The 70,458-nt window shown below is 45.3% G+C and overlaps 1 gene segment (V, D, J or C); it reads left to right on the plus strand.

Moving 5' to 3' along the window:
- The first annotated feature begins 23,782 nt into the window (after positions 1 to 23,782).
- LOC132818593 (immunoglobulin kappa variable 3-15-like) lies at positions 23,783 to 53,618 on the plus strand. The segment is given in 3 exon segments: positions 23,783 to 23,828; positions 48,755 to 48,834; positions 53,313 to 53,618. Coding segments are annotated over 2 exon segments (348 nt in total).
- The last annotated feature ends 16,840 nt before the right edge of the window (positions 53,619 to 70,458 follow it).

Below are 70,458 nucleotides of genomic sequence, written 5' to 3' on the forward strand. Positions count from 1 at the left end.
TGCTGTATTGTCCCTTGTTCTTTGGTCCCTGCTGTTGAATTGGATTCTCGGGAGCCAGCTCCATATGAAGAGCCTGTTCTCATTCTTTTGTTGGAGTTCATGGGGCAGCTGCTGCTTCCTTGTTACGTCACTGATCAAACCAACAATGGGGAAAGCCTCTTGATATTTTAAATACACTGTCTGCAGGAAAATGTTTGGCTGAGGTTTTAATATTGTTTAATAAGATAATGACATCAATACACCAGTGTTCTTTACGGCTGGGAGCATTTAACATCATAGTCCTTGTTTTAAATGGACTCTCACTCATGATAATACAGTTTTCAATGTTTCTCTCCCTTTATGTGTTATGAAGAGATTTGCCAACATGTTTTGGTGAGGACAGTGCATCTTCATTGGAGGATTGGAAGATGATATCTTCAGGACACACACACTAAACAACCCCACCACCCTGTGGCCGACCATTTCAACTCCCCATCCACTTGCTAAGGATATGCAAGTCCCTAGGCCTACTCCACCGCCAAATTGAAGCCATCTAACAACTGGAGGAAGAACACCACATCTTCCACCTTGAGACCCTCCAATGACACGGAATGAATGTTATAGAGTCATAGAGTCATAGAGATGTACAGCATGGAAATAGACCCTTCAGTCCAACCCGTCCATGCCGACCAGATATCCCAACCCAATCTAGTCCCACCTGCCAGCACCCAGCCCATCTCCCTCCAAACCCTTCCTATTCATATACCCATTCAAATGCCTCTTAAATGTTGCAATTGCACCAGCCTCCACCACATCTTCTGGCAGCTCATTCCATACACATACCACCCTCTGCGTGAAAAAGTTGCCCCTTAGGTCTCTTTTGTATCTTTCTCCTCTCACCCTAAACCTATGCCCTCTAGTTCTGGACTCCCCAACCACTGGGAAAAGATGTTGTCTATTTATCCTATCCATGCCCTTCGTAATTTTGTAAAACTCTATCAGGTTATCACTCAGCCTCTGATGCTCCAGGGAAAACAGCACCAGTCTGTTCAGCCTCTCCCTGTAGCTCCGATCTTCCAACCCTGGCAACATCCTTGTAAATCTTTTCTGAACCCTTTCAAGTTTCACAACATCTTTCCGATAGGAAGGAGACCAGAATTGCATGCAATATTCCAGCAGTAGCCTAACCAATGTCCTGTACAGCCGCAACATGACCTCCCAACTCCTGTACTCAATACTCTGAATGTTGATGTTACTTGTTTCCTCATCTCCACTCCCCCAGCTTATCCCAGATCCAACCCTCCAACTCGGCACCACCCTTTTGAACTGTCCTACCTGTCCATCTTCCTTCCCACCTATCCACTCCACCCTTCACTCTGACCTATCACTGTCACCCCCCACCTCCACGTACCTATTGCAATCTTCATTACATTTTCCCCAGCCCCAATTCCCTCCTATTTATCTCTCTGACTCCTCACTCCCTCCTCTCCATTCCTGATGAAGAGCTTATGCTCAAAACGTCGACTCTCCTGCTCCAGGGATTCTGCCTAACCAGCGCTACATGATTTCACTCTGTGCTGTGGTAACAGTGTGTTAAAGCCCAGTGCAGGTCATCCGTCATCTCAATCAGATCACAGGGTCTAAGGTGGGTCAGTAATGTCTGGCCCCAGAACAATAACACTGACTGACTGGAGACAACCCAGATCAAGTCCCAGTGAGAGTGTTATTGACCTTCACACTCAAAGCCCACCAAGGAGGTGGTTGTTGTTAGTCTCAATGTTGCCACAGATTAAATTCTCCCAGAGATTCATAATTCATTCCAGATTTTAAACAAGGGAGGGATGTTGTGGGGAGACAGATGGGAAGGCATGGAGAGGAAACAAAAAGGAGAGAGAATTGCCCTTCTGTTACACTGTTCATGAGCTCAGGATGTTCAAAGATGTTTTACAGCTAATGGAGAAATTCCAAAGTCTAGTCATTGTTGTAATATGGGCGGGGGAATGACAGCTCCCCCGAACAGAAGGAATGCAAAAACTGCTATCACTATGAGAGTGGAAAGGTCGGGTGGAGACAATGACAGTGACACCCTCCACAGAGAGAGAGGGGAAAGTACGCAGACACATTTAAAACTGTATTAACACAAGTGAGAAATCAAACAAACACCCACTTCATCATGAGTCTTCCTGCATTGTTGGTTTGAATCCAATTCAACAGCAGGGACCAAAGAACAAGGAACTATACAGCACAGGAACAGGCCCTTCGGCCCTCCCAGCCTGTGTTGACACATTTTGCCCTTCCTCACCGAAACTGTATTCACCTACAGGATTCATATCCCTCTATTCCCTTCTTTTCCGTGTATTCATCCAGGTATTTCTTGAATGCTGCTATTGTGTCTGCTTCCACCACTTCCACTGGCAGCGTGTTCCAGCCCTCACCACCGTTTGTGTGAAATACTTACCTCACACATCTGTTTTAATTCCCCACTGCACCCACCCATCCCCTCCCACACCTTGTACCTGTGTCCCCTAGTAACTGACCCCTCTACCCTGGGAAAATCCCTCATATCAGACAGCATTCTTGGTACATTTTTTCAGTACCCTCTCCAAAGCATCCACATCCTTCTGGTCATAGTGACCAGAACCATATGCAATATTCCCAGTGTGGCCAAACTAAAGTTCAGTAAAGCTGCAGTATAACTTGTCTATCCTAATACTCAGTGCTCCTCCCAATGTAGCCAAGCCTGCCATTGCCTTTTTTACTACCTTCGGTGCTGCCACTCTCAGTGATCTGTGAACATGTACACCGAGATCCCTCTGCATTTCAATACTCCAATGGATTCTGCCATTCACTGTGCAGGTATTCTGCCACGTGCTTCATCTTTCAAAATGCATCATTTCACATTTATTTGGATTAAACTTCATCTGCCATTTTCTATCCACGCATCCAATTGATCTATGTCCTGCTGTATCCTCTGATAATCTGATCATTAACTGCAACTCCAGCAATCTTTGTGGCATCCACAAACTCATGAATTAGACTAGCCATGTTTTCGTCCAAATCACTTATGGAGACCATGAACAGCAAAGGTCCCATCATTGATCCCTGCAAAACCCCACAAGACACAGCCCTCCATTCTGAAATCCATCCTTCCATCACTATGCTCTCTCCTCTGACACAGCCAGTTCTGTATCCAATGCTGGGAACATTTTAGACAAGACACCTTGTTGCCAGATCGTTACTGCAACTTGATCCAGTTCATTCAGAAAGAGACAAAGGACAATGTGCAGATTGTTGAACAGGCCCCTACACCTGGGCCTGAGGGAGGAGCCGAAGCTCCAATACACTACACATGGAACTTAAGACAGAGTGGGGTCATGAAGTCTGTCCATATGTTCCTTTGGGACCGGAAAGGAGTGAGGAAATAGAGGCAATTGTAGAAGAGTCAATAAGGATTAAAGCAAGATGGAGAGCGCGTTTTGGAAAGGGATTAGTGGAGAAAATATACTTTTTGCCACCCAACGTTGACATAGTCTCCGTGTATCACATCATGAATAAAATAGCACACTGTGAGGACAATCAAAAGTTACACCAAAGTGCTTATTTTTGATATATCACAGCATGCAGAGCATTTTTATTGTGGTGCAATTAGGTATCCTGGTTCAAAAGATGTTCTCTCTCTCTCTCTATCTCTCTCTCTCTCTCTCTCTCTCTCTCCTCGTTTGTACAGATCCAGCTGGTTCGATCCTCACAGAGCCCCAGTTTATTTGGACTGTTCAGTAATGTGGAAATGTCGATGGTGGACTGGGGTACACCTGATAAAGGAGCAGCGCTTCAGAAGCTTGTGATTTCAAATGAATCAGTTGGGCTAGAACCTGGTGTAGTGAGTCCTCTGACTTTGTATTGTTCAGGCACAGTGAAACAGCTGCTTTCTAGTTACTATGGAGGACTTGCACAGCTGCTGAAGACTATGGGTAATGACTCCTTCCATTAGCCGCAAACACACCAGTAGTCATTCCAGTGGATTCCAGTGGGAATGACCAATCAGTTGCTTTGACCTAGTTCCCCAGTTAATCAGGCCATGGCTGACCTGGAATACATTCTCCCTTTGTCCTGTAAACCGTACTGCCCTGAGAAAATGGATATTGAAACCCAACCTCAACAGCTTTTTATTTTGGATTGAGGGTTCCAGATTTCCATCACTCTGTCGGAAAGAAATTTTCCTGAAATCGTCTGAATTACAATTTTAACAACCCTCTTGTTCTGGACTCGGACTGGAGAAAGCAATTTACATCAACACTGTTCATCATCTCTGGGGAAAAGTCTGACTGATGTAACCTGTTCTCTCTCATTAACAGTTTCTGATCTGAAGGTGACATCACAGGCTGGACACTGAGAGGGTGGTTCCTGTTATCGGGCAGACGAGGACTGGAGGGCAGGTTTAACACAAACCAGTCTCCAGTTTAAAGGGAAGGAGGGATTTTCTTGCTGAGGGTTGATAGTCTGTGGAATTTTCTTCTCTACATGGGGATGGAGGTTCACTCATGGAGTTGGCACAAGGTTACAGTCGACAGACTTTTTGATGAACAAGGCAATTAAGGATAATGGGAGGGGGTGGGGAAGCAGAACGTACGGGCGAGACCATAACCAGATGAGCAGTGATCTTCTTCATTGGCACAGCAGCTCCCAAAAGGCCTGCTCCTGCTCCTAGGTCCTATGTTCTGACAGAGGCTGCAGCAATCCTGGACCCCCATCTTTCCTTTGTCACTCACTGACAAAAATATAATTTTAAAATGAAAATTATTTTTTTGAACAAGACCAACTCAATTCTTGTTGCAGTCATTTTCTTTGCTGGCTTTTAATTTCAACAGGGTTTTAGCAACACGTCATTTGTCTTATGTTGCAGTGGAGACAGACACAAGGCAGTGAGGCCTCAGAGAGCACCGAGAGCTTTCACTCTGCACAACAAGGCTGTCAGCACAAGCATCTGGTGACAGAATTGTAGGGGGTTGAAAAGGAGAGAGTCACGGAGAAAAGAGACCTTATAGTTCAAAATAAAACCTCTTCATATATTCCCACACTTTAATGAATTAATGTTAGAGGATTAGAAACCCAGAACGGTGAGAGTGTGCTGGCTCAGAGGCTAAAAGGCAGAGAGCAAGGAGCTGCATTATTCCTTCTCATTATTATTTCTGCTTCATCATTGGTGAGCTTCATAAATATTGCCCACCCCCAGTTGCTTGGACGAAGTTCTTTGCTGAGCCAGATCATAGGGTCATTAAAAATGGATCATGTCACGGTGGGGCAGGAGTCACAGACCAGGCTCCCTCGCCAAAAGAACATTTGTGGACATCACATTGAATTTCATGTCTTTTTTTGTACAAATTCCAGCGCCTTCCTTTCCAGATATTACATGGCTCACCACCGCCCTCTCCAGGACAATTAGGGGAAGGCAACCAATAACCAACACGTCAACGCCCGCCCCATCCCGGGAGAAATCAGGAGAAATGATGTAAAATTAAAATGATCAAATTGGTGAGGCTTGAATTCATCTCTTTGAAAGACTGGACTCTCGGTCAGAAACAGAGCCATGACATGGGTGAACCTGGTTTGTCAGATTGAAAGGTGGAGAGTCCTTTGGATTGACGCTGGGATCAGCAAAAAAATGAATTGCACTCAAAGATTGAACAAACAGCTATCAAAGTGGGTCACCAAACTGCAGAGTACAGCACTTGCAGCGACGCGAGCAACGCGTCCCCACCACGGTGGCACAGTGGTTAGCACTGCTGTCTCACAGTGCCTGAGACCCGGGTTCAATTCCCACCTCAGGCGACTGACTGTGTGGAGTTTGCACATTCTCCCCGTGTCTGCGTGGGTTTCCTCCGGGTGCTCCGGTTTCCTCCCACAGTCCAAAGATGTGCGGGTCAGGTGAATTGGCCGTGTTAAATTGCCCGTAGTGTTAGGTAAGGGACAAATGTAGGGGTATGGGTGGGTTGCGCTTCGGCGGGTCGGTGTGGACTTGTTGGGCCGAAGGGCCTGTTTCCACACTGTAAGTAATCTAATCTAATCTCTCTCCTTGCTGTTGCCCTTCCCTAACTGTCCTGGAGAGGGCGGTGGTGAGCCATGAGTTTCTCGAAGAGAATCTGACAGAGGGACAAGGTCATGTCCTCGGCCTGAGCACAACTGCCTGGCCAGCTGTGCTTTTCCAGCACCACACTTTTTGACTCTGAGTAAACTATCCTTCAGGAGAATGAGCTGTGGCACATGGGAAAACCTGGGAGTATTGGAAAGGCATCAGCAGCCTGGTCAGCCTGCAGAGGGGCAGAAACAGATTTGATGAATGAGATGATATCCTTTCAGAGCCACACAGTTTACATTGTTACTGACGGTGACTCCATGGGCAATGCTCCTGCTTCAGAGTCAAATGGTCATTGCATTGAAAGCCACCTCAGAAATGAGAACACAGAATCCAGGTTGAGACTGCAGTGAACTCTGACACAATATTATGTATGGGATGTTCATTTAAAGCCCCACCAGCACCACCCAGACCCCAATCCCTCCACCTCAGGGGGCTCGACAAGATCCCATTCTGAAGAGATTCCCTCAGGCATCCTGCTCAATATTCAACTAATGCCACCAAAAGGATTTGTCTCATCATTCGTTTGCTGATTTTGGGATCTCAGCATTTTGTCTTGTGAAGGTGATTGCACTGTGCAGGCAGCTTTAAATATCCTGGGACGATTACAAAAAAACACTGCACCAACAAGTGTTCTTTCTTCCTGTCACATAACAGGGGAGTAAATCAGTAACTGAAAATCCACACTGAAGGCAAACACTGAAGCTTCAGCTGAAAGGCTTTTTGCACCACGTTAACCTGCGCCCTGGGCATTTCCTTCCAGTGTCCGAGATCGTTACCAGGCTGGGATGGAGGCTTACAGGAGGCTGGAAGAACACAGCAAGTCAGGCAGAATCTGGAGGTGGAGCAGTCAACATTTCGGGTATAACCCTTCTTCAGAACTGCAGGTGGGGGTAAGGGGAGCTGCAAATCAAGGTGGGATCGGTTGTTTGCGTGGGTGGAGGGGAATGGTGGAGTGGAAGGTATTGATGGATGAACACAGGTAGAGGGTTGGAAGTGCTTAGTCGATGGGAGGAATGAATCCATTTGATGGCTGGAAGGGTGGGTCCATAAGTGGAATAGAATGGAGGAGGGGGACTGGAAAGGGAGTCGAAAGTTGGAAAAGGGAGACTTTTTGAAACTGGAGAACTCAATGTTGATTCCTTTGGGTTGTAAGCAACCCTGGGCAAAAGATAATTATTTGTTCCTCCAATTTGCAGTCTGATTGCTTATGGTAATGGAGGAGGCAGAGGATAGTCATGTCAGAGAGGGAATAGGAAGGAGAATTGAAATAGGCAGTGACTGGGAGGCCAGGTCAGCCTTTGTGAGCCTGGCTGAGATGCTCATCAAAACATGTCCTTAGTTTATGTTTGGTCTCACCGATGCAGAGAAGACCACAACGGGTGCACCAGATACAATAAACTAGGTTGGAGGAGAGGCAGGTGAACCTCTGTCTGACCTGGAAGGACTGGGGCCCTGGATGGAAATGACAGGGTTTGGTGTGTGGGCAGGTTTTGCATCTTTTACAGTTGCAGGGGAAGGTACCAGGGTTTTGTTGGGGGAGGAGGGGGTAGGTGTGAAGTGTGGTGAAAACCAAGGATTGGCAAAGGGAACAGTCCTTGTGGAAGGCAGAGAGGGGTGGGGAGGGGAAGATGTTCTTGATAGTGGGGTCGAGCTGGAGTTGTCAGAATTGTTTGAGGATGATACGTTGGATGCGGAGATTGATTGGACGTAAGGTGAAGACAAGGGGGACCCTGTCTCTATTGCATTTTGGAGGGGAGTGTTTAAATTTGGGGAGCAGAGAATGGAGGAGGTGCGGTGGAGGGCTTTCTGGATGGCAGAGGTGGGAAAAGTACATTGTTCAAAATAAGTGGACATCTGGGACACTTGGGAGGGGAGCATCTCCTCGTTCGAGCAGATATTACGGAGATGGAAGAATTGGGAAAACGGGGTGGTGTTCTTGCAGGATACTGGTTGGGAGGAGGTGTTGACCAGGTAGTTGTGTGAGTCTGTGGATTTACAGTAAATGTCTGTTCCTAGACTGTCACCGGAGATGGAAATGGGGCGGTCAAGAAAGGAGAGGGATTTGTCCAAGATAGACTACGTGAATTTGAGGGCAGGTTGGAAGTTGTTAGCAAAGTTGATGAACAGCTCCAGTTCAGCCTGAGTGCAGGATGCAGTACTGATGCAGTCACTGATGTAATGGTGGAAGATTTGGGGAACGGTGCCTGTGCATGTACTGGTGAGGTGTTGTTTGATGTAGCCGACAACAAGCAGACATAGCTGTGACCCATGGCCACCCACTGGATTTGGAGGAAATGGGAAGAGTTGAAGAAAGCTGACAGATCACATGGAAATGTTTGGAAAAGGTTCACAAGGACACAGTCCAGGCTTCCTGCAAATATCAGCCTTCCTTCTGTTGAAGTGCTTCTTCACAGGAGCTTCTCTATGGCGGTTTCAAGTACACATCATCCGTGGAAATATCACAGACTTTCTGAAATGGAATGAACTGAAAGAAGAGAAGGAAATGGGAAGAATTAACCAGACAAGGGTGAGCATCAAGAGAGATGGGAGTGTGTGGAAGACTCTGTGCCATTAAAAAATCCCAAAGGAGTTTCACAAGAAAAGCTCGAATCTTTACAAGGATATAACAGGGAGATGACTTACTGACATCAAACAGGTTGGGTGTTAGGGACCCTGTGCCTCTGGTGCCTAACTTTATATGAGACAATACAGTCAAGGATGGTTGATGTGTAAATAAAGGGTGACTTGATGATGTGGAGTTATTTCATGATCAATGACCGCGGGCATAGATTTAAGGGAAATGGCAGAAGATTAAGAGGGAATGTGAGGAAACATGCCTTCATGCAGAAGGTGGTGGTAATTTGTAACTTGCTTTCTGTAAGGGTAGTTGAGGCAGAAGCTCTCCCATAACATTGACGTACTTTGATGTGCAGCTGTGATGCCAAGGTTTACAGGGCTGCGGGCCAACTGCTGGAACATGGAATTAGAATAGTGAGGTGGTTGTTCGGCTGGCTTTGGCTCATTGGGCCGAAGGGCCTTGTTCTTGTAGACCTGTTGTAGATGTCTGACTCTGCCAGGACTCCAGCAATGTGGCTGACCCTTACCTGCCATTTGAAAGGCCGAGCAAGTCACTCAGTTTCAGGGCAGTTAGGGATGGGGAACAAATGCTGGTCTTGTCAGTGACACCCACATCCCAGGAAAGAATAGACAGCCTCAGTGGTAACACCGTCACCTGAACCTGCAGGTTTCAAGCCCCACTCCAGACACTGGAGCACTATCCTGCGGCTGGCAAAGGCAAAGACGCCATCTGCTGGATGATCGGTTAAACCACTGCCCTCTCAGGTCGATGTGAATAAAAGGGCTTTGTGACCATCTCAGGGAAAATCTCCCCAGTGTGCTGACCAATGCTTCTCTTATAACCAATGGTATTAAAACAGATACAAGAGTAAAATACAGCAAATCTCAAATAAAACAAGATGCTGGAGAAAGGGAACAGGTGCAGCCACATTAGAGAGAGGAGGTAATAATGTTTTGGATTCAGTGATGTTTTATCAAAAAGAAGCCACAGTTTTTGATGATTTTATTTCATTTTAACCTGTTTTATGTTATTTTATTTTATTTAAATCTTGTTTGTCAAATTTCAGCCAGCTTGATTGGCACCACATCGACATATATCCATTGCCTCCACACTGACCCTCAGTAACAGCTGTGAGCACTATCTACAAGATACATTGCAGAGGTTCAGCAAAGATCCTGAGAGAGCACCTTCCAAACCCATGACCACGTCCATCAAGAAGGACATGGTAGCAGATACACAGGAACACCACTCTTTGCAAGTTCCTCTCATTGAAATATATCGCTGTTCCTACATTGTTATTGGGTCAGGCTCATGGAATTCCCTTCCTCCGCACATTGTGGGTCTACCTACAGCACACAGACTGTAACAGTTCGAGAAAGCAGCTCAGCGCCACTGTGTCCATGACAATGAGAGATGGACAGTAACAAGGCTGGTGAACAGTAAGAGCAGGTTTGATTAGGGATCTGAAAGTGAGAATGTGATGTTTCAGTTCTTCCTGGACATCTCAAGGTTTGTATGAACTTTTGGTCTCCTAATTGCAGAAAGAATATAATCCATTGGAAGTGTTTCAGAGGAGTTTTATCCGACTGATCCCTGGTATGAGGGGGCTGTGTGGTGAGGAAGGATCGGAAAGGCTGGCCTTGATCTCACTGGAGTTTCGAAGAGTGGGGGTTTTTCCTGTCCCACTGTATTCTCCAAACCCTTATCTGACCCCCTCTTGGGTCATACCCTCCTGCCCCTTACTAACATGGAATTGGACTGCCCAGTCCTGAGGCTTACACCTTCCATCTGGAACAAAGTCTCCAGGTAGCACTGACCCTCCCTGATGTATCAGGATTCTTACAACTCAGCTTCCAATCCAAACCCCCTGAGTGGGAGTTGCTGTAGATTTGTACAGTCACTACAGATGTATTTACCCTGAATCATTTCAGTTTAATGAACAAATGCTGATTCCACTTACAAATGAAAGAAATCAATTCTTTCATGGAACTAGTAATTGTCCTCAGTCTCTGGATCAATGTTTCAGTACTTTTCATTTCTAGGATTTCCCTATTTGAGGTTTCCTAAGCATACTATTGATATGGTTCCTTACACAAAGCTCTTCCCAGCTGATCTGGTCAACAGACTCCTGTCCCCTTGTTTATTATTTTGCTATTTTCAAACCAAGTGCATGTGCAGGCTCCCATCAGCTGAAGTGACAGTTCCAAACCAGTTTGGAAAAGCAAAGGTAGACCTCCTTCCCACAGTTCACCGAACTCCCACATTGACCAAACCTCCCAGCATCCCCCTCTGTGCCAGCTGCAGGATATAGGCTGCCCTGTATTTATACTGGTGCTAATTGATATCACTTTGTTCTGTCGTGCTATTAAAGTCATAGAGACAGCACAGAGACAGAACCTTTGGTTCAACTTGTCCACGCTGACCAGATATCCCAACGCAATCTAGTTCCACTTGCCAATGCTCAGGATCTGGGTTAAGTTAGATCATTTCTCAGTCTGAAGCTTCCTTCTTTCAGCCTGAGAAATATGTTACTTTTATAACCAACAAATGTGACTTTAATGCTGGAATCTGTTTTGAAGATTAATGGGCTCAATAGTTTGATTCAATGTGGTAAGATAAGAAATATCTGTGTCACTTGCTGTAATTCAGTCTTCTCTAACCAATCTCTTCAGGGGCCAGGATGAGTGTGAGGAGATTGGGTTTTGATGGAACTACCCACAGACTCAAGTCAAAAGAAGCAAAGCAATAAAGACAGGTGGATCGAATACAAGAGAGCACATTATGAGGGAAAACTAATTATTACCAAAGGAGAGAGTGACAACATTGAATTGCTTCTGCTGTCATCCTCTGCGCCCTTACGTTTCACAGTGTCAGCTCCACATCCTTCCATTGACTTTGTCATTGAGAGCCAACGGTTCCTTTCCCACAGCCCTTTTTAAAATGCCCTGCCCAGGGAATCACTCAGACAGAGAATATTTCACCTTTTCTGGGAAGGTTGGAAAAATATTGGATGTCGATGAGCTACTTTCTCAGACTTCAGTGTCTGACAGAAGGATGTGTGTAGGCTGTGGATTCTGGAGACAGATCACTGAGATATTCCTCACTCCCATCAACACCTGACTTTATCCTGAAATCAGTTTCTATTCTTCATTATAAAGTACCCCCACCAGTTTCAGACTAGACATTTCACACCCAGCCCCCATTTCCTCACATTGGAATCAAGAACCAAACTTGCCCCATCTCAGGATTGCCCTCTGAATGTGGTGTCAGTGTGCTAATGCTGTGTTTGATGAAAGAGCCACAGTGGAATCTGGGACTGAATCCAAGGCGTTTCTGATCCACCAGCAGCCTCCTTGCTGTGTGAGATTCTGTTTGGATAAGATTTCAGCCCCATGGTTCCCACTGATACAAGAACCATGGAGTGAGATTGCTGGAGCCACGTGTGGACTGAGGAACACAACAGTCAGGACAATGAGCTGCTCTGGAATCCACCCTGAGCCCTGGATGGTTGTCACTGAGATGGTCCAGGGGCTACAGAATATGACAGCAGAAAGTGGAACCAGTTTATCATTGACTATACCCCCCCCAGCCATGACTCCCAGACTGAACATTCTCAATCTGACCCCAGGGACACACGGGGCAATTCCATCTCATTTGAAAAGTAAAGAAAACCCAGGTCTAATTTATGGAATATTTATTACCCAAACCCTGTGGAATTGTTATTTTGAGTTCCAAGATTCTGCTGATCATATTGATCAATAGAGTGACCCCAGTGACCCTGATCTGAATTGCTTGGCTCAGGATCTTGCTGTCCCTGATGGATGGGTTGGTGTGGAGGGGGAATTGCCATCAGAATATTTTGTACCAGGGATGGATCAAGTTAGTATAGTGGGTGACAAGGTGGCTCAGTGGTTAGCACTGCTTCTTCATAGTGCCAGGGACCTGGGTTCGATCCCTGCCTCAGGAAAATATCTATGTGGATTTTGCACATTCTCTCCAAATACAAATCAAATGCTGTATGGAATATTAACTTTGCAAACCCTGTGGGATTGTTATTCTGGGTAGTAAGATCCTGCTGGTCAAATTGATCAATAAAATGCGAACTGAACTGCTTGGCTCGGGATCTTGCTGTGCTGAAAGGATGTGTTGGTGTTCAGGGGAATTCCCATCAGATTATTGTGTTCCCCATTGCCCCCTCTATTCTCCCCTTCCTGCTCCATACCTGGGGGTGGGGTGGAGCTTTTCACTTCATACACCTATCCCTGAGGCTTCAGCTCGGGCCATTCCCAAAGCACACACAGAGACAGAGACTGAATCTTCTTCATCTTTATTCCCTTTTCCAGATTGACATTGACAGAAAACAGTCAGCAATTAACAGCCCAGACAGAGGAAGCTGCTCAAATTCACAGCCACAATGGAGCTTGAGGAAAACACTTGTGGAGAATTTCTCAATAACATGAGAATCCTGTCCCTTTAAACAGTGACAAAACCTTAAATTGGAACTGGCGGCTGAGCAGAAAGGAGGTCTGTTTTACTGAAACAGAGACTTTTGAGGTTCACATTGTTTTTGCACAGCTGACAGTCTTTAGCACTGTCCCCATCAAACACATCCAGGTCAGGGAATGCATGGGACTAGATAAAGAGTAAAGTTTTCTCTACACTATCCCAACAACCAGCCTTAACCCCTGAAGCTCAGAAGTATCTCCAAGCCAGTCCTGAGAAGGAAGAGAGTTGAAATTCAGTGCTGAAAATGACCTTTGACCTGCCAGCTCAGCACTGTTCTATTTAAAGTTGTGTCTCCTCTGTGGACTGTCTCAAACACTCTACACACATTCTGATCTCCTGATGCTCTTGCTGAGGGGAGAGGGGAGTGTCACATGGGTGAGGGCACAGGAGAAGTGAGCGTTGGACTCCCAGTCAGACCCAGAGAGGGTCAGCAGGCTGCTGACACTGTAGGTGCTGTCCGAAGCTCGCAGGTAGTTGCTGGTCTGAACCCCGTCCGAAATGACTGCACCGTCCTTCTTCCACTGCACCTCCAGCTCATCGGGATAGAAGTGATTGGCAAGGCATACCAGGGTGGCAGTGCCCTTGGCATTGACCTGCTCCGGGGAGGGGGGCAGCAGGGTCAGCTTGGGCTGAGAGTTGTCACGGACTGAAAGACAAGAGAAACAATTTTAATCCCTGCCTTTTGAAGGTACATAGACTCTCTGAACATTAACTGCTAAAACGTTTGAACATTTGTACCCAGTACCTAGCAGACCTGACAAAGCACTGGCATTTTAAACATTGCTTTTTAGGACGTGTATGGCACTGGCAGAGCCAGTCGCTGCCCATCCCTAACTGTCTCTGAGAAGGTGATGGTGACGCAGCAGAAAGATAAGGGACAGTCCGTGACCACCATTTGAGGAATGAATGTGGGCAGCTGGAAGGGCTATCAATGTGGGAGCATTTTAGTGACAGTGATCGGAACTCAGTGAGATTGAGAATAGGGATGGAAATGGAGAACCGTGGAGCAAGTGTAAAAGTTTTGATTTGGGAACAATCCATTTTACCAAACTGTGTGGTAATTTGATAAAAGAGCACTGGAACCATCGCCTTGATGGGAGATCAGTGACAGGGCAGTGGGAGGTCTCCAAGGATGAGACAGGCACAGAGATCATTCAGAATCTTTTCCCAAAAGAGTAAGAGTGACACTCCCAAAGAGAGAGTCTCGGCAAAGATGTGAAACTATCGATATGATGTGGAGGCTCTGGTGTCCAACTGGGGTGGACATGTTCAGGAGTCACATGACACCAGGTTCCAGTCCAACAGGTTTATTTAAAATCACGAGCTTGTGAGACGCTGCTCCATCTTCAGGTGAAGTGACTTCAGTGCTGAAGGAACAGAGCTCTGAAAGCTTGTGATTTGAAATTAGTCTGTTGGACTATAACTTGGTGTCGTGTGACTTCTGACCTCAAATGAAGCCCCGTTAGAGCACAATGAGAGAACTGTGTGCAGTTCTGGTCACCATATTGCAGGAAGGATGTGATCCCCCGAGAGATGGGGACAGTGGAGGATTTTGTCAGGAATGAGGAGTATTAGCTTTGAGGAATGATTGGTTTGGCTGGGACTGGTTTCTTTGGAACACAGGAGGCTGAGGGGAGAGTTGATCGATGGTGTGTAAAATGATGAGGGGTCTGGATAGAGTGGGTAGGAAGAACTGATTTCCATCAGCACAGAGGGCAATAACCATGGAGAGAGATGGAAATGAATTGGGGGCAGGGTTCGAGGGGAGTTGAGGAGTAATTGTTTCACCCAGTGGCTGGTGGGGTCAGGACCTCACTAGCTGAAAGGGTGAGAGCGGCAGAAACCCTCATCACATTGAAAAAAACACCTGGATATTCACTTGAAACACCAAAGCCTCCAGAGCTATGGAGCAAGAGCTGGTATGTGGGGTGGAGTTCGACACCTCTTTAACAAACCTCCGATCACTCACAGCTCGGGAGAACTTTATCCAACAACATTGGAGCAGAGTTGGATCAGCACACTTCAGGAAGGAGTCACGTTGGGTGTCCATGTAGAAGGTTCCAGATTTTGTTTCAAGTCTTCCAGCTCAGCACTGGGGTAAGGTCAAATGTGAGGGTGCAAAGAGTCTCAGTGTCCTGGGATCAGACAGTGACACTGCTCTTAATGATCCCATGTTCCCTGGAAGATGGAAGCGTGCATCCAACGGGCAAGGGTCATGTTCTGGAGACTCCAACCTCAAAGAAAGACTTGCATTTATGTTGCACCTGCCTCCACCTAAGGATGTTGCAGTGGCTCTTTCCATCAGACTGTGCTCAGCAAGATCCCAGAGAGCTGGGTGACAATGAGGCGAGGATCAGATTTTTAGTGATGCTAATTAGGGAATCAATATTGACCAGGACACCAGGAGACACCGTCCTGCTGTCTGTCTAGGAGAGCCACGGAATGGCATCTCTGATATCTGAAAGGTTCCCAGTGCATCAAAAGAGAGACTTGTATGTCAGGCTCTCCCAAAGCATTTACAGAGAGTCAGGGACTTGTCTGGACACTGGTTAGTGTTGTAATGCAGAAAACACAATTTGCACACAGCAATATCGCACAAAAATAAATGAGATTATGAAGCATGTTCAGTGATATTTCAGGGATAAATATTGACCTGAAGTCAACCCAAAGAGAAAGCAAATGGGTTCAGTTGCACAAAACGTGAGAAAATGAAAGGCACAGGCGAAGGTGGGAGTCGTGGTTAGTGATGGGTTTGATTGTTACCAGAAAATAAAAGGAAGGATCAGAATTTGTGAATGTCATATTGTAACAAGGCAATACAGACAGTAGAAATAACCTAAAATCTTTTTATGATAGCGCATTCGGAATAAGGTAGACAGAGTGATGCCACAAATTGAGGTTCCCAAGGACTTTAAAATCATTAAAGTGACGCAGGGTTCAGGAGAGGTTAGTAAAGTTCCCAAAACAATTAATAGGACATAGATTATGGAAAGGGTCAGAAAATTAATTTTAGGCACAGTGCATAAGGGGACAACTATGAAAAGGAGGACAGTCAGTGCAGGACTGAGGGTGTTGTACCTGAATGCAGGGCGTATCCGAAATGAGGTAAATGAGCTTGTAACACAGATTGGAATTGGCAGGTACGATGTTTTGAGTATCACAGAGACCTGGCTGTAAGGGGTTGAGGGCTGGGAATGAAATACTCAAGGATGCACATCCGATTGACAGGACATGCTGATGGGCAGATGGGGGTGGGGTTACCTTCTTGGTAAGAAATGAAATGAGATCAATCACAAGAAGGGATTTAGAGTTGGAATGCATTTAATCTGTGTGGGTAGAGTTGAGGAGTTGCAAGGGAGAAAGAGCATGATGAGAACTTAGCACAGGACCCCCCAGCAGCAGTCAGGATATGAGGAAGAAAATAAATCAGGAGATAGAGAAGGCCCTGCTACAATAGTCATGAGGGACTTCAATATGCAGGGAGACTGGAAAATTAAATTGTTTGGGGATCTCATGGGTAGGAATTAATGGAATGTTTACAACATGGTTTTTAGAGCAGCTTGTGGTAGAGATCACTATGGAACAGGCAATTCTGGATTGGGTGATGTGTACTGAAGCAGACCTGATTAGGGAACTTAGGGTGAAGGAATCCCTTGGGGGTATTGACCGTAATATGACAGAATTCACCCTGCAGTTTGTGACAGGGAATCTGGAGTCAGTTGTACCGGTAATGCAATTAACTTAAGGTAACTACAAAGACATGAGGGAGGAGCTGGCCAGAGTTGGTAAGAAAGGAAGCTGAGCATAAGAGAGAATGGAGCAGCAATGGCAGGAGTTTCTGGGGGTAATTTGGGAGGCAGAGCAGGAAGTTAACCCAAGGAAGAAGAAAGGTACTGAGTGGAGGCCAAGGCAACCATGGCTGATGAGGGAAGTCAGGGTCAGCATAAAAGCAAAAGAAAAAACAGGCAATGTGGTGAAGATTATTGGGAAGCCGGAGGATTGGGAAGCCTTTAATAAACAGCAGAGAGTAACTAAAAAAAAGTAAGGGTGGGTGTGTAAATAAAATATAATGGTCAGCGAGTTAGTAACATAAAAGAATATTGCAAGAGGTTTTCTTTAGATATATGAAAGGCAAGAGGGAGTCAATAATAGAAATTGTACCACTGGAAAAGGCAGAAGTAGTAATGGGGAACAAAGAAATGGTGGAAAAACTGCATCGGTGCCTTAAATCAGCTTTCACAGTAGTGTGGCAATGCTGCTCATTTCACAAGTTTGAGTTGTCCTTGGATTTTTTTTCAAGAGGGGTTGTAAAGGCAGAGGTTCCAATTTGTCTGGGTTAGGGACTTTGCTCATGGCTAACAGATACTGCCTAAGGCAACAGTCAGGGAAAAGGCTTTTAGGTTTTATATTAAACACTTGTCCAATAAAAGGAGAATGGCCAGTTCTTCCAGTTTGCTGTTTTTGACAAACAGTCGGTTGGAAGCTCCTGGATAAAGAAAGCTGCTGGTGAGAAAGGTTCCCCAATTCAACATTTTCCAGTGGACTCACTTTCTGAAATTCCTCTCCTGTAAGAACCCCTGTGTTTATATTTACCTTTTTGCCAAGGCTATTACAGCAAATTGGAACAACTCTTTGTCAAGTTACATTTTTTCAAATAGTTGGGTTTTCAAATAGTTAAGTTATTCTAAATTCTGTTTTCTTTTGATTGTAAATAAATACTCTTTTCCTTCAAGCTGAGTGGTTTGGCCAGTTGTATCATTCCTGGAATATCCAGGTTACATTTGCTGAACACAATTCGAAAAGGTAAGGTCTGGGCTGCATTCTTAAAATGTTTTGAAGGGTCTGGCCTGGTCCATAACAATGTCACAGAGTCCTACAGCATGGAGACAGGCCATTTGGACCAAACTGGTCCATTTACGCTAATCCTACACTTGGCCCATATCCTTCTGAATCCTTTCCTTTGCTGTATTTGTCCAAATGCCTTTTAAATGTTATTAATGTACCCACCTCAACCACTTCCACTGGCAGCTCATTCCATATGCGAACAATCCTATGTGTAAAAAGGTTGCCCCTCAGGTTCCCTTTTTTTCTTTCCCCTCTAACCTTAAACTGATGCGCTCTAGCTCATATTCACAAACCTTGGGGAAAAGAACGAGTGAATTCACCCTATCCATGCCTCTCATAATCTTATGAGGTCCTCCCTCAGTCTCCTACACTCTAAAGAAAAAAGTACTCTCCCTTTAACCCAAACGATTGAATCCTGGCAAATTTCTTCTGCACTCTTTCCAGTTTAATAACATCCTTCCTGGAACAAGGTGACCAAAACTGAACACAATATTCCAAGTGTGGCTTCACCAGTGTCCTGTATAACTGCAACATAACTTCCCAACATCTGTAGTCAATGCCCTGACTGATGAAGCTCTCTTCTCTGCTCTATTTACTGTGACTCCATTTTCAGAGAACTGCTTATCTGAATTCTAAGGACCCTCTGTTCCACTATATTCCTTAAGGTCCTATCATTCACCATGAAACTCCTACCTTGCTTTAAATTTCCAAAATACAAGACCTCACATTTATCTGTATTAAACTCTATTTGTCATTTCTCGGCCCACTTCCCCAGCTGAGCAAGGTCCTGCTGCAATTTCTGATAACTGTCCGCACTGTCCACGATGCTGCTTAGATTAGACTTACAGTGTGGAAACAGGCCCTTCGGCCCAACAAGTCCACACCGACCCGCCGAAGCGCAACCCACCCATACCCCTACATTTACCCCTTACCTAACACTACGGGCAATTTAGCTTGGCCAATTCACCTGACCCGCACATCTTTGGATTGTGGGAGGAAACCGGAGCACCCGGTGGAAACCCACGCAGACACGGGGAGAACGTGCAAACTCCACACAGTCAGTCGCCTGAGTCGGGAATTGAACCCGGGTCTACAGGCGCTGTGAGGCAGCAGTGCTAACCACTGTGCCACCGTGCCGCCCATAAATTATTTGAGTGTCATCAGCAAACTCACTAACCATGCCTTGTACATTCTCATCCAAAACATTGTTATAGATAACAAACAGCAATGGGCTCAGCACTGACCACTGAGGCACTCCACTAGTCACAGGCCTCCAGTACAATAAGGATACTTCCCCTATTACCCTGTGCTTTCTACCATCAAGCCAATCGTGTATTCAATTTGCCAGGTCACCTTGGATTCCATGCAATCTAACCTTCCATAACAGCCTGCCATGTGGAACCTTATCAAAGGCCTCACTGAAACCCATATAGACCACGTCTACCATCCTGCCCTCATAACCTTCCTGGTCAATTCATCAAAGTAACTTAACAGATTTGTGAGGCATATTCTCCCACTCACAAAGTCATGCTGACAACTCCTAATCAAATCCACTCTTTCCAAATGCATGTGTATCTTATCTTATCAAACAACCTACCCACCACAAATGTTAAGCTTATAATTCCCAGGCTTTTGTTTTTCAGCCCTTTTTGAACAATGGCACAGTCTTCGCTATCCTCCAGTCTTCTGGCACCTCACCTGTGGCTAACCATGATGCTTGAATATCAGCCAGTACACCTGACCTTCAAGAGAGTTGGGAGCAGAAGTGAGTGGAAAGGGCATCACTAAGGTGGAGGGGTTGAGGCAGCTGAAAGGTCTGAAGGTGGATAAATCATTCAGACCCGATGGACTACACTCCAGAGTTCTGATGGAGATAGCTAAGGTAATTGTAGGGCCATTGGCTGTGATCTTTCAGAAATCACTGGAGTCAGGAGTGGTCCCAGAAGACTGGAAAATAGTGAATGTAACATCCCTGTTTAAGAAAGGAGGGAGGCAGAGATGGGACATTATAAGCTGGTTAGCCTGACCTCGGTCATTGGTAAGATTTTAGAGGTCTACCTAAGGGTGAGATTGCAGGTATTTGGAATCTCACCCTTAAGTCTGGTAAAATTGCAGCCTGGTAAAATTGGGCTGAGTCAGCACAGCTTCATCAAAGGGAGGCATGCCTGATAAATCTGTTAGAAATCTTTGAGGAGGTAACAAGTGAGTTAGACAAAGGAGAGCCAGTGGATGTGATCCATTTGGATTTCCACCAGGCCTTTGACAGGGTACAATAAAGGAGACTGCTAAGTCAAATCAGAGCCCATGCTGTCAGGAGCAAGGCACTGCGAAGTGTAGAGGATTGGCTGGCCGGCACAAAGGCGAGAGTAGGGACAAAGGGATTTTTTTCTGGATGGCTGGTGGTGCTTTGTGGCGATCTGCAGGGATCTGTGTTGGGACCACAACTATTCATATTATCCATTAACAATCTGGATAAGGAACTGAAGATATTGTTCATATGTTTATAGATGACACAAAAATTGGTGAAAGGACAAGTGGAGTTGAGGAAGTGGGGGAGATTGCAGAAGGACTTGGTCAGGCTGAGAGAATGTGCAAAGAAGTGGCAGGTGGAGTACAATGCGGGGACTTGTGAGGCTAGATACTTTGGTGGGAAGAATAGAGACACAGACTGTTTTCTGAGTGAGGAAAGATTTCAGAAATCTGAAGCACGAAGAGAATTGGGAGTCCTTGCTCAGGTTTCTCTGAAGGTTAACGTGCAGGTTCACCATTGGCTGTTTGAAAGGCAGTTACAGTGTTAGCATTAACTTTAACGTCAGAGGTGTACTGCTGAGTTTGTATAAGTCTGTAATCAGACCACATTTGGAATTTTGGTCTCCTTATTAAGGAAGGATGTGCTGTCATTGGAGAGGGTCCAGAGGAAAAAGTGAGAAAGAATAAGAATGATCCTGGGAATGAAGGGGGTGTCATATAAAGAGCGGTTGAGGATTCTGGATCTGTATGCAATTGAGTTTAGAAAGATGATGGGGGAATCTTATTGAAACTACAGAATATTGAGAGGCCTGGAGAACATGGAGAAGGTGTTTCCACGAATAGAAGAATCTCGGGCCCGAAGGCAAAGCCTCAGAGTGAAGAATGATCCGTCAGAACTGAGATAAGGAGGCATTTCTTCAGCCACAGGGTGGTGAATCTGTGGAACTCATTGTCACAGAGGTCTATGGATGCCAAGATGTTGAGAATATTTAAAACAGAGACAGATAGGTTCTTGGTCAGTAAGGAGATCAAATGTTAAAAGGAGAATGGGGTTGAGAAACACATCACACAAGGTCAAATGGCAGAGCAGACTCTCTTCTGACTGGCCCAATTCTGCTCCTATATCTTAAGTATTTTGGGTTTATGTCGAGGTTCCTTGAAACCCTGGAAAACTGGAAGTACGGTCACTTAGTGGTTAGCCCTGCTACCTCACAGCGCTATGGACCCAGGTTTGATTCTAGCCTCGGGCGTCTGTCTGTGTGGAGTTTGCATGTTCTCCCTGTGTCTGCGTGGGTTTCCTCCAGGTGCTCTGGTTTCCTCCCACAGTCCAAAGCTGTGCAGGTTCGGTGAATTGGCCATGCTAAATTGCCCATAGTGCAGGTTAGGTACATTAGTCAGGAGTAAATGTAGGTTAAAAAGGTAGGGGAATGGGTCTGGGTGGGTTATTGTTCGGAGGGTCAGCGTGGACTTGATGGACCAAATGGCCTGTTTCCATACTGTAGGAATTCTGTGATTCTATGGACATTGAAAGTACTGGTTTGTGAGCCCTGCTGTTGCTGTTTCTCAAAAGAACTTTGACAAAAGATAATCAGGGAGTGGTGAGAGTTGCATCAGGTTGCATGAGGAAACTGCTTGTCCTGCTTCCTGGAATACCATGAGCACAGGAAGTGTGGTCAGTGACAGCAGTTGGAACTCCGGGTTTCGGAGCTTGAGCAGCAGCTGGTGTCAGTGAGGAGCGTCCGTGAGGCTGAGAGCTCCGTAGAGAGCACGTTTCTAGATGTGATCACTCTGCAGCTTCAGAGTATGCAGGGAGAGAGGGAATGGGGGAGCAGCAGACAGTCCAAAAGGACCAGGCAGCTAGTACAGGAATCCCATGAGTGTATCTCACTCTCCAACCAGGATTCAGTTCAGAATCCTGATCAGAATGATGGTTCATCTGGGGCGTGCAGCCAGAGCCAAGTCCATGGCACCATGGGGGGCTCAGCTGTATAGGGGGGCACAAGGAAGACTGGAAGAGTGAGAGTGAGAGGAGATTCGAGAGTGAGGGCATCGATAGGTGTTTCTGCAGCTGCAGATGGGAATCCAGGATGGTGTGTTATCTCCCTGGTGCCAAGGTGAAGGATGTCACTGAGCTGCTGCAGAGCACCCTGAGGGGAGAGGGGGAACAGGCAGCAGTCATGGTCCACATCGGTCCCAGTGACAGCGGGAGAAAAGGGATGTGGTCCTCCAGTCAGAATTTAGGGAGTTCCAGAGGGAATTAGCAGCAGGAGCTCAAAAGTAGGAATTTCCAAGATTACCCCCAGTGCCCCACACAACTGAGAATAGAAAGAGGAGGATAGCACAGGTGACTGTGGAACTGAAAAGACAGTCCAGGAGGAAGGTATTTCGATTATTTTAACATTGGGACTGGCTTTGGGGGGAGATGGACATGTACAGACCAGACGGGTTGCTCCTGAACAGACCTGGGACTGAGTTCCTTTGGGGTGATTTACTCGTGCTGTTGGAGAGGGTTTAAACTATCTTGGCCTGTGGGATCCAGGAGGGAATACCAGAGAGGAACACAGAGGTGCACAGAATCCTGGGAGAGATAGATAGCACCAGAATAAGGAATAGAACTTCTTACCCAGTTTCAGAGTGAGGGAGAGAGAGTAATAAATTCTAAATCAGGGTAACTGTGTAAGGATGGGACTGCACGGAGTGTTGGGAATAAGACTGGGAAGGTACAGCCACAGAGTGTTAAGTGGAAATCTGATGTGTGTCTCTCACATAGGAAGATAAGATAATAAGAACATTAGAAATAGGAGCAGGAGTGGGCTATCTGACCCATCGAGGATGAGGAACGTGAGTTATGAAGATAGACTGAAGACATTGGGACTGTTTTCCTCAGAGAAGAGAAGGCAGAGAGGAGATTTGATCGAGAAATTCAAAATCAGGAGGGGTCTGAACAGAGTAAACCAGGAGAAAATGTTCCCACCTGAGAAAGAATTGAGAGGGAGAGGCCATGGATTGAAAATAATTGGTAAAAGAGGCGAAAGTGAGATGGGGGAAAAACATTTTCAGCCAGTGGGTGGTTAAGGTGTGGAATGCACTGCCTGAGAGTGTGGTGGAGGCAGCTTCAATTAAAACATTCCGAAGGGAATGAGACTGTTATTCAAAAAGGAACAATGTGCAGGGTGACAGGGAGAAGGCAGCAGAATGACACTCAGTGAATTGCTCATTCAGAGAGCCGGTCCAGACAGGATGAGTTGAATGGCCTCCTTGTGCACTGAAACGATTCTGTGATTGTGTGATTGAGCAGAGTTAAAGCTGGGGGAGGTGGGAGCTCGGTGTCTCACTGTGCTGCTGCTGCTGCTGCTGCTGCTGCTGCTGCTGCTGAGGTCAGTGAGATCAGAGACTGGGACAGGGAGCCAGAGCTCACATCAAACTCTGCCCCGTGTCCGTCACACTGAGACTGGCAGGAGGCTACTCACTGATTTCACTCCATGCTGCAGGAATGGGACCACAGGCTGCAAATGGACAGAGCTCCTCCACACGGTGAGTAAAACTTACTGACTTATATCTTGCTGCTTAAGCAGGGCAATAGGACGACAGAAATACAGCTGGACACCCTGTTAGACACAGTGCTCCTCATTCAACCATTTCATTCACTGCAGCTCCCCACTAACACCTGCATCAATTCAGCATTTGTGATTTAGAAAGTTTCAGTATTGAAAGGGTTAATAACGGAGGATTGAGGTTTACTTACTCAGTCTGAGCTTGGTTCCTTTACCGAACGTAAGCCACAGTGAGAGCTCCCAGTGTAGAGGCTGTACAAAAACCTCAGCTCTCTGCTTCCCTCTGTCACTCTCACCCTCTCCCTATTTCCCAGTCTGTCGGTCACTCTCACCCTCTTTTTGCCCCTATCAGTCTCTCCCTCATTCATGTGTCTTTCTGTCTCTGCCTCTGGGTTGTGAACTTCATTTTTTGTTGTTAAATCTTGCAGCTGTTCTTCACATGTGGCCATGCAGTGGAAGGGGGAAACTTGAGGCCTTCAGTGAGCGTTGAGACACCACAGGGACTGGAGTGTGTCGTGGGCAGTGACAATCCCAGCATGGGGTAATTTGATCAGTTTCATTTAGATCTAACTGTGGGATATGACAGTTCAGGCGGTGGGACTGTGTGTCCATTATTATGCATTTTATATAACCGTGGATGTGTCAGTACAGGAGGTGATTCTGTGTGCTTTGAGGTTTTTGTATGGCTCTGTGTCACTGTGTCGAGGGTAGCTGTAATCCTGCATACAGTAATAGTCAGCGACATCCTCATTCTGAACGTTGCTGATTTTCAGGGTGAAACTGGTCCCTGATCCACTGCCGGTGAATCGATCGGAGACTCCTGTGAATCGATTTGTTGCAGCATAGATCAGGAGAGAGGGTTTCTGACCTTCTCGCTGCTGGTACCAGGAAAGCTCATTGCTAACAGATTGACTGGCCGTACAGGTGAGTGTTGCGGTCTGGCCCAGTCCCACTGACAGCACCGGGGGAGACTGAGTCATGATGATGTCCCCACTGATACCTGAGGGATCAGAGAGAAACACAGTGAAGTCAGAACTGTCACAGAAAGAGCCGGTCAAATGAGAGATTGTTGGAGACACTGAGCATTCCTCTGGTTTCAGCATTTTCCCTTCAATCACAAGTCAGTGGAATTGGAGTGAAATGGAGAGCAACTAAAGATTCAAGGCGGAAGGAGAGAGATTTGTACCTGCGACACAGAATGCCAGGGGCCAGATCAGCTGGATGTGTGAAATCATGGTGTGTGCTCCTGTCCCTGTGCCTGGTTCCTGATAAACTCTCCCTTCACTGGGCTCTGCTTTATAAAGCTGCAGCCTGTGAGAGTCTGACTGGGTGTTCCTCAGTATGTAAATGGCATCAGGTAGAGAGAGCCACGTCAGCCCCTCACACTTCCACTTCTCTCTCTCTCTTTGTCTCAGAGAGTGATTGATGTGAACAGCACTGAATGAGGCCATTTGTCCTATTGTATCTGTGCTGGTAAACAAAGATGTGATGACACTAATCCCATCCTCCAGCTCATGGCCCATTACCCTGGGGGCTATAGCAACACAAGGGAATATCTAAACACTGCTCCAATGTCACGAGAATTTGTGACTCAACCAGCCTTTTAGGCAGTGAGTTCCAGACTCCCACCACCCTCTGGGTGAAAACATTTCTCCTCAATTCTCCTCTCACTCTGCAACTCAACTGGGCCTGGATTCACTCGAGTTTAGAAGGATGATAGGGGATCTGATTGAAACACATAAAATTGTAACAGGGCTGGGCAGGGAGGAGGTTTCCCCTGGTTGGAGAATCTGGAACCAGGGGACACAGGCTCAGGGGGATACAGGGTAGACCATTTAGGACTGAGATGAGGAAACATTTCTTCACTCAGAGAATGGTCAACCTGATGAATTCTCTACCACAAAGGCTGTGGAGGACAAGGAACTGAATATATTCAAGAAAAAAAAGAGTTGTTTTGTGTTTTAACAGCATGAAGGAAATAGGGAGAAAGCAGCAGCACAGCATTGAGAGAGAGGATCAGCCATGATCATACTGAATGACACACAAGATTCAAAGGGCCGAATGGCCTGCTCCTGCTCCAAGTTTCAATGTGTCCATGTCTGTGTTACCTTCAATCTCTGTCCCTGGTTATTGAGTCCTTTACTCTTGTATAAAGTGCCTTCCTATGCAACATATCACTGCCTTATCTTATACCTCTCTATCAGGTCCCTCTCAACCTTCAATGCTCCAAGGAAAACAGCCCCAACCTTTCCAATCTTTCCTCATAGCTGACCCTTCATCCCAGGCAGCATCCTGGGAAATCTCCTCTGCCCCCTCTCAAGTACAATCACATCCTTCCCAGAATGTGGTGATCAGGACCTTTCTCTCTCTCTCTCTCTCTTTTCCCCTTTCTGTCTCACATCTGCTACTTTGATCTCTCTACATCTATCTCTCTCTCCCACTGTTAATCTCTCTCATATTCCCTCTCTCTCACTCTGTCTCATAGCCACTCCCTCCAACTCACTCACGCTTCCTCACTCCGTCTCATAATCTTTCTCCATCTCTCACTGTCTTCGTCACTCGCTCCATCTCTCACTTCAATTGAAAGCCTCCAAATGTTATCTGCCCCTCTCTATTTCTCCCTCTGTTTCTCCCTCATTCTCCGCAGCCCACTCGGCCTCTATTTCTCTCTCTCTGTCTCACTTCTCTCTCTTTCTCACAGTGTCCCAGGTGGTGACAGTTGAATTCAGGATATATCTCTCTCTGCTCTGCCCCACTAATGGATGTTAACCCTTGACCCCAGAAGCATGTCTTCTCCTGGAGTAAAGGCCCATTTCCACATTGACCAGGTTTTGGTATCTCTCAGGAAGATGGACAGATTCTTGTTAAATGAAGGGCAGTTCTGTGCTGTTGGCCTATTCTCACTGGGGACTGGTTTGGACACAAACCTCATTCCATGAAGGCCCAGCAGAGAGAGGAGATCCTCAGGCCATCAGTGTGAGCTGGAGGGACAGCACAGGCTCTGACCCACTAACCCATCCTGTCCATTCACAACATGTTCCAATCCCTTCCCCTCTCCTTCCCCTTCTACGATCAGTCTCTGAGTCAGTGTGTTTTACTGGGATGAGGGTTGGACCATCACACAGTTACAACAGAAAGGAACTGAACCCCACACCCACCATGGTGTCCACACTGCACTGGACTCTCCAACAGAGTCCAGTAAACATGGACGTCAGTTCACGAGAGTGCCCCATAGAGAGACATGGGCCTCCTTCCCACTGAGCTCCCAATAGAGACCAGTAAACATGGGCATTGTTCCTGCTTGAGCCTCCAATAAATGTTGGCCTCCTTCGTAATGGACTCTCCAAAGGAAACCAGTAAACATGGACCTCCTTCTGACTGGATACTCCAAGAAGACCAGTAAATGTGGGCCTCCTATTCACTTGTCCTTCTAATGGTGACAAGTGGATAGTTGAGTTTTTGAAGAAATAGATAGCTTAAGATAGATCAGTACACATCGTCGACATGGACTTTAGCAAGGCCTTAGACAAGGTTCCCCATTGTAGACTGCTTAGTAAGATTATATCACAGAGGATCCAGGTAGAGTTAACCAATTGGATATAAAATGGGCCTGATGGTAGGAGGCAGAGGCTGGTGAGAGAGGGTTGATCTTGAGACTGGAGGCCAGTGACCAGCCATCTTCCACAAGAATCGATCCTGGATCCACTGTTGTTCATCATTTACATGAACAATTTGTATGAGAAAATAGCAGGAATGTCAGTAAGTTTGTGGCTGACATTAAAATTGTTGGCATCGTGGACAGGTAAGAAGATTATCTAAGAATGCAATGTCATCTTCATCAACTGGGCCAGTGGGTCAACAAATCCAGATGGAGCTTAATTTCGATAAATGCAAGGAGTTGCATTTTGGTAAGACCAACTAGGGCAGGAATTACACAACTGATGGTAGAGCCATGGGGAGTGTTGTTGAACAGAGACACTGAGGGGTACAAGTGCATAGTTCCTTGAAAGTGGTGTCACAGGTAGAGAGGGTGGTGAAGAAGGCATTTGGCACGCTCACCTTCACTGGTCAAAGCAGGGAGTACAGGAGCTGGGACATCATGTTACAGCTGTACAAGGCATTGGTAAGGCCACATTTGGACACTGTGTACATTCCTGCTTACCCTGCTATAGGAAGGAAGTTATTACACTGGTTTGGATAAAAGAAAGATTAACAGGGATGTTACCAAGGTTGGTGAGTTTGAATTACAAGGCGAGGATGGATAGTCCGAGAGATTTTTCCAATGAATGCAGGAGATTGAGGGGTGACCTTAGACAGGTTTATAGAATCATTAGGGCCATAGATAAGGTGAATAGCCAAAGTTTTTTTTTCCCCAGGGTAGGAGAGTCTAGTATGAGAAGGAATACTTTTAAGTTGAGATGGGAAAGAATTAGAAGGGGCCTGAGAGACAATCTTTTCACACAGAAGTTGGTGTGTATGTGCAATGAGCTGCCAGAGGAAATGGTAGAGGGGAGTACAATTACTAGATTTCAAAGACATTTTTACAGGAACATGGATAGGAAGGATTTAGAGAGGATTGGGCCAAACGCATGCAGATGGGACTAGTTCAGTTTTGGAAACTTGGTCGGCATGGATGAGTTGAGCAGAAGGGCCTGTTGCCACGCTGTAAACCTCTATGACTCTATGATGATGTAAACATGGGGCACCTTCCCATAGGACCAATAAACAGTAAACATGGGCCTCCTTCCCACCGGACTGTCCAGTACCTGAGCTGTAACCCCACATCCTGTCCATTACGTAGGTCTCTTATTTCAATCTGCACAACATTGTTTGTCTCTGCATTACCTCACTCTCTTGACCACAGAAACCCCAATTCCTGCTCATCCCACCTCCTGACTCTATGATTTCAATGTCCTCTCCCAGCTTCCTGAAGCCACATTCCATAAACCCCAACTTGTCTGATATGGAGTGATCCCTTCCCTGTCTCACAACTACAGTTGTTCTAGAATCTGACCTCACTGCCAGCCAATTGCCTCCATGGCCTCCCTCCTCCCTCACTCTGTGTCCTGCTGTAGACTCACATTCCCTCCCTCCCCCTTCCACCTTCTGTCTCTGGTCTCCTGCCCATTGTTGCTTCCTCCATCCCACCATTGACAGCAGAGCCTTCAGACCCCGAGAGTATCCTCTCTGCCTTCCTGCCCTTCATCCCTCCCTCTCTCGTTGTTTGTGATATTGAATATACTGTTCAGTTCCAACACTTTTGGGTCGCTGTTCCCTTGCCATTGATTTGCTGCTTTATTCTAGTAAATCTAGACTGGTGTGTTCTCTGAGTTGGTTCAAGAGTGTTTTGCTTGAGAAAACATTTCTGTGAACTGGTTTGTCTGTTTCTCCCAGTCTTTGTGTAAAGGTGAGACTAAGTGTGTAAATGCTGTCATTTCATGGAGCAATCCAGTCAGTCCCACCCCCTCCCCTACTCGACAGCCAGGGCCTTGCAGGTTTATTTCCATCAAGAGCCCATCCAATCTGCCATTGCCATCACTGAGTGTCTTCACCTGCCTCACCTGAATGGGCACTAATTTCCAAGTCATTACCAATTGCTGCTAAAAAAAGTTCTTCCTGACATCCCATATCTCTTGCCCAACAAAATGCAAGGTAATCTCAATGTGAAGATGGGATTTTGTCTCCACACGGACTGTGCAGTTGTCACCCTTACTGATACTGTCATGGACAGATACACCAGCAGCAGGCAGGTTGGTGAGGGTGATAGTGAGTATGATTTTCCCTCTTGTTGGTTCCCTCACCACTTGCCCCAGGTCCAGTCTAGCAGCTGAATCAGGTGGAACTTGACCAACTTGCTCAGTAGTGATGCTTCTGAGCAGCTCTTGATGGTGGGCTTTGAAGTCCCTTACTCAGAGTATATCCTGCATCCTTCCCACCCTCAGTGCTCCCTCCAAGTGTTGGTCAACATGGAGGAGGACTGACTGCTCAGTTGAGGTTGGAGTGGAGGGCGGTGCTATGTGGTAATCAGCAGGAGGTTTCCTTCCCCATGTTTGACCTGCTGTCATGAGGCTTCATGGGTTCCATAGTTAATGGTGAGGACTCCAGGGCAACTCCCTTCCGACTGTACACACCACTGTGTTGCCTCCCCTGCTTGGTCTATCCTGCCAGTTAAAAACTGAATGAGGGAACAATTCCATTCAGGTTTTACAGCTTGGAGACAGAGCTGCTGCTGGATTCTGTTTCTGATCTCCGAGTGCAGGTGTATGTGTTTGTGAGAGAGTGACTGTCCTTTTTCCCATCACTGTGCTGTTTCTGAAAAGAAAAATCCCAGAACCAGCCTCCTGTGCTGTCAGGTTCTTGGGAGTGCAGACAGTTCACAGTTTTCTCCCGTCTCAGTAACAAACATCCAGCTGCTCCGAGCTCTTTATTTCACTTCCTCTTTTGGTGAAGTTTCAACCTTGCGATCTGACAGTCTTTGCAGTTATTTTTTACACTGGGGCTTTCTGCTGTGGTCAGAATCTCTAATAATAAGTGTCCAATCAGTGACAATCACAGCAGCTAAGAGCAGTCAGGACTGAGGAGCCAGGCTCACTGGGAAACACATTGGGAAGATCAAAGCCATTCCCCTTCAGCTCCCAGTACAAACTCCATCCCTCTCCCTGAGCACTGCCTGCTGCTCAACCAGACTCTTTACAAACTTGGCCTCATCTTTGGGGCTGATCTGAGCACCATATCCTCCATCTCACAAAGATCAGCAACTGAAAATCTCTGTCATGTGCATGGGACTCCAAACATGACCATACCAATGTTGCGCTTGCACACATCACAGCCACTGCCCTCCGTAACCTTCAGCTCATCCCAAATTCTGCTGCCCCATATCTAAACTCGTATCAAATCCCATTCCTCCAACCCCCTGCGCCCTGTGCCTACATTGGCTCCTGGTCCAGCAACACCTTGATTTTCAAATTCTCATCCTTGTTCTCAAGTCCCTCCCTGTCCTCCACTCTCCCTATCTCTGTAACCTCCTCCAAACTGCCTCACTCAGTGTGATCAACAATCTTGGATATATGGCTGTCTATTCCTTCATCCAAGTCATTTAGAAATATCGTGAAATGCTGAGGTTCCAGCCCAATTCCCTGGGGACACCACTATCCAGATTTTGCTCATTGGAGAGCACACACATTATCCCTCCTCTCTGTCTCCTACCTCCAAACTAATTTCTGACCAAAGATAAATACTTTTCTCTAACTGGCGAGAATGGGAGAAAGCAGAGGGACATAGTGGAAGGATACTTGTCAGACTGGAGGCCTGAGTCTAGTGGAGTGCCTCAGGATTGATGCTGGGCCCATTATTGTTTGTTATCAATATCAATGATTTAGAAGACATTACAATAGCCGGTATTGTGGACAATGAGGAAGGTTATCAGATATTGTAACAGGACCTTGATCAGCTGTGGAAGTGGGAAAAGAAATGATAAATTGAGTTTAATGTAGATAAGTATGAGGTCTTGCATTTTGGAAAGTTAAATCAAGGTAGGAGTTTCATGGTGAATGGTAAGGCCTTCAGGACTGTAGTGAAACAGTGGGATCTCAGAGTTCAGGTGCACAGTTCTCTGAAAGTTGAGTCACAGTTAGACAGGGCAGTGAAGAAGGCTTTTGGCACACTGGCCGTCATCAGTCAGGGCACTGGGTGTAGAAGTTGGGAAGTTATGTTTCAATTGTACATGACGTTGGTGAGGCTGCACTTGGAGTATTGTGTTCAGTTTTGGTCACCTTGTTATATGAAGGATATTATTAAACTGGAAAGAGTGCAGAATAAATTTACAAGGATGTTGCCAGGTTTCAACATCTGAGTTTTTGGGAGAGTTTGGGCCAGCTAGGACATTTTTCTTAAGAATGTTGGAGACTAAAGGGGAATCTTTTAGAAGTGTATAAGATCTTGAGAAACATGGATAGGGTGAATGCACTCAGTCTTTGTCCCAGGGTTGGGGAATCAAGGCCTAGAGGGCATCAGTTGAAGGTTAGAATAAACGGGAACCTGAGGGGCATCATTTTTACACAGAAGGTGGTAGTCGTATGGAATGATTGAGGAGGGTACATGAACAACATTTAAAAGGTATTTGGACAAATACATAGATAGTATGTAATTTGAAGGATATGGGCCAAGTGCAGGGCAAATGGGGTTTGTGTGGATGGATATTTTGGTCAGCATGGTCTGGTTTGGGCCAAAGGGCCTGTATCTGTGCTGTAGGACTCGATGACTCTATGACTCTACAATTCCACATGTTTCCATGTTTATGAACAGTCTCTCAAACATAGAAACAGAGGAACTAGGAGCAGGAGGAGGCCATTCAGCCCTTCGAGTCAGCTCTGCCAGTCAATATGACCATGACTGATCATCCAACTTAGTCTCCTGTTCCCATTTTTTCTCCATAACCTTTAATCCCTTTAGTCCTAAGATCTATACCTGTCGCTTTCTTGAAAACATTTAATGTTTTGAGCTCAACTGCTTTCTGTGACAGAATATTCCACCAGCTTCCCACTCTCTGGCTAAAGAACTGTTCCTTATCTCAGTCCGAAATGGCCTTTCCATTTTCTTTAAACTGTAATTCCTGGTTCTGGATTCTCCAGTCATCATGAACATAATTCCTGTGTTTTCTGGTCTTGTCCTGTTAGGATTTTACAGGTTTCAATGTGATTCCTCTCAAATTTCTAAACTCCAGTGAATATAATCCTAACTGATCCAGTTTCTCATCAGATCTAAGTGCTGTCCTCCCAGGAATCAGTCTGGTAAACCTTCGCTGCCCTCCCTCCACAACCAGAACATCCTTCCTCAGGTAAGGAGACCAAAACTGCACACAACAGAAACATAAAATCACACAGTATAGAAGAGGCCCTTCAGCCCATTAACTGTGTACTAGCCAAACTACAGTAAACCTACACCAGTCCCACTTTCCAACATCAGGCCCATAGCTTGAATGTTCTGATATTTCAACTGCTCACCCAACTACTTTTTAAAGTTTGTGAGGTTTCCCACGTCAACTACCCTCCCAGGATGTGCGTTCCAGACCCCCACCACCCTCTGGGTAAAAAACACTTTTCTCAAAACGTCTTGAAACCTCCTATCTTTGACATTGAATGTGAGCCAACTTGTTATTGACCCTCCCAAGAAGGAGAACAGCTGCTTTCTCTCCTCCCTGTCCAATCCCCTCATAACCTTATACACCTCTATCAGATCCCCCCTCCACCTTCTCTGCTCTGAAGAAAACAACCCGAGCTAATCCAATTTCTCTTCATCACTGAGAGGTTCCATCCCACACAACATCCTGGTGATTCCCCTCTGCACCCCATCCAGTGCAATCACATCCTTCCTACAGTGTGGTGACCTGAACTGCACACAGTACTCCAGCTGTGGCCTCACCAATGTTCTGCTTAACTGCCACATCTCCTCCTGCTTTTATAACCGATACCTGACATGACAAAGGCAAGTGTCCCCTATGCCTTCATAACTGCTCTGTTAACCTGTCTTACCATATTCAGGGATCAGTGGAGAAGCACCCCAAGATCACGCTGTTCCTTTGAGCTTCCTCAGTTCAAAGACCAAAGAGCAATGAAAATTACAGCACAAGAACTGGCCCTTCGGCCCTACTAGCCTGCACTGGTCCAAATCCTCCATCTAAACCTGTCATCAATTTCCCAATGGTCTGTCTCCCTTTGCTCCCTCCCCATCCATGTATCTATCTAGATATATCTTAAATGATGCTATTGTACCTGCCTCTACCACCTCCACTGGCAACGTGTTCCAGGACCAATCACTCTCTGTGTGAAGAACTTTCCATACATATCTCCCTTAAATGTTTCCATTCTCACTTTGAACTCATGACCCAGAGTAATTGAGTCCCCCACTCTGGGAAAAAGGCTTCTTGCTATCCACCCTGTCTATATCTCTCATGATTTTGTAGACCCCAATCAGGTTCCCCCCGCAACGTTCGACTTTCTAATGAAAATAATCCTAATCTACTAAACCTCTCTTCATAGCTAGCACCCTCCATACCAGGCAATCCTGGTGAAACTCCTCTGCACCCTCTCCAAAGCATCCACATCTTTCTGGTAATGTGGCAACCAGAACTGTACGCAGTATTCCAAATGTGGCCAGGCCAAAATCTGATATAATTCTAATATGACCTTCCAACTCTTGTGCTGAATACCACGTCTGGTGAAGGAAGGTATGCCATATGCCTTCTTGACCACTCTGTCGACCTGTGTTGCCACCTCCAGGGTACAATGGACCTGAACACCCAGGTCTCTCTGGGCATCAATTTTCCCAGGGTGTTCCATTCACCGTACAGTTTACTCCAGATTTGGATCTTCCAAATTTCTTCAGATCGCATTTGCCTGGTTTGAACTCCATCCGTCCGTTTCTCTGCCCAACTCTCCAATCTGTCTATATTCTGCTACATTCTTTGACGGTCCCTTTCAATATCTGCTACTCCACCAATCTTAGAGTCATCTGCAAACTTGCTAATCAGTCCACCTATACCTTCCTCCAGATCATTTATGTATATCATAAACAAGAGCGGTACCAGCACAGATTCCTGTTCTCCATTTTGAGAAACTCCTTCCATTACTACCGTCTGTCTTCTGTTGCCCAGCCTGTTCTCTATCCATCTAGTGAGTACACTCTGGACCCTATGCGACTTAAATTTCTTTATCAGGCTGCCATGGGGAACTTTATCAAACGCATTCCTGAAATCCATGTGTATGACATCCATAGCCCTCCCTCATCAATCAACTTCATCACTTCTTCAAAAAATTCTATAAAGATGGTAAGACATGACATTCCCTGCACAAATTCATGCTGCCTATAACTAATAAGTCAATTTTCTTCCAAATGTAAATAGATCTTATCCCTCAGTATCTTCTCCAGCAGGTTCCCTACCACTACATCAGGCTCACTGGTTGATAGTTGCCTGGATTATCCTGGCTACCCTTCTTAAACATTAGCAATTCTCCAGTCCTCTGGGACCTCATCCATGTTCAAAGTTGCTACAAAGATATTGATTAAGGCCCCAGCTATTTCCTCTCTTGCTTCCCTCAGTAACCTGGGATCAATCCCATCCCGACCTGGGGACTTGTCCACCTGGATGCCTTTTAAAATACCCAACACTTCCTCCCTCCTTAAACCTACTTGACCCTGAATAAACAAACATCTATCCCCAACTTCAACATCTGTCATTTCCCCCTCCTTGGTGAATACCGACGTAAAGCACTCATTAAGAATCTCATCAATTTTCTCTGACTCCACACATAACTTTCCTCCTTTTTCCTTGAGTGGGCCAACCCTTTCTCTAGTCACCCTCTTGCTCCTTATATATGAATAAAAGGATTTGGGATTTTCCTTAATCCTATTTGTTAATGATATTTTGTGACCCCTTTTAGCCCTTTTAATTCCTCACTTCAGATTGGTCCTACTTTCACGATATTCTTCCAAAGCTTTGCCTGTTTTCAGCTACCTCGACCATATGTATGCATCCTTTTTCCTCTTAGCTATGCTCACAATTTCATCTGTCATCCAGCGTTCCCTAATCCTGCCATTTCAATCCCTTATTTTCACAGGGACATGTCTGCCCTGACTCGAGTCAACCTCTCTTTAAAAGCCTCCCACATATCAAATATGGATTTCCCTTTAAACAGCTATTCCCAATCCACATTCCCCAGCTCCTGCCAAATTTTGCTATAGTTGGCCTTCCCCCAGTTTAGCCATCTTCCTTTCGGAGCACTCTCGTCTTTGTCCATGAGTATTCTAAAACTTATGGAATTGTGGTCACTGTTACCAAAATAATCCCCTAGTGAAATTTCAACCACCTGGCCGGGCTCATTCCCCAATACCTGGCCCCTTCCTGAGTTAGATTATTTCCACATTACTCTGTAAAATCCTCCTGGATGCTCCTTACAAATTCTGCTCCATCTTAACTTCTAACATTGAGTGAATCCCAGTCAATGTTGGGAAAATTAAAATCTTCCATCACCACCACCTTGTTACTCCTACATCTTTCCATAATCTGTTTACATATTTGTACCTCTATCCCACGTTCACTCTTAGAGCCTTGTAGGATAGCACCGACATTGTTACTGCACCCTTCCTGTTTCTGAGCTCTGCCCATATTGCCCCACTGCTCGAGTCCTCCATAGTGCCCTCCTTCAGCACACCTGTGATAACCACTCTGACCAATAATGCAACTCCTCCATCCCTTTTACCTCCCTCTCAAACCCATCGGATACATCTGTATCCTGGGATATTTAGTTGCCAATCTTGCCCTTCCCTCAACCACGTCTCAGTAATAGCAATAACATCATACTCCCAGATACTAATCCAAGCCCAAAATTCCTCTGCCTTACCTACTACACTTCTCACATTAAAACAATACACCTCAGACCATCTGTCCCTTTGCTTTCATCATCTGCCCCCGACCTACTCTTAACCTTAGTCACGCTAACTTCAATATCTAGTTCCTGACAGGCTTTAGTTACTCCCTCCTTATTGTCCATTAACTTCCTCATTTGGTTCCCATCCCTCTGCTACACTATTTTGAACGTGATCAAACATATCCCACAGGACACTGGTTTCAGTCCTGCCCAGGTGTAGACCACTCGATTTGTAATTGTCCCACCTCCCCAGGAACCAGTCCCAATGTCCCAAAAATCTGAACCCCTCCCTCCTGCACCATCTCTCAGGCCACGCATTCATCCTGCCTATACTTTCATTTCGACTCTGACTAGCACATGGCACTGGGAGCAATCCTGAGATTACTACCTCTGAGATCCTACATTTTAATATGGTTCCTAACTCCCTAAATTCTGCTTGTCGGAACCTCATCCCATTTATTACCAATATCATCGGTGCCTACATGAACAGTCACAGTTAGCTGTTTACCTCCCCCTTCAGAATGTCCTGTAGCCGATCTGAGACATCCCTGAGCCGTACAGCTGGGAGGCAACATGCTATTCGTGAGTCTTGTCTTTGACCACAGAACCGCCGATCTACTCCCTTTACAAAGTCCAAACAAACCATATCCATGGCCCCCCCTTATCAAATCCACTCACTACATCCTCAAACAATTCCAGTCAATTTTTTAAGCATGATTTCCCTTTCGAAAATTCATGCTTACTATCTCCAGTTCTGTCACTGTTTTCAAAGTGCTAAGCTATCAAATATTTTGTAATGAACTTGAGCATTTTCTCCACTGCTGATTTCTAGCTAATTGGTCTAAAATGTTTGATTTTCCCCCTCTCTATCTCTCTCTCTCTCTTTCAATAATCGTGTTAAATTAGCTCCCTCCACTCTGTTTGACCTATTCCACAGTCGACAAACAGATAACCATCAATGTTTCTAATATTTTACAACCCACTTCCTGAAGCACTCCTGAAAATAGATTATTTGGCCCTGCTGATTTAACACACTTTAATTTTCCCAGAACCATTTTCCTCAACAACTGATTTCCTTCAGCTCATTCCTCTGATAAAACCCCAAGTTCACCAACATGTCTGAGATTTATTTGAGAATTCATTTGTGCAGCAAGATCCAGAATATGTTTATCTGTCATCTCTTTGTTCCAACGATAACATTATAACACTTATGTGAAACTTCCTTGAATGTCATCTGGACGTCCATATAAACAACACATTCCCTTATCTCCCACATTAGTGACCTCGTTAAAACATGTAACCAGGTTAGTTAAAAATGTCTGACCCTTTTTAAATCCATGCTGACTTACTCTGATCTGTTCATATTTGTCAGACATTCTGTCTCTAAACCAGATTCAATTACTTCCCAACAATAGACATTCAACGGAGATGTTCATTGTGAGTGAGGTTAGTAAACAGCTAGCACTGACATGACGGGCTGAACAGCCTCCTCCTAGAGTCACAGAGTCAAAGAGATATTCAGAATGGAAACAGACCCTTCGGTCCAACTTGTCCATGCTGACCAGACATCCCAAACCAATCTAGTCCCACCTGCCAACTCCTGGCCCAGATCCCTCCAAACCCTTCCAATTCATATACCCATTCAGATGCCTTTTAAATGTTGCAATTGTACCAGCCTCTACCACTTCCTCTGCTCTCACCACCTTGTGCATGAAAAAGTTGCTCCTCAAGTCTCTTTTATATCTTTCCCCTCTTACCCTAAACCTACGCCCTCTATTACTGGACTCCACCACCCCAGGGAAAAGACTTGGTCTCTTTGCCCTATCCATGCCCCTCATGATTTCATAAACCTCTGTAAGGTCACTCCTCAGCCTCCGACACTCCAGGGGAAATATCCCCAGCCTATTTAACCTCTCCCTATAGCTTAAATCCTCCAACCCTGGTAACATCCTTTTATATCTTTTCTGAACCCTTTCAAGTTTCACAACATCTTTCTGATAGGAAGGAGACCAGAATTGAATGCAATACTTCAAAAGTGGCCTAGGTGACCTCCCAATTCCTATACTCAATAATCTGACCATTAAAGGAAAGCATATCGAATGTCTTCTTCATTATCCTATCCAACTACTACTCTACTTTCAAGGAGCTATGAACATGCACTCTAAAGTCTCTTTGTTCAGCAACACTCCCGAGGACCTTACTATTAAGAGTATAAGTCCTGCTCAGATTTGCTTTCCCAAATGCAACACCTTACATTTATCTAAATTAAATTCCATCTGCCATTCCTCAGCTCAATTGCCCATTGGATCAAGATCCTATTGTAATCTGACGTAACCTTCTTCACTGTCCACTTCACCTCCAATTTTCATGTCATTTGCAAACTTACTAACTCTACCGCCTATGTTCATATCCAAATCATTTATGTAAATGACAAAAAGTAGTTGACCCAGCATCAATCCTTATGACAATCCACTGGCCACAGGCCTCCAATCTGAAAAACATCCCTCCACTACCACCCTCTGTATTCTACCTTTGAGCCAGTTCTGTATCCAAATGGCTAGTTCTCCTGTATTCCATGAGATCTAACCTTGCTAACCTGTCTCCCATGGGGAACCTTGTCGAATGCCTTATTGAAGTCCATTCAGATCCTGTCTAATGCTCTGCCCTTATCAATTCTTTCTGTTACTTCTTCAAAAGATTCAATCAAGTTTGTGAGACATGATTTCCCACACACAAAACCATGCTGCCCAACCCTAATCAGTCTTTGCCTTTCCAAATGTATGGACAATTTGTCCCTCAGGATTCCGGCTCATTGGTCTACAATTCCCTGACTTGTCCTTACCACCTTTCTTAAATAGTGGCACCAATTAGTGAACCTCCAGTCTTCTGGCACATCATCTGTGACTATTGAGGATACAAATATCACAGTAAGAGGCCCAGCAATCACTTCCCTAGCTTCCCACAGAGTCCTAGGGTACACCTAATTAGGTCCTGGGGATTTATCCACTTTTATGCATTTCAAGACATCTAGCACCTCCTCGTCTGAAATATGAACATTTTTCAAGATGTCACCATCTATTACTTTACGTTCTATATCTTCAATATCCTTCTCCACAGTTAAACAGAAGCAAAATACTCGTTTAGTATCTGCCCCATCTCCTGCGGCTCCACACAAAGGTCGCCTTGCTGATCTTTGAGGGGCCCTATTCTCTCCTTAGTTACTCTCTTGTCCTTAATGTATTCGTAAAATCCCTCTGGATTCTCCTTAACCTTATTTGCCAAAACATTCTCATGTCCCCTTGTTGCCCTCCTGATTTCCCTCTTAAGAATACTCCTACTGCCTTTGTATACCTCTCAGGATTCACTCGATCTATCCTGTCTATACCTGACATATGCTCCATTCTTTTTCTTAACCAAACCCTCAATGTTTCTTGTCATCCAATATTCCCTACACCTACCAGCCTTTCCTTTCACCCGAACTAAAATATACTTTCTCTGGACTCAAGTTATCTCATTTCTGAAGGCTTCTCATTTTCCAGCTGTCCCTTTACCTGTGAGCAACTTCCCCCAATCAGCTTTTCAGAGTTTTAGATTAGATTACTTAGTGTGGAAACAGGCCCTTCAGCCCAACAAGTCCAGACGGACCCTCCGAAGAGCAACCCACCCAGACCCATTCCCCTATGTTTATCCCTTCACCTAACACTATGGACAATTTAGCATGGCCAATTCACCTAACCTGCACTTTTTTAGACTGGGGAGGAAACCCACGCTGACATGGGGAGTATGTGCAAACTGCACACAGACAGTTGCCTGAGGTGGGAATTGAACCCGGGGCACTGGCACTGTGAGGCAGCAGTGTTAACCACTGTGCCACCGTGCCTGATACTGGCAAAATTAGCCTTCCTCCAATTTAGAACTTCAACTTCTGGATCTGGTCTATCCTTTTCCATCACTATTTTAAAATGAATAGAATTATGGTCGCTGACCAAAAGTGCTCCTCCACTTGCACCTCAGTCACCTGCCCTGCCTTATTTCCAAGAGTAGGTCGAGCTTTGCACCTTCTCTAGGAGGTACATCCACATACTGAATCAGAAAATTGTCTTGTACACACTTAACATATTCCTCTCCATCTAAATTCTTAACACTATGGCAGTCCCAGTCTATGTTTGGAAAGTTAAAATCCCCTACTATAACCACCCCATTATTCTTACTGATAACTGAAATCTCCTTAAAAATCTATTTCTCAATTTCCCGCTGACTACTGGAGGGGGGCTATAATATAATCCCAAGAAGGTGATTATCCCCTTCTTTTTTCTCAGTTCCACCCAAATAACTTCCCTGGATGTATTTCTGGGAATATCCTCCCTAAGTACTGCTGTAATGCTATCCCTTATCAAAAATGCCACTCCCCCTCCTCTCTTGCCTCCCTTTCTGTCCTTCCCGTAGCATTTGTATCCTAGAACATGAAACAGCCAGTCCTGTCTATCCCCGAGCCATGTTTCTGTAATTGCTATGCTATCCCAGTCCCATGTTCCTAACCGCGCCCTATGTTCATCTTCCTTCCCTGTTAGGCCTCTTGCACTGAAATAAATGCAGTTTAATTTATCAGTCTTACCTTGTTCTCTGCTTTGTCCCTGCCTGCCCTGACTGTTTGACTTGCCTTTGTTCTCAACTGTACCAATCTTAGATTGAAATCTTTCCTCACTATCTCCCTGGGTCCCTCCCACCCATCTTACTAGTTTAAATCCTGCCGAGCAGCTCTAGCAAATCTCCCTGCCAGTATATTAGTCCCCTTCCAATTTAGATGCAATCTGTCCTTCTTGTACAGGTCACTTCTACCTCAAAACAGCTTCCAAAGATCCAAAAATGTGAATCCTTCTCCCATACACCAGCTCCTTAGCCATGCATTCATCTGCTCTATCCTCCTATTCCTGCCCTCACTAGCTCATAGCACTGGGGGTAATTTAGATATTACTACTCTCGAGGATCTCCTTTTTAAATTCCTGCCTAACTCTCTGCAATCTCCCTTCAGAATCTCAACCTTTTCCCTTCCTATGTCGTTGGTTCCAAAGTGTACAATGGCCTCCTGCTGGTCCCTCTCCACCTTAAGAACATTCTGCACCTTCCCTGAGACATCCTTGATCCTGGCACCAGGGAAGCAACACACCATTCTGATTTTTCACTGCTGGCCACAGAAACGTCTTCTGTTCCTCGGGCTCGAGAGTCCCCTAACACAGTCGATCATTTGGAACCCGACGTACGTCCCATTACATTAGAGCCAGTGTCAATACCAGGAACTTGGCTGCTCATGCTCAGTACCCCTGAGTTTCCATCACTCCCTACATTTTCCAAAGCAGCATACTTGTTTGAAATGGGAATAGCCACAGAAGACACCTGCACCTCTCTGGCCTTTCCTGAAGTTATGGTCAGAGCCCATGGGATCCAAGGCATTTTGGCAAATTGGATCCAAATATGAGGCAAAGAGTGATGGTGGAGGGTTGTCTTTGTGATTGGAAGCCTGTGACCAGTGGTTTTAGGCAGGGATTGGGGCTGGGACCCTTGCTGTTTGTAATGTACATTAACAAATTGACTGTGATTGTATAATTAGAAAGTTTTCAGAGGCCACATAAATTGGTGGTGTTATTGATATTGATTTGATTTTTATTTTAGTTTATTGTCACATGTACTCGAGTGCAAAAGTATTGGAGTACAGTGAAAAGTGTGTAACGTCACCTCACAAGGTGCCATCTTAGGTACAAGGACCTCAGTACAGAATCGTAAGAACAAGGTAGAAAGAAAGAATAAAGTTCAAAGTTACACGTTGCAGATCTTTTTAGTTTTAAGTAGAAAATGAAGAAATAAAGCTGAAAGTTCAAGAATTATAGCCTTTCTTTAGAACTTAGCAACCATGGGATCATACTTTAAGTAATCATCTCGAGTCCAGAAGTCCTGGCTGAGGCCTTCCCTGGTGGAGAGGCCACCATATACAGAAAGGACCACTATGTGGGCTGAGAGACACCCACTCTGGGCCACTCAGAAATCGCTACACTAGGCCGAGTGACCATCGCGCTGGGCTGACAGTCTAGCATGCTGGGCTGAGAGGCCACCACATTGAACTGAGAGGCCATCATGTTGGACCAAGAGTCTGTCTTGTTGGGCTGGAAGATCTCCCTGCCAGGCCAGGACACTGCCACACCAAGCCAGGAGGCCACATCATTAGGTCTGCACTTGGTCAGAGGCCTGGCGACTGAGGCTGGGAGTCGGTGCCCAGGAGAAGAAATAAGGGAGAAGAACAAAAGAAAAACACAAAAGAAAAGGAAAAGAGAAGTGGAATAGAAAGAAGAAAAGGAAACAGACGAAGCAGATGAACTCGGGCTGAAGCATCCTACTCTGCTGCCATCTTGGATTACCGGGTCTCAGGCTACAGTCTGATATTGGTCAGCTGGTAACTTGGGCAGAGCAATGGCAGATGTAATTTAATCCTGATACCTCTGAGGTGATCTAACTTGGGAGGTCTAATAAGGGAAGGATATACACAATGAAAGGCATGTGCCTTGAGTATCCTTATGCATGAATCACAGAGGGTTGGTTACAGGTACAACAAACAATTAGGAAGGCAAATGGAATTTTGTCCTTCATTGCTAAAGGGATTGAGTTTAAAAAGCGGGAAGGTTATGTTGCAGCTGTACAGGGTGTTGGTGAGGCCACACCTGGAGTACTGCGGGGGGGGGGGGGGGGGGGGTAGGTGGGGCAGAGAGGGAAGCCCCTGTAAACAACATCCATTGACATTACTGTGTCCAAGACTTTTGTATCCTCTTCAAAAATGTTCAATGAGATTTTTTCAGCGTGACCAACTTGTCATGAATCCATGCTCTCCCTGGTTAACTGACCATTTTCAAGGTCTTCAGTTACCCCCAATCCTTGATTATAGACTACAACAATTTCCACACCACAAATATTGGCTTAATGACCTGTAATTTCCTGGTTTTTCTCTCACATCCTTGTTAAATGTGAGGTGATATTTGCAATTTTCCAATCCAGAGGTATGACTGCTGTATCCAGGGAACTCTGAAAGATTATAGCTGAAAATGTGTTGCTGGTTAAGCACAGCAGGTCAGGCAGCATCCAAGGAGCAGGAGAATCGATGTTTCGGGCTTGAGCCCTTCTTCAGGAATCATTCTGAAAGATTATAGTCAGGGTGTCTACGCTGTGATCTGTTACTACCTTTATCACCCTCAGATGGAAACCTAGGTTCTGAGAATTTGTCACTCTTTAGTTCGATTAATTTCCTCATTATGGATATTTTACTGACATGAAATTTTATTCAATCCCTGTGCCTGATCCTCTGTTATTTCCTTTGGGAATTCAGGCAAATCCTTTTCCTTTTCTACTGCAAATCTTGAGGTAAAGTATTTATTTAACATGGCTGTCATCTCCCCATTGTCACTGACAAGATCCCTCACTTTCAGTTTTAAAATGGCCAACATTGCTCCTGACCTCCCAGCTTCCCTTTTATGGAACTGTAGCATTTCTCCTTATTGATTTTGATTTCCCTTATATGTTCCCTTTCAGCATCCCTTTTGGTGGCTCTTAGCTACATTGTGGCCCTTTGTATCTTTCCCATTCAGCAGAACCTGTTATTTTATTTGCTTTATTGTAAACCCTTGTCTTTTCCTTATCTCTTTAATTGTCCTTTGTTGTTTGTTCTAAGAAGTGGACCTTTTCCCTCTCAGGTATAAACTGGCTTTGTTTTGAGTTGAATGTTCCTTTAAATATTCCCCACTGTTCTTCAGTTGTTTTATCCATGAGCAGATTTTCCCAGATTACTGTGGACAGTCTCTGTCGCATCTCATTAAAGTCGGCCCTTACCTTAATCTCAAACTCTAGCAGCTGATTCATGCTTTTTACTTTCAAATGCGACACTGAACTCGATCATGTTATGATCACTATTTGATAAATATTCATGCACAAATAGTTACGAACTAAATCTGGCTCATTATTCATTACTAATTCCAATATTGCTTGTCCCCTTGTTGTATCCAGGACCTATTGCTGTTGGAAACTATTCAGCAGCAATTCACTATCTTTCTGACAGAGGGCTTGTCTGTCTCCCAATCTAAGTTAAAGTTAAACTTCCCCATTAATAATACACTGGCTTTGCTACACACTTGTCTAATTTTTGTATATATTACAATCCAGCACCTCAGAGCTGCTGTTGGCGGAGTGTGTGTGTGTCTGGGGGGTGGGGGGTGGTGGGATGCACACAATATTTATGACAGTTTTAGATCCCTTTCTGGTCCTCAGTTGCACTGAATGCTTTCCCCTCATTATAACCTCCCTCACCATTGAAGTCTTTGTGTTTCTAATCAATATAGCTGCTCCACCTCTTCTGTCATTTCCCCATGTCCATCCTGTGAACCTTCTAACCGGATAAATTTAGTTCCCAATCCTAACGATTCTGTAAATATGTCTCAGTAATTGATCCTATAGCAAAATCTTTAATTTGAATTTGTGCGTGCAGATTATTGAATATATTCCTTACACTCAGTGCATTCGTATATTTCAAACTCTTATTTGGTCCATTCACTGGAATCTGTTCCTCAGCACTGATGCTGTATTCACCTCTTTCTTACTTCTCTCTTCTGATAGCTTTCCTGATATTGCCCAAATATGACCTTTTGCCAATTTTCACTTAGGTTGTTGGTCCCAATACACACAACAACTAGATCCTCCCCCATTTCCCCCACCCCCGCACTCCATTATACTTTCAAGCCGGTTCGAGATGCCCCTTATCTTGGCACCAGGCAGGCAACACACCATGCAGGACACTCAATCCTGTTCACAAAGGATGCTATCAGTGCCCCTCATTATCAAATCCCCCTCTTTCCTTTGTGGTCCCCCAGCCTGAATGGCCTCCTGGCCCACGGTGCAGTGGTTTTCTTTCATTCATTCATAGGATATGGGCATCTCTGGCCAAGCCAGCATTTCCTGCCCATAGGGCAGTTAACAGACAACCACATGAAATCATAGAATCATAGGTTCCATACAGTGTGAAACAGGCCATTCAACCCCATGAGTCTACACCAACATTCTGAGGAGCATCCCATTCAGATGTATCCCTTTATCCCTGCATCTCCCATGGTTAATGCACCTAATCTACACATCCCTGAACACTATGGGTAATTTAGCATGACCAATCCATCTAGCTTGCACATCTTTAAATTGTGGGAGGAAACCAAAGCACCTGTAGAAATCAGGTGAACGTGCAAACTCCACACAGACGGTCGCCCTAGAATGAATTAAACTCGGGATCCTGGCACTGAGAGGCAGCAGTGCTAACTACTAAGTCACAATACCACCCATTGCTGTGTGTCTGGAGTCACATTTAAGGCTGGGTAAGGATGACAGATTTTCTCCTCTAAAGGTTATTAGTGAACTGAATGAGTATTCTCCACAATCAACAATGGATTAATATCACCAATAGCTTCTTAATTCCAGAACCATTCTTGAATTCAAATTCCACTGTCTGCCATGGCAGGATTTGAACCCAGGTTCCCAGAACATTAGCTGAGTTTCTGGATTAATAGTCCAGCGATAATACCAATGGCCATTGTCTCCCCCTGTGTTAGCCTAGCTAATGGTGTCAAAATTGGCCTTCCCCCTGTTTTGACACTTAATTTCTGCTCTATCATTATCTCTTTACTTAACATAAGTAAAGGGTGACACAGTGGCTCAGTGGTTAGCACTGCTGCTTCACAGCGCCAGGGTCCCAGGTTTTATTCTGGCCTTGGCCAACTGTCTGTGTGGAGTTTGCATGTTCTCCCCGTGTCTGCATAGGTTTTCTCTGGGTACTCCGGTCTCCTCCCACATTCCAAAGATGTGCAGGTCAGGTGAATAGCCCGTGTTAAATTGTCCATGGTTGTTAGGTGCATTAGTCAGACGAGGGTGGGTTACTCTTTGGAGGGTTGGTGTGGACTTGTTGGGCTGAAGGGCCTGTTTCCACACTGTAGGGAATCTAATCTAATCTAATCTTAATGACTTTGAACCTGATAGAGTTATGGTCACTATCGCCAAAATGCTCCAAACCACGCTTGACCATTCTGCAGTGTATCCACATTAGTTTCCAAAAGCAATCCTTTTCCTCATTGACACAGGGAGCAAGTACCTCATTCCTGTTGGACAAGGAGCTGAGGCACCTGAAAGGCTAAATCCAGGCTGCATCGACCTGTTCACTTTTGGTCACACCCTCCTGTCCCTGACCACTGGCCATAATTTGAAGTATTTAACCTACAAGATGTAACTGTCTCCCCAAACACAGTGTCCAGGTAACTCTCCCCCTCCCTGATGTGTCACAGTGTTTGAAGCTCAGATTCCAGCTCATCAACTCTGAGCTGGAGTGCCTTGAGCAACCAACACTTGCTGTAGATGTGGTCACTCTGAGCTACAATGGGCTCCACCAGCTTCCCCATCGCAATTACACGTCACCTGGCCCTGTATATAGAAATTGTTTGAGGCGGTTTTAATTTGTATTTTTAAATTTCCTGTTGGTCTTTATTTTTTAATCTGTAAAATATTTCTGTCAAGGAGACAGAGAAGGCTCCAGCACAGGAGGAGGCTGTTCAGCCCCTCGTGTCAGTGCTGGCTGTATATTAACCTCATTCACAATGAACATCTCCATTGAATGTCTGTTGTCAGGAATTGATTGAATCTGTTTTTAGAGACAGGATGACTAACAAATGATTAACTAACATGAACTGTTCCGAGAGAGTCAGCATGGATTTACAAAGGTTCAAACATCTTTAACTAACCTGATTACACTTTGTTAGGAGCTCACTAATGTGGGATAGAAGGGAATGTTGATGGCTATTGTCCATAGGGAATTCCACAAGACATTTAAAAAGAGACATGGAATCAGATGGAATTTGAGAAATGCATTTATCTTGGGTCCAGAGCTAGGAGACAGAGAGGAGGGATAATGTGCACGTCCTCCAATGAGCAAGATGTGAATAGTGGTGTCCCCAGGGATCTGTGCTGGGACCTCAGCTTCACACAATATTTCTCAATGACTTGGATGAAGAAATAGAGAACCATATTTCCAAGATTGTTGATCACTCTGAGTGAGGTGGTTTGGAGGGTGAGATGGGGAGGGTGGAAGGAGGCGAGAGGTTTGAGAACAAGGATGAGAACTTGCAAATCAAGATGTTGCTGGACTAGGAGCCAATGTTGGTCAGTGAGCACAAGGGGAGGGAATGGGGGAATGGGACTTGGTGGGAGTTCGGATACTGGCAGCAGAGTTTGGGATGAGTTGATGTTTACCGAAGGTGGTGGCTGTGATGTGGGCCAGGATAACATTGGAATGGTCATGTTTGGAGTCCCCATCACATAGCTGAGATTTGCAGTGTCTGATCTTTGTGATGTGGAGGATGTGGAGATCAGATCAGCCTCAAAGATGAATCTAAGGTAGTAAAGAGTCTGGGAGCTGAAGGGGATGGCTTTGATCTTTTCAATGTGTTTCCCAGTGAGCCTGGCTTCTCAGTCCTGACTGCTCTTAGCTGCTGTGATTGTCACTGATTGGACACTTATTATTAGAGATTCTGACCACAGCAGAAAGCCCCAGTGCAAAAAATAACTGCAAAGACTGTCAGATCGCAAGGTTGAAACTTCACCAAGAGAGGAAGTGAAAGAAGGAGCTCAGAGCAGCTGGACCTTTGTTACTGAGACGGGAGAAAACTGTGAACCATCTGCACTCCCTGGAATCTGACAGCACAAGAGGAGGCCATTCAGCCCATTGTGTCTGTGAGTGACCCAAGCAGTCCTACTACTCCTCTCTCTCCCCATAATCTAGCAAATCTTTCCTTTTCAGCTCGATCTTAATTGTCTCTTGTAGACCTGGGTAGACAGCGCAAGACTGCCCTTAATCTGGGTTCCAAATTGGTATCTCATTCATTCATTGGGAGACAAACTGCCTGGGCTGGGAAATGGAGCTCAGGATCCTGAACATTCCCTCTCCCCTCCTGAGGAACACTTCATTCGGTTTTGCATATTCACTCGTGGGAAGTGGGCTTCACCAGCTGTCCCAGCATTTTCTACCCTGTCCCTAGTTACCCTGGAGAAGGCAGTGGGAAGCTGCCTTCTTGAATCACTGTAGTCCACAAGCTGTAAGTTGACTCACAATGCTCTTCAGGAGGGAATGCTAGTATTTTAACCCAGCAAGGCTGAGGGATCAACAACATATTTCCAAGTCAGGATGCTAAGCTTTTCCGAGGGGAAATTGCAGCTCATAGTGTTCCCATGTGTCTGCCGCTCCTGGTCTCCGAAATAGAAGTGGATGTGGGTTTGGAAGGAAACCAAAAGAAATGCGGATGCTGTGAATCCGAGATAAAGATCAAAATTGCTGGAAAAGCTCGGCAGGTCTGGCATCATCTGTGAAGAGAGATGCACAGGTCAAGCACGAAACATTAACTCTGATTTCTCTCCCCAGATGCTGGCAGTCCTACTGAGCTTTTCCTGCGATTTCTATGTTTGTCCATGGGTTTGGAAGGTGCTATCTGAGGACCTTTGGTGAGTTTCTGCAGTGCATTTTATCGATAATACACACTTCTGCTACTGAGCATCGGGAATGGTGAGAGTGGATGCTTTGAGAATATGATGCCAATCAAGCAGGTTGCTTGGCTCTGGATGGTATCAAGCTTTTCGATTGGATGAGAAAGACATAGACAGGAATAGATTAGAGGGATACGGGCCAAATGCAGGCAAATGAGACTCGTTCACTTCAGAAACCCTGGTCAGCATGGAATAGTTTGGCTTAAGGGTTTGTTTCTCTGCCATATGACTCTGTGACACTATCAGTCTATGAATGTTGTTGGAGCTGCACCTGTCCAGGCAAGTGGGGAGTATTTGCTCACACTCCTGACTTGGTTGACAGGCTTTGGGGGAATCAGGAGGTGAGTTACTCGATACAGTATTTCTAGCCTCTAACCTGCTCTTGTAACCACTATGCTTCTGTGGTGAGTCCAGTTGTATTTCTGGTCAATGGCATCTCAAGAATGTTGATAGTGGGGATTCAGTGATGGTAATAGCATTGACTGTCAAGGGACGATGGTTAGATTGTCTCTTATTGCTGATGGTCATTGGCTGGCATTTGCATGACACCGATAGGAAAGACTGCTCCTGAGATGAAACCTGGATATTGTCCAGATATTGTTGTATTTGAACATGGACTGCTTCAGTATCTGTGGAGTTGAGAATGGTGCTGAACATTGTGAAATCTTTGGCAATCATCCCCATTTATGAGCTTGACTTTAGTTGCAATATCTGTCCAAAGTCTGTCCTATTCAGTACGGTGATAGTACCACACAACACAATGGAGGGATTCTCAATGTGAAGGTCAAACTTTGTTTCTACAAGGACTGTGTGATGGTCACTCTTACCAATACTGTCAAGGATAGATGTACCTACAGCCACAAGATTGGTGAGGGTGGGGTCAAGCATCTTTTTCCAAATTTTTGGTTCCTTCACCACCAGCTGCAGAGCCAGTCCTCAGCTACGTCCATGAGGAACCAACCAGCTCGATCAGTAATGCTGCTGCCGAGCCACTCTCGGTGGTGGATATTGAAACCCCCCCACCCAGAGTACACTCTCTGCTGTCATCACCCTCAGTGCTTCCTCCAAATGTTGTTCAACATCCAGGAGAGACTGATTCATCAGCCGAGGGAGCAAGATATCTTGTAATCACCAGGAGGTTTCCTCGCCCATGTTTAACTTAGTTTCATGAGTCTTCACGGGGTCCAGAGCCAACTTTGAGACTTCCCAGGGTAACTCCCTCCTGGCTGTAGACCACTGTGTCATCAGCTCTACTGGGTCTGCCTTTCTGGTGGGACAGGACACATGCAGGGACAGTGATGGTAGTGTCTGGGGCATTGTCTGTATGATTCTGTGAATATGACTGTGTCAGGCTGTTGCTTGACTAGTCTGTAAGACAGCTCTCCTGAATTTGGCCCTAGCTCCCAGATGTCAGTAAGGAGGATGGAGCAGGGTAGACAGGACTGTTTCTGTCATTGTCTTTTCTGTGTCTAGATCGATGCCTGTGGTCCGTCCGGTCTCATTTCTTTGTTGAAATATTGTCATAATTGATACAACTGAGAGCTTTGCTCGGCCATTTCAGAGGGCAGTTAAGGGTCAACCACATTGCTGGGGTACAGTTCCATGGACCCTGCAGTACATTCTGTCCTCTCCCACTTCCCCATTGTTAATGTGGAAGGCTGGAGGTTGCCAGTAGGATATCCAACTGCAGGAGCTATCACAGCCCCCTGCACAATTTTGTCCCCACATTAAATCCACACAAATCTTGAAGTCACATAGCACCTTCAATGTTCAAAACGGTCCGAGATGGTTCACAAAGTTGCAGTAAGAGGAATGGGGGAGGGGGTGAGGAACATAAGAACTAGGAGCAGGAGCAGGCAATTCAGCCCCTAGAGCCCACTCCACCATTTAATACAATCATGGCTGATCCCATCTCAGACTCAACTCCACATTCCTGCCCACTCTCCATCATCCTTTAACCCATTACCCATTAAATATCTGTCCATCTCCTCCTTGGTGTGAGACAGGGAAGGGACCACTCCATTTCAGAAAAGACTGACTGTGGAAGGGGAAGGAGAGGGGAAGGGATTGGAACATGTTGTGAATGGACAGGATGGGTCAGTAGGTCAGAGTCTGTCCTGTCCCTCCAGCTCACACTGATGGCCTGAGGATCTCCTCTCTCTGCTGGGCCTTCATGGAATGAGGTTTGTGTCCAAACCAGTCCCCAGTGAGAACAGGCCAACAGAACAGAACAGCACAGAACTGCCCTTCATTTCACAAGAATCGTCCATCTTCCCGAGACAGACCAAACCCTGGTCATTGTGGGAAATGGGGCTTTATTCCAGGAGAAGACAGGGGTCAAGGGGTAACATCCATTTGTGGGGCAGAGCAGAGGGAGATTTATCCTGCATTTAACTGTCACCACCCAGGACACTGTCAGAAAGAGAGAGAAGCGAGACAGAGAGAGAGATAGAATGAGTGTGTCTGGGTTTGTGTTTGAGTGAGAGAGAGAGAGGGAGGGAGGAACATCTGAGACAGTGTGAGATATGTGATGAAACCAAAAGAGAGGTAAAGGGAGGTCGTAATGGTGAAGTTGAGGGATAAAGAGAGAGAAACAAGATGTGAGACAGTGTGACTGATAGGGATGGAGAGAGACAAAGAGATAAGGTGAGAGAGAGAGAGAGTGAGAGATAGGATGGGTGTGAGACTAAGCATGAAGAGAATTGACAGAGAGGGTAGGGTGGAGTGTGTGTGTGAGAGAGAGAGAGAGAGAGATGAGTATGGGTAGGTACAGAATGATAGAGAGGGAGGGAGAGCGACTGTAGATTGGGATGTAGAGAGGGAGGGAGAGAGACAGAGGGAGGAATATAGAGGGAAAGATAACAGTTGGAGGCTTTTAATTGAAGTGAGAGAGGGAGCGAGTGACAGAGACAGAGAGATGGAGAAACAGAGATTATGAAATGGAGTGAGCAATCATCAGTGAGTTGGAGGGAGTGACTATGAGACAAGAGTGTGAGAAAGAGAGAGAGAAAACATGAGCGATTAACAGTGGGGGAGAGAGTGGTGGAGAGAAAGATGTGGCAGATGTGAGACAGAGAGAGAGGGACATGTCCTGGTCACCACATTCTCGGAAGGATGTGATTGTACCTGAGAGGGTACAGGGGAGATTTCCCAGGATGCTGACTGAATCTGAGCTTTGAGAAAAGATTGGAAAGGTTGGGGTTGTTTTCCTTGGAGCAGTGACGGCTGAGATGGGACCTGATAGAGAGGGATAAGAATATTCGGAGCAGTGATAGGGTGGGTAGGAAGACACTTTTTGCATGAGACAAGGACTCAGTAACCTGGGACAGAGATTGTAGGTAACACAGACATGGACACATAGAAACTGCTGCAGGAGTTGGCCATTCAGCCCTTTGAGCCTGTTCTGTCATTCAGTATGATCATGGCTGATCCTCTATCTCAAAGCCATATTCGTGCTTTCTCCCTATTCCCTTCATGCTGTTAAAATGCAAACAATTATCTCTCTCTTTTTCTTGAATATATTCAGTTCCTTATCCTCCACAGCCTTCAGTGAAGAGAATTCCACAGGTTGACCACCCTCTGAGTGAAGAAATGTTTCCTCATCTCAGTCCAAAAATGGACTACCCTGTATCCCCCTGAGACTGTGTCCCCTGGTTCCAGACTTCCCAACCAGGGGAAACCTCGTCCCTGCCCAGCCCTGTTAGAATTTTATACATCCATCTGAATTCGAGTGAGTCCAAGCCCAGTCGAGTTCGAGAGAGAGAGGAGAATTGAGGAGAAATGTTTTCAACCAGAGGGTGGTGGGAGTCTGGAACTCACTGCCTGAAAGGCTGGTTGAGTCACAAACTCTCGTGACAGTGGAGCAGTGATTAGATATTCCCTTGTGTTGCTGCAGACTCCAGGATAATGGACCAAGAGCTGGAGGATGAGATTAGTGTCATCAGATCTTTCTTTAACAGCACAGATACAATGGGCCAAATGGCCTCATTCAGTGCTGTTCACATCAATGATTCTCTGAGAGAGAGAGAGAGAGAGAGAGAGAGAGAGGAAGTGTGAGGGACTGACATGGCCCTCCCTGCCTGATGCCATTTACATACTGAGGAACACCCAGTCAGACTCTCACAGGCTGCAGCTTTATAAAGCAGAGCCCAGTGAAGGGAGAGTTTATTAGGAACCAGGCACAGGGACAGGAGCACACACCATGATTTCACACATCCAGCTGATCTGGCCCCTGGCATTCTGTGTCGCAGGTACAAATCTCTCTCCTTCCACCTTGAATCTTTAGCTGCTCTCCATTTCACTCCAATTCCACTGACTTGTGATTGAAGGGAAAATGCTGAAACCAGAGGAATGCTCAGTGTCTCCAACAATCTCTCATTTGACAGGCTCTTTCTGTGACAGTTCTGACTTCACTGTGTTTCTCTCTGATCCCTCAGGTATCAGTGGGGACATCACCATGACCCAGTCTCCTCCGGTGCTGTCAGTGGGACGGGGCCAGACCGCAACACTCACCTGTACGGCCAGTCAAAGCATTAGCAGCTCCCTTGATTGGTACCAACAACGAGAAGGTCAGAAGCCCTCTCTCCTGATCTATTATGCAACAAATCGATTCACAGGAGTCTCCGATCGATTCACCGGCAGTGGATCAGGGACCAGTTTTACCCTGAAAATCAGCAACGTTCAGAATGAGGATGTCGCTGACTATTACTGTATGCAGCATAGCAGCTGGCCTTCACAGTGATACAGAGCCATACAAAAACCTCAACACACACAGCACCAACTCCTGCACTGATACATCCCAGAGTTATATAAAATGAATAATATTGGACACATACAGTCCCACCATCTGAACTGACATATCCGACAGTTAGATGTAAATGAAACTGAGCAAATTACCCCATGCTGGGATTGTCACTGTCCACGACACACTCCAGTCCCTGTGGTGTCCACCGCTCACTGAAGGCCTCAAGTTTCACTCTTACACTTCGTGGCCGCGTGTGAAGAACAGCTGCAAGATTTAACATCGAATTTCACAACTCTCCCAAGCCCAGCTGCACACAACCCAGAGAGAAAGAGACAGAGACAGAGAAACAAAGACACATGAATGAGGGAGAGACAGAGAGGGGCAGAAAGAGGGTGAGAGTGAACGAGAGACTGGGAGAGGTTGAGAGTGATGGGGGGAAGCAGAGAGCAGAGGTTTTTGTACAGCCTCTGCACTGGGAGCTCTCACTGTGGCTTACGTTCGGTAAAGGAACCAAGCTCAGACTGAGTAAGTAAACCTCAATCCAATGTTAGTAACCCTGTCAATACTGAAACACACTTTCTAAACACAAATGCTGAATTGTTGACGGTGTTAGTAGGGAGCTGCAGTGAATGAAATGGTTGATTGAAGAGCACTGTGTCTAACAGCGTATCCACCTGTATTTCTTTAGTTCCATTGCCCCCTTTAAAAGCAAGATATAAGTCAGTAAGTTTTACTCACCGTGTGGAGGAGCTCTGTCCATTTGCAGCCTGTGGTCCCATTCCTGCAGCATGGAGTGAAATCAGTGAGTAGCCTCCTGCCAGTCTCAGTGTGACGGACACGGGTAGAGTTTGATGTGAGCTCTGGCTCCCTGTCCCAGTCTCTGATCTCACTGACCTCAGCAGCAGCAGCAGCAGCAGCAGCAGCAGCACAGTGAGACACCGAGCTCCCACCTCCCCCAGCTTTAACTCTGCTCAATCACACAATCAGAGAATTGTTACAGTGCACAAGGAGGCCATTCTGTCCATCCTGTCTGTACTGGCTCTCCGAATGAGCAATTCACTGAGTGTCATTCTGCTGCCTTCTCCCTGTCACCTGCACATTGTTCCTTTTTGAATAATAGTCTCATTCCTTTTGGAATGTTTCAATTGAAGCTGCCTCCACCACACTCTCAGGCAGTGCATTCCACACCTTAACCAAACACTACCTGAAAATGTTGTTCCCTATCTCACTTTTGTTACTTTTCCCAATTATTTTCAATCCATGGCCTCTCCCTCTCAATTATTTCTCAGTTGGGAACATTTTCTCCCTATTTACTGTGTCCAGGCCCCTCCTGGTTTTAATTCCTCGAACAAATCTCCTCTCAGCCTTCTCCAAAGAAGACAGTCCCAAATTCTCCAATCTCTCTTCATAACTGATGTTCCTCATCCCTGAAATGATCTTTGGGAATTTCTTTTGCCATTTCTACAAAACGTCACCTCCTTCCTGATTTATTCACATTTTCTATGACCCTCATGATTTTATAAACCTCTATAAGGTTTATAAGTCACTCCTCAGACTCTTACGCATCAGAGTAAAAAGTCTCAGCTTTTCCAGCGTCTTATAGTCATGGAGTCATACAGCGTGGAAACAGACCTTTCAGTCCAACTTGTCCGTGGTAACCAGATATCCTAAATGACCTCATCCTATTAACCAGCATTCGGCTTACATCCCTCAAAACCCTTCCTATCCGTGTACCCAACCCAATGTGTTTTAAATGCTGTAATTGTATCTGCCTCCAACACTTTCTCTGGCAACTCGATCCATACACATACCACCCTCTGTGTGACAAGTTACCGCTCAGATCCCTTTTGAATCTTTTGCCTCTCGCCTTAAACCTATGCCCTCTTGTTTTGGACTCCCTTTCCAAAGGAAAAGACCTTGGATATGCAACCTGTCCATGCCCCTCATGGTTTTATACACATCTATAAGGCCATCCCTCAGCCTTGAATGCTGCAGGAAAAATAGCCACAGTTTCATCAGCCTTTCCCCGTAGCTCAAACCCTCAAATTCCAGGCCATGTCCTTGTAAATATTTCCTGCAGCTTTTTAAGTTTAACAACATCCTTCCTATCGCAGAATGATCAGAATTGTTCACATCATTCCCAAAGTGGCCTCACCAATCTCCTGTACAGCTGCACCATGATGTCCCAACTCCTGTACTCAATGCAGTGACCAATAAAGGCAAGCGTACCCAACACCTTCTTCATCACCCTGTCTACCTGTGACCCCACTTTCAAGGAATAATCCACCTGCATCTTCACCCCTAGGTTTCTTTGTTCAGCAACACTCCACAGGGCCCTCCCATTAACTGTATAACTCCTGCCTTGGTTTGCCTTTCCAAAATGTAACATCTCGCATTTAACTAAACAGAACTCCATTTGCTACACCTCTGCCCATTGCCCCATCTGATCAAGATCCCGCTGTACCCTGAGATGAATTACTTCACTATCCACTATCACGCCAATTTTGATGTCATCTACAAACTTACTGTAACTCCTATATTCACATCCAAATCATTTCTTTAAAAGACAAAAGCAGTGAACCCAGCACCAATGCTTGTGGCACACAGCTATTCACAGATTTCCAGTCTGAAAAACAACCCTTTACCAACACTCTCTGTCTCCTATCTTCAATCCAATTTTTTTTACCCCAATGGCTCACTCCCACTGGATCCCATGTGGTCTAACCTTGCGAACCAGTCTATCATGTGGAACTTTGTCAAACACTTTGCTAAAGTCCATATAGACAATGTTTACTGCTCTGTCTTCATCAATCTTCTTTGTCACTTCCTCAATCAAATTCAGGAGACATGATTTTCTATGCATAAAACCACATTGATTATCCAAAGAACGTAAATCCTAACCCACAGAATCCACTCCAACATCTTACCCAGCACTGACATCAGGCTCACTGGTTTATAGTTCCCTGGCTTTTCCTTACAGTCTCTCTCAAATAATGGCATAACATTATTCCCGCCTTAGGCAACCGACTGTGTGGAGTTTGCACATTCTCCCGGAGTCTGCTTGGGTTTCCTCCGGGTGCCCTGGTTTCCTCCCACAGTCAAAAAATGTGCAGGTTAGGTGAATTGGCCATGCTAAATTGCCCGTAGTGTTAGGTGCAGGGGTAAATGTAGGGGAATGGGTCTGGGAGGGTGTGCTTTGGGGGGTCGGTGTGGACTTGTTGGGCCAAAGGGCCTGTTTCCACACTGTAAGTAATCTAATCTAATCTAATCTAATTAGCCAACCTCTCTGGTTCTCTAGCACCTTACCCATGGTTGTCAGTAATACACATATCTCAGCAAGGGGCCCAGCAATCTCTTCCCCAGTTTCCCACACTGTTCTGGGATACACATGATCAGGTCCTAGGGTTAATCTACCTTTATGTGTTTTAAGATCTTTTGCATCTCCTCATTTGTGTGTGGTCTCTTTTCAAGTCATCACTATTTTTACAAATTCCCTAGCTTTCTCCATAACAAATACTGACCTGAAATATTTGTTTGGGATCTCACCCACGTCTTGTGTCTTACCCAAATATAGCACTCACATTTATCTGAATTAAACTCCATCTGCCATTCCTCAGCCCACTGGCCCAGTTGGTCAAGATTCCATTGTATTCTTAGACAGCCTTCTTCGCTGCCACTAATTAGATTAGATTCTCTACAGTGTGGAAACAGGTCCTTCGGCCCAACAAGTCCACACCGATCCTCCGAAGAGTAACCCACCCGGACCTATTTCCCTCTCTGTAAATCATCTAACACTATGGACAATTTAGCATGGACAATTCACCTGACCTGCACATCTTTGGACCATGGGAGGAAACCAGAGCACTCGGAGGAAACCCACGCAGACATAGGGAGAATGTGCAAACTCCACTCACCCAAGGCTGGAATTGAACCTGGGACCCTGGTACTGTGAGGCTGCAGTGCTAACCACTGAGCCACCGTGCTGCCCCACCGGAACCATCACAAAGCCACCGATGCCTCCTGAAAATTCACCTGAACACACTCTCGCAACTCTGGCCCCTCTCTGCCCATTACACTGCTGCTACCCCAAACTATATTCAGAAACTAAAGACCCCTATTCTCAACATTCTCATCAGGATTCTGAACTGAATCCTGGTTGGAGAGTGGGATGCACTCAGGGGACTTTTGGACTGTCTGCTGCTTCCCCATTCCCTCTCTCCCTGCATATTCTGAAGCTGCAGAGTGACCACATCTAGAAACGTGCTCTCCACGGAGCTCTCAGCCTCACGGACGTTCCTCACTGACACCAGCTGCTGCTCAAGCTCCGAAACCCGGAGTTCCAACTGCTGTCACTGACCTCACTTCCTGTGCTCATGGTATTCCAGGACCGGGGAAACATTCTGAAGTTCCCACATGGATGCACACTCTTTCCACTCTTGGATTATCTCTTTGCAGAGTTCTGATGACAAACAGCTACAGCAGGGCTCACAGTCCAGTGGGTTCAGTGTTCCGGGGTTTTGGGGAAATTCTCCAGAAGACTTTAAGTAATAGGCGCAGAAATCAGCCATTCAGCCTATGGAATCTGCTCTGCCATTTGACCTTGGCAGATATGCTTCTCACCCCCATTCTCCTGCCTACTCCACAGGAACATTCTATCCCCTTTACAAACATGAACCTATCTATCTCTGTCTTTAATACACTCAGTGACTTGGCCTCCCTACCCTCTGTAACAATGAGTTCCACAGATTCACCACCCTCTGGCTGAAGAAATTCCTCCTCATTTCAGCTCGAAAGGGTCGGCCCTTCATTCTGAGGCTGTGCCTTGGTTACCTCGTCTCTCCTGTTTTTGGAAACATCTTCTCCACATCCACTCTATCCAGGCCTATCAGTATTCTGTAAATTTCAATAAGGTCCCTCCTCATGCTTCTAAACTCCATTGAGTACAGACCCAGAGTCCTCAACAATGCCTCATATGACAAACCCTTCATCCCAGGATCATTCTTGTAAACCCTCCAATGCCAGCACATTGTTTCTTACAATATGGATCCTAAATCTGCTCACAATATTCCAAATTCAGTCTGACCAGAGCCTTACACAGCCTCAGCAGTACATCTCTGCCCTTGTATTCTGGCACTATTGAAATGAATGCAAACATTTCATTTTCCTTCCCAAGCACAAACTGCATCTGCCTGTTAACCTTAAGAGAAACCTGAATAAGGAATAACCATCTTACCTGCTCGGCTCCCTTTCCAATCAACTCTGGCCAGCTCCTTCCTCATGTCTTTGTCGTTCCCTTTACTCAATTGAAATCTTGTTCCATCTGATTGCAGCTTCTCCCTCTCAAACTGCAGGGGGAATTCTATCGTATTATGGTCACTTATCCAGAGGGATACTTTCATTTTCAGCTCACTAACCAAGTTTGCCTCATTACCCATCACTGAATCCAAAAACTGCCTGTTCCAAATGATCAACCACAAGCTGTTTCAAAAACCATCTCATAGACATTCCATGAAATCCTTTTGTTGAGATGCTCTACCCAGTCCACCTATCCATTGAAGTCTGCATAACATTTTGTATTTGGCTTTTCTGTCTCCAGTTCCAAACTTCCAGCTCAGCACTGTCTCCATAACTTGTCCTACCTGCCTATCTTCTTTTGCACCTATCCACTCCACCCTCCCACCCCCTATTGTACTTAACTATTGTCCTCTATGCTACTTTGTCCGCAGCCCCACCCTCCTCTCATTTTTCTCTCCACCCTTCAGGCTGTCTGCCTTTATTCCTGATGAAGGGCTTTTACCTGAAATGTTGATTTTCCTGCTCCTCGGATGCTACCTCAACTGCTGTACCAATCCAGCACCACTCTAATCTAGAATCTGGTTTCCAGCATCTGCAGTCATTGTTCTTACCCTTTTCTGTCTCCTGATTGATTTTCTTCCCCACACCCTGGTTACTGCTTGGAGACCTGAACATAACTTACATCAGATTCTTTATTTCTTGGGTTCCTCAACTCTGCCCACACAGATTCTACACCTTCTGACTGTATCATTTCTTGCTATTGATTTAAAGTCATTTCTTACTAACAAGCCAACTCTTCCCCCCTGCCCATCTCCCTGTCCTTTTGATGGAAATGTATCCTTGGATATTTAGTTCCCAGCCCGGATCCCCTTACAGCCATGTCTCTGTGATACCCACAACATCGTACCTGCCAGTTTCAATCTGCACTACAAGCTCATTGTGTATATTGTGTGCATTTAAGTACAACACCCTCAGTCCTGCATTGACTGCCCTCCTTCCCATCATTGTCCTCTTATCTGCTGTGCTTTACGTTCGATACCTGATCCTTTCCACACTCTCTGTCCTTTTACATCTTCTAGAATCTTGAATAATCTCTCCAGAGCCCTCCTCCACTTTAACTAGTTTAAATTCCTTGGAAACTCAATTTATAAGACCATAAGACCATAAGACATAGGAGTGGAAGTAAGGCCATTCGGCCCATCGAGTCCACTCCGCCATTCACTCATGGCTGATGGGCATTTCAACTCCACTTACCAGCGTTCTCCCCGCAGCCCTTAATTCCTCGAGACAACAAGAATCTATCAATCTCGGCCTTGAAGACATTTACCTGGATTTGTGACATCATTTTTCTCCCTTACTCGAAATGTTTCGTGCATTTAGACACAAAGTCTTTAAGTTTGATCTATTATTGATTTCCCTGCACTTTTATGATCCCTTTGATATTCAAAACTCCTGTCCCTTCCTTTTATTTTCTGGTAACAATCAATCCCATCACTAACTACAATCCTACCTTCTCCTTTCCCTTCCGTTTTCTCAATTTCCATCCAACTGAACCAAATTACTTTCTCTTTGGGTTGAGTTCAGGACAATATTTATCCTTGAACCAAAATCATGAAGAATGCTCTTTGATCTCATTGCTTCCAGTGGGATCTTGCTGTGTAGAAATTGTCTGCCCATTCCTGAAATTGCAAAATTGACTGGTTTTCAAACAAAATGTAAATGTTTTGGGAGAGCCTGAGGTGCTGAGGGCTTGACTGAAACACAATTAGAGTCACAATTAGAAACAGACTCTTTGATCTGACTCATCCATGCCAGCCACAGAGACATAGAGTCATAGAGTCAGAGAGATGTACTGCACAGAAACAGACCCTTCTGTCCAACTCATCTATGCCGACCAGATAAACTAAATTAATCTAGTCCCATTTGTCAGCATTTGGCCCATATCCTTCACTCTGAGCAAAATATCTTCTTGTTTCATTTGATCAATGCCCCTCATGATGTTAGAAACCTCGATATGGTCATCCCTCAGCCTCCAGCGATCCAGGGAAAATAGCCTCAGCCTATTCAGCCTCTCCTGATCGCACAAACCCTCCAACTTGGCAACATCCTTGGAAATCTTTTCTGAACCATTTTAATGTTCCCAACAATGTTCCTAAAGCAGGAAGGCCAGAATTCCACACAGTATTCCAAAAGGGGCCAAACTGATGTCCTGTACAGGTGCAACAGCTCCCAACTCCAATACTCAATGCATTGCCCAATAAAGGAAAGCATGCCAAATGACTTCGTCACCCCCCTACCTACCTGCAACTCCACTTTCAAGGAACTAATCTTTTTTTGGGATGAATTGGGAGTCTTTCAGTTGTACTTTTCCTAAGCACCCTGTTCAGAAACAAACTTCTTGCTTTCACTCGCAACTAAAAATCAGATAAAGGAGGTGATGATTTAATGGTACTATTGCTGAGCTGTTCATCCAGAGATCCAGATTAATGTTCTGGGGGCCAGGGTTAGAATCCTGCCGCAGCAGATGGTGGAATGTGAATTCAATTTTTAAAATCTGCAATTAAGAGTCTAATGATGACCATGAAACAATTGTTGATTGTCAGGAAAAAAACATCTGATTCCCTGATGTCCTTTAGGGAAGGAAACTGCCATCCTCACCATGTGACTCCAGACCCACAGCGATGTGGTTGACTCTAAATTGCCCTCTGGGTGATTAGGGATGGGCAATGAATGCTGATCCTAGCAGTGACACTCACATCCCAAGAAGCAATTTGAACAATGCCTGTTCTTTACTGGGGTTTGTTAGGTATTGGCTACAAATGTTCAAATGGATTGTCTTGCCAGTGAATGTTCAGAGAGTTAAAATCCCTTCGAATAACAGGGATTAAAATTGTTTCTCTTGTCTTTCAGGTGGTGACAACTCTCAGCCCAAGCTGACCCTGCTGCCCCCTCCCCGGAGCAGGTCAATGCCAAGGGCACTGCCACCCTGGTGTGCCTTGCCAATCACTTCTATCCCGATGAGCTGGAGGTGCAGTGGAAGAAGGACGGTGCAGTCATTTCAGACGGGGTTCAGACCAGCAACTACCTGCGAGCTTCGGACAGCACCTACAGTGTCAGCAGCCTGCTGACCCTCTCTGGGTCTGACTGGGAGTCCGACGCTCGCTTCTCCTGTGCCCTCACCCACGTGACCCTCCCCTCTCCCCTCAGCAAGAGCATCAGGAGATCAGAATGTGTGTAGAGTATCGGAGACAGTCCACAGAGGAGACACAACTTTAAATAGAACAGGGCTGAGCTGGCAGGACAAAGGTCATTGTCAGCACTGAATTTCAACTCTCTTCCTTCTCAGGACCGGCTCAGAGACATTTCTGAGGTTCAGGGGTTATGGCATGTCATTGGGACAGAGTAGACAGAGCTTTACGCTGTGTCAAACCCCATGCTGTCCCTGTTCTGGGAGTGTTTGATGGGGACAGAGTTGACTTGAGATGCCAAGTAAAATCTCTTGAAGTTGCTAAAGAGCTGTACAAAGCAATGTGAACCTCAGAAGTCTCTGTTTCAGTAAACCAGATCTCCTTCCTGCTCAGTCGCCAGTTCCAATTTAAGGTTTTGTCACTGTTTGAAGGGACAGGGTTCTCGTGCTATTGAGAAAACCTCCACAAGTGTTTTCCTCAAGCTCCATTGTGGCTGTGAATTTGAGCAGCTTCCTCTGTCTGGGCTGTTAATTGCTGACTGTTTTCTGTCAATGTCAATCTGGAAAAGGGAATAAAGATGAAGAAGATTCAGTCTCTGTGTCCTTTGGAGATTGACCACTCCATTCAGCTGATTGGCTACATTTCAGCATGGCATTGTCACAATTGGCTATTCGCCTGTCAATCAATGACACATCCGTTGTAGAGGATACTGACAGCCAATCATCAATCACTTTCAAATGATCCCTTTGATCTGGAATCATTGGAGGTTACAAGATTCCAAACAGATTTCCATTAATGACCACCTGGACCATCTCTGACACCTCCCTCCCCTTCCTGGACCACTCCATCTCCATTAATGATGACCCACTTGACACTGACATTTTTTACAAATCTACCGACACCGAGGGTTCCACCTCTTCCCAACCTACCTCCTGCAAAAATGCCATCCCGTATTCCCAATTCCTCCGCCTCCACCATATTTGCTCCCAGGAGGACCAGTTTCACCACAGAACCACACCACCACACCAGATGGCATCCTTCTTTAGTGACCACAATTTCCCTTCCCACGTGGTCAAAGATGCGCTCCAACGCATCTCGTCCACATCCGACCCCTCGGCCCTCAAGCCCCACCCCTCCAACTGTAACAAGGACAGAATCACCCTGGTGCTCACCTTCCACCCTACCAACCTTTGCATAAACCACATCATTCGACGACATTTCCGCCACCTCCAAACGGACTCCACCACCAGGGATATATTTCCCTCCCCACCCATTCCTGCTTTCCTCAAAGACCGTTTCCTCCATGACTACCTGGTCAGGTCCACGTCCCCCAACAACCCACCCTCCCTTCCTGACACCCTCCCCTGCCACCGCAGGAATTGCAAAACCTCTGCCCACACCTCCTCCCTCACCTCCATCTAAGGCCCCAAAAGAGCCTTCCACACCCATCAAATTTTTATCAGCACATCCATCAATATCATTTATTGTATCCGTTGCACCCGAGGCAGTCTCCTCCATATTGGGGAGACTGGACACCTCCTTGCAGAGCGCTTTAGGGAACATCTCTGGGACAAGCACACCAATCAACCCCACTGCCCTGTGGCCCAAGATTTCACCTCCCCCTCCCACTCTGCCGAGGACATGCAAGTCCTAGGCCTCCTCCACCGCCGCTCCCTCAACACCCAACATCTAGAGGAAGAACACCTCATCTTCCGCCTCTGAACACTTCAATCCCATGGCATCAATGTGGATTTCACCAGCTTCCTCATTTCCCCTTCCCCCACCTCACCCCAGCTCCAATGTTCCAGCCTCAGCACCATCCTCATGACCTGTCCTACCTGCTTATCTTCCTTTCCACCTATCCACTCCACCCTCCTCTCTGACCTATCACCTCCATCCCCACCCCATTCACCTATTGTACTCTATGCTACTTTCTCCCCAACCCCCTCACATTTATCTCTCCACTCTGCAGGCACCCTACTTCTATTCCTGATGAAGGGATTTTGCCCAAAACGTTGAAGTGCGGATGGTTGCGCAATATTCAGTACCATTCATAGACTCAGTATCTGAGGGGTTATGTTCAAAGGCAACAAGATCTGGACAATATGCAGGATGGAGTGGCAAGAGGCAAGTAAGTTTTGCACCAAAACTGCCAGTCAATGACCATCTCCAGTAGGAGGCCTGTGACCAGTGGTGTGCCACAAGGATCGGTGTTGGGTTCACTGCTTTTTGTCGTTCATATCAATGATCTGGATGTGAACATGGAACATAGTATGGTTAGTAAGTTTGCAGATGACACCAAAATTGGAGGTGTAGTGGACAGTGTTGCATCTTGTAAAGGCAAATCAGGGCAAGACGTATACATTCAATGGTAAAGGCCTGGGGAGTGTTGCTGAATAAAGAGACCTTGGAATGTATGTTCATCATTCCTTGAAAGTGGAATCACAGATAGACAGGATTGTGAAGGCGGTGTTTGTTATGCTTGCATTTATTGGTCAAAGTATTGAGTTTAGGAGTTGAAACATCATATTTGAGGCTGTACATGAACATGATTCGGCCTCTTTTAGAATACCGTGTGCAATTCTGGACTCCCTGCTTTCGTAAGGATTTTGTGAATCTTCAAAGGGTTATGCAAAGCTTTACAAGGATATTGCCAGGGTTGGGGGGTTTCTGCTATAGGAAGAGGGTGATTTGGTTGGGGCTATTTTCCCTGCAGCATCGGAGGCTGAGGGGCGACTGTAAAAAGATATTTATAAGGCATCTGGATGAGTATATGAATAGGAAGGTTTTTAGAGGAAAATGGGCCAAATGCTAGTGAGTGGGACTAGATTTTATCTCAGATAACTGGTCAGTAAGGACAAGTTGAACCAAAGGGTCTGTTTCTGAGCTATACAACGCTATAACTCTCAGAATATTTAATCAATGGCCCTTGGCATTCAATGGTGTTACCATCACTGAATCCTCCACTATGAACATCATGGGGATTAACATGGACCAGAACTCATCTGGACTGATTATTTAAATATTGTGGGCTACAAGGGCAGGTCAGAGGCTTGGAATACTGTTGTGTATAACTCACCTCCTGATTCCCCATAGCAAATCCACCGAGTACAAAGCACAAGTCAGGAGTCTGATGGAATAGGCCTCACTTGCCTGGATGAGTGCAGCTCCAGTAACACACTAAAAGCTCGACACCATCCAAGACAAAGGAGCCCACTTGATTGGCACCACATCCGCAAGCAGCCAGGCCCTCCACCACCCCCCACTCAGTAGCAGCAGTGTGTACAATCTACAAGATGCATCGTATAAATTCAAAGATCTTTAGCCAGATCCTCCCAAATCTATGACCATTTAGCTTTAGAAGGACAAGAACAGCAGATACACAGGACTGACACTTGCAAAAGCCCCTCCGAGCCACGCACCATTCTGATTTAGAAAAATATCACTGATTCTTCAGGATTGCTGTATTACATCCCTGGAATGCCTTCCATAAGGGCATTGTGGGTCTACATACAACACATGGACTGCATTGGTTACAAAAGATAGCTCACCAGGTTCTCAAAAGCAACTCGGATCAGTCAATAAATTTTGGCCAGCCGAGGAGTCATTTAAAAAATGTTTATTGAGGAGTTTAGAATTAAAATGGAGTTCCTTGGTGCTCAATGAGCTTTGAGTAATTTTTTTTTGTTCATTCATGGAATGTGGGTGTTTACATAAATGTGGGCTGTCATTTATTGCCCCTTCCTAATTGTCCTTGAGAACATGGTAGATGGAAGTGGGTACTGCAATTGCTGGAGATCAGAGTCAAGATTAGAGTGGTGCTGGCGTTGTACAGCAGGTCAGGCAGCATCCGAGGATGAAAGGCTTTTGCCCGAAACGTTGATTTTTCCTGCTCTTTAGATGCTGCCTGACCTGCTGTGCTACACCAGTACCACTCTCATCTTGACAAGATGGTGCTAATCTAGACCCACAATCTCATTAGAGAAGGACTTGCAAGAAGCAGTGGCAGAATTCCAAGTCAGGATAGTGGCCACGGTTTACAAATTGAGTCACTCACTTGCACAGATAAAAAAATGAGGTCTGCAGATGCTGGAGATCACAGTTGAAAATGCGTTGCTGGTTAAAGCACAGCAGGTCAGACAGCATCCAAGGAATAGGAAATTCGACGTTTCGGGCATAAGCCCTTCATCAGGAATGAGGAGAGGGTGGCAGGCAGGTTAAGATAAAAGGTACGGAGGAGGGACTTGGGGGAGGGGACCTGGGGGGTGCAGTGAGAGAGAGAGACTCACTGAAATCCTTGTAGAGGGAGGAAGAGAGCTTCTTCAAGGAAGGCATCCTTGCAAGAGGATTCGCAGAAGGTTAAAATCTTCGGGTAAAAAATGAGGTCTGCAGATGCTGGAGATCACAGTTGAAAATGCGTTATCTGCAGACCTCATTTTTTACCCGAAGATTTTAACCTTCTGCGAATCCTCTTGCAAGGATGCCTTCCTTGAAGAAGCTCTCTTCCTCCCTCTACAAGGATTTCAGTGAGTCTCTCTCTCACTGCACCCCCCAGGTCCCCTCCCCCAAGTCCCTCCTCCCTACCTTTTATCTTAACCTGCCTGCCACCCTCTCCTCATTCCTGATGAAGGGCTTATGCCCGAAACGTCGAATTTCCTATTCCTTGGGTGCCTCACTCACTTGCACAATCTACATATTTTAGCTCCAGGTAAAAACAAGGACTGCAGATGGTGGAAACCAGAGTCTAGGTTAGAGCGGTGCTGGAAAAGCACAGCAGGTCAGGTAGCATCCGAGGCTCCAACCAGCAGTGCATTTGCAACATTGTTCCTGACAAGTAGGACAAAAGGATAACATGGAAATATTACCTTCACTTCATTTAAATTCCTCGTTCGTTTGAAGAAAGCAGAGCGAATTCGGCTTGGCTTCATCCATGGGGCTTGGCTGGCACTGGGGTCTTCAGAAAGCATCTCAGTGAGAATTTCTCTCATCACGTTAAATATAAGCTGGAAGAATTAAAAGGATAAAAGAGAAAAAAATTATATTAGATACGCCCTCCCTGCCAAAAAAAAAGCTCGTTAGATCGCTACATGGAAAACAAAAAGGAATACTGTTCAAAATATAGAAAAGAGCAACGGTTTGCTCCATGATCTGAATCAATGTTAAATTTAGAATATCATTGATTGCAGGAGAGAAGGCAAAAGAGAGATTCAAGAAGGGGTTTAATAGGATTAGGAGAAAGTGAGGACTGCAGATGCTGGAGATCAGAGCTGAAAATGTGTTGCTGGAAAAGCACAGCAGTTTAATAGGATTGCAGAACTACCAAGGGTAAGTGCAGATGTATTAGACAAGATTTCCTGCTTAATACTGAGAAAGGCACCACAACATAAAATGAGGCACATCTTTGAAACAAAATGAATAACATCTGTGCGACATGCTGTAAATAGAAAGCAAACTATCATGGCTCCAACCATTACCTCCTAAAAGTTGACCAGAGGATTGTCGGGCAGCTAACTCCTCGATCAAAATAAGAAAAACAGGAATTTCTCAGTTAGTTTTGCTTCATTTGTTGGTAAATTAAGAGTTAAAAAATATGGAGATAAATACGAGCACTTCAAGAGACAGTAGCTAATCAGGAGCAATTAGCATGAATTTCTAATCAGCAGGTTGTGAACTATCAAATAATTTGACAAGGATGTATTAATAAAAGAGCAGATTAGTATGAAAAAAAAGTGTACATGGTTTTCATGGATTTTCAGAAATTATTTCAAGTTGCCTCTGAGACGACCAATGGCAAAATTCAAAAACACCTCAAACGAAGGGGAGCACAGTCAAATGGATAGAGGTAGTTGGGAAAATGCAAGGTTCGGGTAAAATAAAGATTTCACATGAGAAAGGTGGGGAGAATGGAAGGGGCCCACAGGAGCCCATGCTCAGATTGCCCTTAATTGTTATAGTAATAAACACAATCTTGACTTGGGAATTTAAGAGAAGGAAACTAAATGATTCCAACTTGGGTTGAAGGGACAGAGATGGAATTGTACTGCAGTGACAGATACAGAAGAACATTTTCCGGAAGATGGAACTGAAGTTGAGAGTGAGATGAAGTAATACTTTAAGTGGATAAGAAATGGAATTACACCTGAAATGGTAAGATCCTAATCAGACCAGAGAAAAAGGCCACAAAGTATTCAAACATACAGGCCATTTAAAGTGACAGATACAGCCATTTAAAAAAAAACCTGACACTTCCAACTGCACACAAACAATTTAAGCCACATTAAGTTGCATAAGATCTTAGAATATTTTGGTCAATTTTGGGAACCTCCACACAGCACAAATTCAGACTGAAAAGTGCAAACTTTGAGGCTTTCTTGGTCTGAAAATTATGGAGTGACCTGTGGAAGATAAGATTCTGGAGAGTTTTAAGAAGATGATTAATAATCATATAGTGTATTACCAACCAATGGAAAGACAGATGATACAAAAGAATTCAAAAAAATGAGTGACTGGAAGAGACACTAGATATTATGTAAATAGAAACAGAATCTATAGATTCTCGGAGTTGGCAAAGTTGTGACAGATGGGATTTAGTGAATAACAGGATGAGGAGGAGGTTGATGATGATAAATTAACAATGGGAGAGTACAAACAGTGGAGGAGAAAGGGGCTTTGGATTTTTAGGGAAGGGGCAAAATGGTAAATTGAATTCAAAGCTGTCATCAGGATCGAGATCATATGCATAACAGAGCATGTTAAAAACATCATCAATCAGAGGTGCTGTGGAGCACTATTAACCCATATCTTTCTTGCTTAATTGAGAAAAAATAATTTTGTGTTCAAACGCAAAAGCTACATTCACCTCACAAAAATACTCTTTTGCTCACACTCTCTACATCTTGCCATTTATTATTCTCAAGATAGTCTGGGGTATTCGTAGATCTCCTGGATCGTGGCCAAGTTCCTTCAACTTCCTCAGCCACTGCATGAACCATCTTCTCAACCTCTAAAGCATCAGGAGCTACAGCAAAGTCAGGTTCCCTTTGGATTTTGAGAGGCCCATCCTTTGGAGACTGGGCCTCCTGCACTGGCTGCTGCACTTTGCTACAGCGCAGCCCAAAGTCCTCATCAAACCAATCTTGGTCATCTACCAGGTCATCGAGCGCCTCGTGGCTCAATTCCAACTCTGCCAGGCGTTTGGCCAATTCTTCCTGCCCCCTTGTGCCAAACACTGGGCTGCCCTGTTGCAAAGTACAGGCTGTTGGTCAATCTAGAAACTGAAGGTCAGGAACAAAACTGTGAAAGCAAAGCATGAAAACAGGGAGACAAACAAACAAAAACCTTCTTGTTATATCTCAGAGTATGTCTGACGAGTTGGACACAGGCTGGAATTCATTTCCAATTTATTCTCAGCCATGCAATGAAAGTTAAGCTTTCCACATGGAGTGACATTAAACAGTATATTTTATCAGACTGAGTACAATTCAGTTAATGGAGTCAGGAGAAATGATTTATATGCGTTTTCAATTTTTAAAAATAGTTGACTTGACCAAGGTGGTGGAAAAAATCATCTTTACAAAGTTGCGAAGTATCCCAAGTGGTCTTCTTGAGCTTTAAAAATACATTTGTTATGAAAAGAACACATCATACTGAGCAATATTTCATGAGGCTCACAAAGGCAGAGATCCCACTGCTGACTATCATGGAGTGTGGAGGATGGGGAGAATACAGCTTTTGAACAGTTTCGGGTCAGATACATTGTGATAAAATCAGTGAATATTCTTCAAACTATGCAATCACAAGAAATATGGCTAGTTACGAGTTACCATGGAGAAAGTATGTCCATTTTAGGAAATTGATACAGACTGTTCAAATCTTTCCTGGTTCAGAGTATAAGTATGGAGAATCTCTTCATCTACTAACTGTCGTGTACTTAGGGGAATGAACGATTTCAGACTGAATGTTCTGAGCTTCAGCTTTCCAAAGTCAGATCACTTTCAGTTGACTGCTGCACCCCTTTTGATTCCTGCACTTTATAGGGAAACACAAATATTGACAAATCAGAAAAGCATGTGTCAGTTTAGTCAGGATGTTGCTGTGTCAAATCAAACTGACCCAGTGACTTCCTGCACTGAATGCTCAGAAAGGAATGGACAGTATGAGAAATTGTCAAGCACTTTCATCAAAACAGCTGCTCGTGCAATCAATGTTAATATGTGCAAACCATAAACCCTTCTGTTCTTCTAATCAGATGGTCATTCAGGCTCGGGACTTTGCTTCAGAACACTACGCTGGAAAAATTATGTGAACTGATTTAGCAAGAGATTGGAAACCATGATTAAAAATTTTAGTTGAAAA

Source organism: Hemiscyllium ocellatum, chromosome 9 (genome assembly GCF_020745735.1).
Source record: "Hemiscyllium ocellatum isolate sHemOce1 chromosome 9, sHemOce1.pat.X.cur, whole genome shotgun sequence".
Classification (NCBI taxonomy): Eukaryota; Metazoa; Chordata; class Chondrichthyes; order Orectolobiformes; family Hemiscylliidae; genus Hemiscyllium; species Hemiscyllium ocellatum.